Source organism: Emys orbicularis, chromosome 1 (genome assembly GCF_028017835.1).
Source record: "Emys orbicularis isolate rEmyOrb1 chromosome 1, rEmyOrb1.hap1, whole genome shotgun sequence".
NCBI classification, from domain to species: Eukaryota; Metazoa; Chordata; order Testudines; family Emydidae; genus Emys; species Emys orbicularis.
In genome coordinates, this window is record NC_088683.1 from 130,727,452 (window position 1) to 130,799,540 (window position 72,089).

General features: G+C 45.9%; 1 protein-coding gene across 1 annotated transcript; it reads right to left on the reverse strand.

Annotated features, from left to right (window-relative positions):
* Positions 1 to 7,947: 7,947 nt before the first annotated feature.
* SULT4A1 (sulfotransferase family 4A member 1) lies at positions 7,948 to 43,002 on the reverse strand. The gene is made up of 7 exons (XM_065423352.1): positions 42,834 to 43,002; positions 22,327 to 22,457; positions 21,880 to 21,960; positions 21,644 to 21,770; positions 16,553 to 16,647; positions 15,827 to 15,965; positions 7,948 to 8,060 (listed from the first exon to the last, which is right to left on the reverse strand). The coding sequence occupies exons 1-7, from the start codon at positions 43,000 to 43,002 to the stop codon at positions 7,948 to 7,950; spliced, it is 855 nt and encodes a 284-aa protein (XP_065279424.1).
* Between the last annotated feature and the right edge of the window lie 29,087 nt (positions 43,003 to 72,089).

Here is a 72,089-nt window from a genome sequence, read left to right on the forward strand (position 1 = left end):
CAGCTCCCACTGCCGCGGGGGGAGGAAGCGGCCGCTGGCCAAGCAAGTGGCGCTCGGCGGCTGCAGCTCTGGCGCCCGCGAACCCCCCGAGCCCGGGCCTGCTGCGGGGACCCAGCAGCGCGCACACTGTGCCCAGCCCCTGGCCAGTCGCGTCTGGGCTGCTGCCCAGCTGGTGCAATCCCGCGGGCGGCCCCGGAGTGGGGGCAGCAGGCCCCAGCCCCCCCGTCCCGCTCAGGTCTCGCAGGGGAACAAACGGGGCTGCCGATGCCTCCGCCCCGGGGCCATCTGCGGGATTGCACCAGCTGGGCAGCCAGCCCAGATGCGACTGGCCAGGGGCTGGGCGCAGCGTGCGCGCTGCTGGGTCCCCGCAGCAGGCCCGGGCTCGGGGGGTTCGGGCCCGGGCGCCAGAGCCGCAGCCGCCAAGCGCCACTTGCTTGGCCAGCGGCCGCTTCCTCCCCCCGCGGCAGTGGGAGCTGCAGCAGCGGCTGCTCCCGAGTCCCGCTGCCCAGGGGGGGAGAACAGCCGCCACCTGGCCCCGCGGGCCGCCCCCATACTCTCCCTCCAGGTACCGTGCCCGAGTCCTGCCCGCTCGGGGCCAGGCCGGACTCACACTCACCCCGGCCCCGTGCTCCCCTGCATCTCCCGGGCATGGCGTCCTTGGGAAGAGGCGGGGATTTGGGGAGGGAGCCAATGGGGGAAGGAGGCGGCGGAGTTGGGGGGGAGGGCGCGAGCCCTTCCGGGCTCTGCCTGTGCACGGGAGCCTTGCTTGTTTGTCCAGTGTCCCAACCTAACATTGGTCGGGATGCAGGACAAACAAGCAAATATCGGGACAGTCCCGATAAAATCGGGACGTCTGGTCACCCTAATCTCCAGTCTGTCACCATTTTGTATGGCATTAGGTTAAGATTTTGTTATGGTTATTTTTAGTAAAATTCATGGACAGATCATGGGCAATAAACAAAAATTCACAGAAGTCTGTGACCTGTCTGTGACTTTTACTAAAAATAATGTGGGGGAGAACTGACTGCCAGGGGAGACTGACAGCTCCAGCCCCTGCTGCCTGCAGTGGTTCAGAGCTCAGGGACCAGTGGCTCGGAGCTCCAGGGCCCCGCAGCCCCCAGTGGCTGACAACCAGGGCCGGCTCCAGGCACCAGGCAACCAAGCACATGCTTGGGGCGGCCCCTGGTAAGGGGCGGCCAATCTTGGGGTGGCGGGGGGGGGGCAGCACGGCGCGGCATTCCGCGGGGGGCGGGGGCGCTCCGGCGGCGCGGCGCTCGGCGGGGGGCGCTCCAGTGGCGCGGCGCTTGGCAGGGGGGCGGCGCGGGCCACGGCGCTCGGGAGGGGGTTCCGGGAGCGTGGTGCGGCATTCCGGGGGGGGGGGCGCTCCGGCGGCGGGAGGCGGGAGGCGCTCCGGCGGCGTGGCGCTCAGCGGGGGGGGCGGCGCGGGCCGCGGCGCTCGGGGGGGGGGGTTGCGGCGGCGTGGTGCGTCATTCCGCGGGGGGGCGGGGGTGCTCCGGCGGCGCGGCGCTCGGCGGGGGGCGCTCCAGCGGCGTGGCACTCAGCGGGGGGGCAGCGCGGCGCGGCATTCCGTGGAGTGGGGGCGCTCTGGCGGCGTGGCACTCGGCGGGGGGGGCGGCGCGGGCCGCGGCGCTCGGGGGGGGGTTCCGGCGGCGTGGTGCGGCATTCCGTGGGGGGGGGGCGCTCCGGCGGCGCTCGGCGGAGGGGCAGCGCGGCGCGGCATTCCGTGGGGGGGGGCGCTCCGGCAGCGCGGCGCTCGGCGGGGGGCGCTCCAGTGGCGCGGCGCTTGGCAGGGGGGCGGCGCGGGCCACGGCGCTCGGGAGGGGGTTCCGGGAGCGTGGTGCGGCATTCCGGGGGGGGGGGGCGCTCCGGCGGCGGGAGGCGGGAGGCGCTCCGGCGGCGTGGCGCTCAGCGGGGGGGGGCGGCGCGGGCCGCGGCGCTCGGGGGGGGGGTTGCGGCGGCGTGGTGCGTCATTCCGCGGGGGGGCGGGGGGTGCTCCGGCGGCGCGGCGCTCGGCGGGGGGGCGCTCCGGCGGCGTGGCACTCAGCGGGGGGGCAGCGCGGCGCGGCATTCCGTGGAGTGGGGGCGCTCTGGCGGCGTGGCACTCGGCGGGGGGGGCGGCGCGGGCCGCGGCGCTCGGGGGGGGGGTTCCGGCGGCGTGGTGCGGCATTCCGTGGGGGGGGGCGCTCCGGCGGCGCTCGGCGGAGGGGCAGCGCGGCGCGGCATTCCGTGGGGGGGGGGGCGCTCCGGCAGCGCGGCGCTCGGCGGGGGGGGGTAGCGCGGGCCGCGGCGCTCGGGGAGGGTCCGGCGGCGCGGCGCTCGGCGGGGGGGGGCGGACTCTGGCGGCGCGCCGCTTGGCGGGGGGCGGCGCTTGGGGGGGGGTTCCAGCGGCGCGGCGCTCAGCGGGTGGGGGGGGCTCGGGGGCGGCGCTTTTTTTTGCTGCTTGGGGCAGCAAAAAAGTTAGAGCCAGCCCTGCTGACAACTCCAGCCCCACCACCCCAGGGCATGGGGTTGAAGCTGAAAATGTGACAGAGGTCTTGGAAAGTCACAGAATCCATGACCTCCATGGAGTACAGGTATGGAAGGGTATGTGCTGTTTAGGAATGACCGGAAAAAAGGTAAAGGTGGGGGTGTGGCACTGTATGTCAATAATGAGCTAAAATGTAAAGAAATAATAAGTGATGGAATGGATAAGACAGAGTCTGTCTGGGCAATGATTACACTGGGTATATGCATCCGAAGAAGTGGGTTGTAGCCCACGAAAGCTTATGCTCTAATAAATTTGTTAGTCTCTAAGGTGCCACAAGTACTCCTGTTATTTTTACACTGGGTAAAAGAACTACTAGAGCCTCCCCTGAGATACTGCTTGGGGTGTGCTATAGACCGCCGGGATCTAGCCTGGATGCGGACAGAGAACTATTTAATGTTTTTAAGGAAGTAAAAACTAATAAGAGCTGTGTAATCATGGGGGACTTTAACTTCCCGGACATAGATTGGGGAACAAATGCTAGTAACAATAATAGGGCTCAGATGTTCCTAGACGTGCTAGCAGATGAATTCCTTCATCAAGTAGTAGCTGAACCGACGAGGGGGGATGCCATTTTAGATTTGGTGCTGGTGAGTAGTGAGGACCTCGTTGAGGAAATGGTAGTAGGGGACAACCTTGGCTCGAGTGACCATGAGCTAATTCGGTTTAAACTAAATGGAAGGATTAACAGAAATAAAACTGTGACTAAGGTTTACGATTTCAAAATGGCCAACTTTAATAAATTAAGGCAACTACTTAGGGAAGTGGATTGGGCTAACATACTTAGAGAGCTAAAGGCAGATGAGGCCTGGGATTATTTCAAGCTGAAGTTGCACGAGTTGTCCGAGGCCTGTATCCCGAGAAAGGGGAAACGGTTAGTAGGCAGGAGAATTAGACCTAGCTGGATGAGCGGGCGTCTCAAAGGGGCGATTAAGAAAAAACAGAAAGCGTACAAAGAATGGAAGAGGGGAGAGATCGGCAAGGAAACCTACCTTATTGAGGTCAGAGCATGTAGGGATGCGGTGAGAAAGGCCAAAAGCCGTGTAGAGTTGGACCTCGCGAGGGGAATTAAATCCAATAGTAAGAGGTTTTATAGCCATATAAATAGGAAGAAAACAAAGAAAGAGGAAGTGGGACCGCTGAAGCATGTAGATGGAGTGGAGATTAAGGATAATCTAGGCATGGCACAATATCTAAATGAATATTTTGCGTCGGTGTTTAATAAGGCTAATGAAGGGCTTAGGAATAGAGGGAGCGGGACAGAGGGGAATAAAGGAGGGGCGATTGCAATTACAGTATCAGAGGTGGAAGCCAAACTTGACCAGCTAAATGGGACTAAATCGGGCGGACCGGATGATCTCCATCCTAGAATATTGAAGGAGCTGGCGCGAGAAATTGCAAGCCCCTTGGCGATAATTTTTAATAAATCTGTAAACTCGGGGGTGGTACCAATGGACTGGAAAATAGCTAATGTGGTTCCTATTTTTAAGAAGGGGAAAAAAAGTGACCCGGGTAACTACAGGCCTGTTAGTTTAACTTCTGTAGTATGCAAGGTCTTGGAAAAAATTTTGAAGGAAAAAGTAGTTAAGGACCTTGAGGTGAATGGCAATTGGGACAAATTACAACATGGGTTTACGAAAGGCAGATCGTGCCAAACCAACTTGATCTCCTTCTTTGAGAAAGTAACAGACCTTCTAGATAAAGGAAATGCGGTGGATCTAATTTACCTCGATTTTAGTAAAGCGTTTGATACTGTGCCGCACGAGGAATTATTGGTTAAATTAGAAAAGATGGGGATCGATATGAAATTCCAGAGGTGGATAAAGAACTGGTTAAAGGGGAGACTGCAGCGGGTAGTACTGAAAGGTGAACTGTCGGGTTGGACGGAGGTCACCAGTGGGGTTCCTCAAGGTTCGGTTTTGGGTCCGATTTTATTCAATCTATTCGTTACTGACCTCGGAACCGAATGTAGGAGTGGGCTGATAAAGTTTGCGGATGACACAAAGTTGGGAGGTATTGCCAATTCGGAGAAGGATCGGGATATTCTGCAGGGAGACTTGGATGACCTTGTAAATTGGAGTAACAATAATAGGATGAGATTTAATAGTGAGAAGTGTAAGGTGATGCATTTAGGGATGACTAACAAGAATTTTAGTTATAAGCTAGGGACGCATAGGTTGGAAGTGACGGAGGAGGAGAAGGACCTCGGAGTCCTGGTTGATCGCAGGATGACTATGAGTCGGCAATGTGACGTGGCTGTGAAAAAAGCTAATGCGATTTTGGGATGCGTTAGGCGAGGTATTTCTAGTAGGGACAGGGAGGTGCTGCTTCCGTTATACAAGGCGCTGGTGAGACCTCATTTGGAGTACTGTGTGCAGTTCTGGTCTCCTATGTTTAAAAAGGATGAACTCAAACTGGAACGGGTACAGAGAAGGGCCACTAGGATGATCCGAGGAATGGAAAACCTTTCCTATGAAAGAAGACTCGAGGAGCTCGGTTTGTTTAGCCTAACCAAAAGAAGGCTGAGGGGGGATATGATTGCTCTCTTTAAATATATCAAAGGGATTAATACCAAGGAGGGAGAGGAATTATTTCAGCTCAGTAGTAATGTGGACACGAGAACGAATGGATATAAACTGGCCGTGGGGAAGTTTAGGCTTGAAATTAGAAGAAGGTTTCTAACCGTCAGAGGGGTGAAATTTTGGAACAGCCTTCCGAGGGAAACGGTGGGGGCGAAAGACCTTTCTGGCTTCAAGATTAGGCTTGATAAGTTTATGGAGGGAATGGTTTGAAGGGATAACGTGATTTTAGTCAATTAGGCATTAACGTGCCATCGCGGGTAAAATGAGGGTCCGGCTGTAGAATCTTGCCTGTATGCTCGGGGTTCTGCTGATCGCCATATTTGGGGTCGGGAAGGAATTTTCCTCCAGGGTAGATTGGCAGAGGCCCTGGAGGTTTTTCGCCTTCCTCCGCAGCATAGGGCAGGGGTCGCAGGCTGGAAGATTCTGTTGTGGGTGGGTCAGCTTTTGTGGCCTGCATCATGCGGGAGGTCAGACTAGATGACCATATTGGTCCCTTCTGACCTTAAAGTCTATGAGTCTATGAGTCTATGAGTCCATGACAAAATCTTAACCTTAGCCATTAGGCATTGCTGCATTTCTTGCAAGAAATGCGTTAGGTGCCTAACTCCAGGAGAGGGTTCATGGTTGAGAATCCCAAATGGTGACAGGTGCCTCCATCCAGCCCAAACTTAGATGCCTACATCCCTGAGAAGGGTGGAGCTTAGCCCCCACCCCTCTCAGCATTTGCTATTGGCTAGTTCCGGCACAGCTTGCTGGCTTTTGTGCTGCCCATTCTCAGGTGCATGTCTCACCACATGAATTGTACATCTAACTCAGGGCTGTGAATTCCACTGTGTGGCAAAGTGCCTTACAGTTAGGCATTGCAACACTGAGCAATGTAACGCCTAAGTCCCTTTGTGGATTTAGCCCCAAGTCCTTAAACCAGAGCTTAGGTGAGACGTAGGTGGGCATGAGCCTTGAACTAGCTCTCTGCACAAGGATGAATTTCAACCAATAAGGGGAGAAAGGGTTGTGATGTAGGCAAGAGTAGGTGTAGTCATGAGTGACTCACCTTGTTCCCAGTCCTGGAGGCAAAACTCTAACAAGCTGGAGCTATTTTGTGTGCGCATCTGGCCTTCTGATACTTGACAAGGACAAAATGAACTCAAAAAGAAGACACTTTTCAGCCTGGGTATGTTAATGAAACAAATGACCAAACCTCCATGCATGGAACATGTCTTTATTAAATAGGCAAGCAAGCACAGAAGTATAATGTGTAGTGCTTAATAGTCATACAGTACTAAAAATATAAAAATAGAAATAAAATTTCACTGAAAGCAGTTTCACTCACAAATATACAAGGAAAGGTGCTGTCAAGCCACATCATGCCACACCACTTGCCAATTGCTGCATTGACAGGTTATTTTCCAACAGAAGCAAAATACTAAAATCTGCTAGTCCTTCCTCACCGCTTTTGGTGAGATATACTATAGGGCTAGCAAAACGGGCCTCCTGCAGCTGAGAACCTAAAAATATAGATTTTTAACTGAAGGATCAAATAATTCTGTAGAATCTCATTGTTATGGTAGCCTGCGCCAGGTTAAGTATGTAACTATCCACAGGCATATCAGGGAAATAAAAAGACTTAGAAAAAATAAACTCGAATCCTGCTTATAAATCAGACTATTAATGGCTGACAGTCAATTACTGCAACTGTATTCTGCATAAATACCATTGCTTGTGTAATACTCCCATCTGCTGGAGTATTCTTAAAATCTCTTCTTCAAGACCTGCTAGTTCATTTACGTATTTGTACCAACATGTACATCCATCTTCAAATTATGTCTGAATGGGTCTAAAAGTGCTAAAAATACTAAGTTCCCTCAACTCCCATGATTTCAATGAAACTTGAGGGTGCTCAGAATCCAGCAGAACACTCTCGTTACCTAAGAGGATCATTCTCAATGGGTGAAACTCAGACCTGTGTGGAAGACCAGCACGTATCACAGAAACCCTGGGAGAAATGGACTCCTAACCATAGGCCCAGCACAAGCCCCATGCACCACTTACAACTCACTTACACCCTATGCTGAGGGCTTGAGTGAGACTTAAGTGCTGAACAGGCCCTTGTGATGGCCCGCCCTCTTCACAGGGATGAATTTCATTCACTCTGTATACAGCCACTCTTATCAGACATAAGAGCATGTATGCGTGGAGTGACAACCACAGTTATGTTTGTCTTGCAAAGTATGCCAGCGAATGGTATCCACTCAGAAATCCTACAAATAATGGAAGTGCGAAAATTAAAGGAAACCCCCATCTTTATCCTTTTAATTTGGGATAAGATTGTTTTGTCCTTGACATTCCAACTATAAAAATAAATGTGACAGCTAACCCCTGAGATCATTCTAGCATACAGTTTGGTTTGGCCTATTACTGATTTCCTTCTGAAATAATTTTTTATTTGGTTTACTGGATTTTATTTAGGTTTCCAGTAAAAAGCTTCTATAAAATACATTAAATAATCAATGTGGGGCTGAAAAAGTGTACATTCTAGTTGCATATATGATACATACCTTATACTTATATAATACATTCCATAACAGCTGAGTATTCTTGTATTATCTATGAAATTCTTGCATGTTGACAAAAGATTAAAATGCTGAAGGATAAACAGCTGTTTAGGATCAAGAATAATAGTGTTTCCTATGGTTTACTTAAATTTTGTTAGTTTTTAAGTCATGTTACACATAATAGCTACAGTAGTTTGTCCAGCAGGTAATAAATGAATGCATAAAGCACTTCTAGCTAATATTTGGATATTGTATGCATGCATGTTTTTTATAAATAAAAGTCAAATGTGAGGTCACACTTTCCCATCTTCTGCTTATAAACTAAATCAAATTTCTCATTCATTGAGACAGTGAAGATGTCTTTCCATAGCCCAACTCGTCCTGAAATACAGAGAAAGAGCACAAGTCAGACTGGTGACATGACAGAACACCGGCTTTTCTAAAATTATGTGTCTGATCAGATGGGATACCGGGCACCTCCTGTCAACTGCAGATCAACATCTACTCACTTTTACTTCAATGACACTTGGGGTGCTTAGCCTCTGCAAGAGGTGTGATTCATTCATACACCCCAATAAATCCCTTTGAAGCCCTCAAAATAGGTGCCACATTCCTTTTGTTGGCCATCTGCACAGGGGTGAATTTCATCCCGGAAGCATTCATCCCCTTGAAGGATTTGGCCCTATATCTTTAAATAACAATAATAGGTACCACATTTGTTTTGACCCCTATTATTACATTAGAACCCCAATTTTACGAACTAATTGGAGATTGAAGAGTTCATAACTGAACATCTCAAAATTACAGTAGGTCCGGTGCAGACATTGCAGTAATGTTCACGGCCTCGCTTTCTTTTTAAACCACTACAAAGGGATTTCCAATGCACTGAAGACAGTGAAATGGGAAAGGATGTTCACTGTTTTTCATCAATGCCACTTTTATTACATAATTTTTTTTCCATGTCAGGAAAAATGGTTCTTATAACTGGTAATTCATAAGATTGGTGTTCATAAAATAGAGGTTCTACTGTAACTTAATTGTGGATTTCAGATCTCACTGCAGACGATGGTGGTTTAATTATCCCCTTTTGAATCAGGGATGTATTTACATGGTTGCTGAAACTTCATCACGCATTGGTGGAAGGATACACCCAGAAGAGAATAAAATAACACTAAAGATCATTAAATGCCTTTATTTTATGTTCAGTAGATGTATAAAAGGTGTTTATGATTGCACAAATATAATGAGGCAATTTCTCAAAGATGAGTGAATACCTAAATTATGCCTACAAAAATGTGCATTCAGGTACTCAGTTTGTGCATTTAAACGTGAATCGTGCATGCATAATGAGTGTATGCACATTTTCTGTGGGTACAATTTAGCCATCCATGTTTGAAAATTTGTCTCCTTGTATAAAATATTTTTACTTTCCCACTGAAACCAACTAATAAAATGACCTGAAAACAACGTCAAAGTTGCCAGTCAAACACTCTGGGCCTCATTCACCACTGTGTCATTCTGGTTTTATGCCACTTTAACTCAGTCAAAATCAACTGGAGTAACACAGAGTTGAATTGGGCTCATACTATATAATGAATCCATTGCGTTGGGCCTTAGATTAATTCTCCTCTCACTTACAGAGGTTTAAGTGAAGATTAGCTCTATTCAAATCAAGGGCGTTATACTGCTGTAACACGGAGGAGAGTCAGGACCATGCTACCACAGAACTTAATCATATTAAGAAGACCACAAATTACACAAAGGAGACCTGATGATGCATTTGATGCATATGAGAAACTCCTAGTTAATATAATGAAAGTTGCTCATATATGATAGCTACATAATTGGGGCCAAGGACATAATTCAGTAGCGTAGCTGGGGGGGTGCAGGGGAAGCAGCCGCTTCCCCTCAGCACATTTTCCAAAAGCGGCGCCTTAGTTAGGGGTTACCATGGCTCCAGCGGGCGGGGCCCACGCTCCGCTCTGAAGCTTGGCCTGCCGGGCCAGCGCTGGGCTCCTGCAGGCAAGGGGTGGCAGCACAGCCGGAGAAGCCATGGGGAGGGGGCGGCACGGCCGGAGGAGCCATGGGGGGGGGGGGCACAGGGGCGACATGGCACGGCTGGAGGAGCCATGGGGGAGGGCTGTGGGGGGGGCACGGCACAGCCGGAGGAGCCATGGGGGGAGGGCGGCGCGGCCGGAGGAGCCATGGGGGGGGCCGTGGGGGCGGCACGGCACGGCCGGAGGAGCCATGGGGGGGGGCGGTGCGGCCAGAGGAGCGAGGGGGGGCGCAGCATGGCAGCCCACAGCGCGGCGGAAGGAGCCATGGGGGAGGGTGGCGCAGCCGGAGGAGCGAGGGGGGGGCGCAGCAAGGCAGCCCGCAGCATGGCCGGAGGAGCCATGGGGGGGGCGCGGCGCAGCCGGAGGAGCCAGCCCAGGGGGGGAGGCATGGAGCGGCCGGAGGAGGAGCCAAGGGGGGGCGCCTTTTTAATGTTTACTCCCCCTGCTCTTAGAACCTGGCTACGCCACTGACATAATTATCTGTGAGCACTGTCAAAAAGTTTGCAATGAGTGTCCCACCAACTGCACAGTGACTTGAAGTTAGTTATTACACATGACAAATGTCATTTTGCGAAACAGTAATTTTCCTAGTACCCCTGCAGATATAATTCACTACTAGAGGGGTTTTTTAAATCCCCAAAGATCAAGGCTTTGAAATTGACTGAAAATGCTTAATCTGACAGTTTTTGACAAATAAATGCTGGTACTGGCTTTCCTGTGTCAAACAGGGCAGTGAGTACTATTAATAAAAATGTTCTTGCAGTCATAAAAGTCAGGTATTGATTTCAGTTGTGTTCTAGCAACACTTATGGGACAAATACAGTATACTGTGCAACATAAAATCATACATTATCCTTTAGGTAATAAAAAAGGATTCTTCCTTTGTCTCAAAAATAAAATTGAAGAACCTTGTTATTCCTGAATCTCTCTAATGATACTTTAGGTACAAATCACAAGTTTTATAAATGGAATGTACTATAGTGTATTTTACTAGCATCTATTTCTCAACCATATAGACTGATAGCTTGTCAAAAAGTTACCCACCTGGTTTATCATTTGAATCATGCAACTGTGTAATTTATGATGTGATATGAAGCAAATATAAGTAATATAGCTAATCAAAATGCTCTGCTTTCACAGCAGCTCTGGGTTTTCTTCAGAGTAAAGATCAATGTGCTAAAAGAAAAAAATTAAAGAACCAAAATAAAGCAAAATAATAAGGTAAACGTAGTTGATAAATTAAAAATATTTGGAACAAATTACAGTAAACTGTGGTTACTCCTGGGGGAATTCTGCGACACTGCACAATTCGGGGGGGGGAGGGGGGTCCTAGAGGGTTCATGGCAGCTGCAGTTCCCAGCATGCCTTGAGGGAAGGAGACAGCAGCATGCAGGAAACTCCACACAAGCCTGGGACCAAGAATCAGGCTGTTTCTCCCTCTGGATCCCTGGGCTCTGAGGGGTAGGAGGGTGGGTGTCTGGGCTGGGGGGGCCCCGTGGCTGGGCTCTGGGCTGGAGGGGGTGCTGGCCTCTGGGCAAGGGGGAGCCCCCACGGCTGGGCTTAGGGGGGGAGGAGGTGAGGGTATCTGGGCTCTGGCAGGGAGGGGGTGCGGTTATCTAGGCTGCAGAACCCTGTGGCTGGGCTCAGGGGGGTAGGGGATCAGGCATATTGGCTGGGCTCTATGGGGGGACGTGTTGGGCTGGGCTGGGGGGGCGCACAGAGAAACAGGTACTGGGTTATCATAGGAGTTTCTTTAACTCTATTCCTGGAGGAATTTTTGTGTGTATCTGTATTGTTACAGACATACTTGCTGGCAGGTATTTTGAAATAAATTACCAAAATAATAGAAACTGGCATGATTATGTAGTGTTATTTTGACAAATAAAATTTGCAGAATTTTAAAATATTGTGCACAGATTTTTTATTTTTTGGTGCAGAATTTAATTATTTGGCGCAGAATTCCCCCAGGAGCATGTGGTGTTATTGCTACCGTGCTATATCACATAAATGAACAGAGGACAAAACTGCCATTAATGAAGTTGCATTTTGAAGGAACAAAACATTGCAAAAGCCAAAAACAGCAATCAAAATGAATTCAAAATAAAGAATTTTAATAAAAAGCAGACAGCAAATAAATGACCGGGTACATAGTTGACTACTGTAGCTCCCTCCTCTACCACAAAATAAGAGCTTATGTACAGTGCCTAGCACAAACGGGTACTGATCCCTGACTGGGGCTTCTAGGCTGTAATGTAAAACAATAGACAATAATAACAGCAACAGGGTAGGAGCACAAAAGACAGACCATCACCCTGCACCTGTTCTGGATGCCATCCAGACAGGCTGGTTTACAGAGACGCTACTGTGACCTCCAGTTGAGGAGTGGCAGGTTGTGGTGTTCTCACCACAGCCAGTCTCTTTCCTCACGACTGCCAGTCAAAAGGCCAGCGAAATCACTCTCCATAAGAGCCAATCAGGGAGTGAGGAAGCAACAGCACCAATGCCATGGCCTCATCCCTTGCCCCTGCCGAGCAGTTGAGCCATAGATGGGGATTAAAAGGAAGGTACCGCTGCCTTTGTCTCTCTCTCCCCCCCACCCTAACTGAATGGCTAGGCCAAATTCTAACTTAACTATCCTATTGTACTGAAAGGCAGTACATGAACTGGCAGAGGAATTGATGGTATCTCCGCTGTGTTTTCCCTCCAGGAGAGAGGTCATGGCTGTAAATCCCAAGTGGGAGTTAGGCGCCTAACTCCTTTTGAGGGGCAGGGTTTAGACCACACCCTTCTTTTGCCATTTCCTATTGGCTAGCTTAGGTGGCTCCTCACAGTGTGCTGGCTTTTGTGACTCCCATTCTTAGGCACCTAACAGTCCCCATGCACTGTATAGGGAGCCTGGGTGCCTATGTCAGGGCTGAGGATTGCATTAGGTGGCAGGGTGACTAAAGTAAGGCACTGCAATGCTGAGCCAAAGTCTCTTTTGTGGATCTAGTCCTGGGTATTTTTTGCAGTGAGCTATATCGCTGACAAAGACAGAAACTGAGGGGAAGGGTGGGGGGAGGAGTCCTTTAACGCGACCTGCTAACTCATGCGAAAACTACAAACTGCTTTGTTTTCACTAGGATTTTACCTCATTAGTTAACTTGAGCTAAGAATCCCCCTTTTTGGCCAGTGAACACACGGTCTATGAGGTAGGTGAGAATTATTATTATACCTGTTTTCAGATAGGTGAACGGAGGCACACAAAGGCTCAAGGTCACTGAGCAAGTCAAATACAAAGCAGGGAATGAATCTCAGGAACTCCGATTCCCAGTCTGCTACTCGAATAACTGCACTGCCTCTCTACAGTATACAGGATGTCTTTCCATGCCAGGCTTGCAGAGTAACAGATTTTTCAGATGAAAATAAGGAGCTGCCTTATGAAGACTGATCACATGCTAATGTCATGCCAATATTCAAAAAAGGCCAGTGGGATGATCCAGATGATTGTAGTTAGCCTGATGTCAGTCCTGAGCAAAGTCATGGAAAAAGCTGAGACAGGATTCAATCAATACAGCACTAAAGGAGGGGAATTAATGCCAGTCAGCATGGATTTTATGGAAAATAGATCCTGTCAAACAAGGCTGTTTTCATTCTATGATGAGACTACATGTTTGGTTGATAAAGGTAACTATGTAGATGTAATATACTTACACTTTTGTAAAGCATTTGACTTAGTATGACACAACATTCTGATAAAAAAAAATTAGCACTATACACTATCAGTAGAGCATAGAATAAATGGACTAAGAACAGGCTAACTGATAGATCTCAAAAAGTAATTGTCATTGGCAAACCATTATTGAATAGGGATGCTTCTAGTGAGGTTGGCAGGGATCATACTAAGCCCAATGCTGTTCAGTATTTTTATCAATGATTGGGAAGTAAAAATAAAATCACTGCTTATAAAAATTGTGGCTGATACGAAGATTGGCAGAGTGGTAAATAATGATGAGGACAGGTAATCGTACAGAGTAATCTGTATCACTTGGTTACCTGGGCACTTTCAAACAAAATACAAGATCACACATCCAGGAATAAGGAATGCAGGCCGTACCTACAGAATGGAGATCGGTATCCTGGGAAGCATCGACTCTGAAAAGTATTTAGGGGTCATAATGGATAAACAATGTGAGTTCCTAGTGTGATGTTGTGGCAAAAAGGGCTAATGCTATCCTTAGATGTATAAACAGGGGAGTGGTGAGTAGGAGTAAGAAGGTGAGACCAATATTGGGATACTGTGTACAGTTCTGGTGTCCATGTTTTTAAAAGGATGTTGAAAGATTGTAAAGGGTGAAGAAAAAGCTACAAAAGTGATTTGAGGGCTGGAGAAAATACTTACAGAGATATAAAGAACTCAGTCTCTTTAGCTTCTCAAAAAGAAGATAGAAAGGTAACACAGGGAGAAAATACCGGATACTAAAGAGCTGTTTAATCTAGCACAGTGGTCTCCCACCTTTTTATGCTCAAGATCACTTTTTGAATCTAAGGGCAACCCAGGATCTACCCCGCCCCTTCCCAGAGGTCCCGCCCCTACCCCAAAGCCCCACCCTGCTCACTCCATCCCCCCCCCCGTCACTCACTCTCTCCCACCCTCACTCACTTTCACCGGGCTGGGGCAGGGGGTTGGCGTTCGGGAGGGGTTGCGGGCTCTGGGCTGGGGCTGAGGGGTTAGCAGTGTGGGAGGGGGCTCTGGGCTGAGCCTAGTGCAGGGGGTTGGGGTGCAGGAGGGGGTGAGGGGTGCAAGCTCTAGGAGGGAGTTTGGCTGCAGGAGGGGGCTCCAGGTTGGGACAGAGTGTTGGGGTGCAGGAAGGGGTACAGTGTGCTGGCTCTGGGAGGGGGGTCAGGGCTGGGCCTTGGGGTGCAGGATGGTTTGTGGTGCAGGAGGGTCTATGGGGTGCTGGCTTCAGGAACGGGCTCAGGGCTGGGGTGCTCCCTGCCTACCCCGGCCCCACACCGCTCCCGGAAGGGGCCAACGCACCCCTGCAGCCCCTGGGTGGGGCATGTTGCTCTGTGCACTGCCCCTCTCTGCAAGCGCTGGCCCCACAGCTCTCCCGGCCAATGGAAACTGCGGGCACAGTGCTTGCAGGCAGGAGCAGCGCACGGAGGGAGACCCCTGCCCCCCGGGGGCCGCGGGACTGCACTGGCTGCTTCTGGGAGCGGCGTGGAGCCGGGGTAGGCAGGGAGTCTGCCTTAGCGGCAGCCACACTGTGCCACCGGAGATTGAGATCGACTGGGAGATCCTATAGGATCGACCAGTCGATCGCGATCGACTGGTTGGTGACCACTGATCTAGCAGATAAAGGTATAACAAGAACCAATGATTGGACGCTGAAGCCTGACAAATTCAAATTAGAGATAAGGCACACATTTTTTACAGTGAGGGTGACTAACTATTGGAACAAACTACCAAGGAAAATGATAGATTCTCCATCTCTTCTTGTCTTCAAATCAAGATATCATGCCATTCTGGAAGAGATGCTTTAGTCAAACACTAGTTATTGGGCTCAATGCAGCAGTAACTGGGTGAAATTCTATGGCCTGTGTTATACCAGAGGTCAGACTAGATGATCTAATCTAATGGTCCCTCTGGCCTTAAAATGTAGTGGTTATCTTTGCTGATGCTAGATGGTCACCTCCTTCTTACAACCAGGTTGTTTTTGTTGTTGTTTTTCTCTCAATCAAATGCCTCTTTTAGGGCCAAATTTATCACTTATATAAGCAGAGACAACACATTTAAAGTCAGTGGTGTTGCACCCACTTGCACCAATGCTGAAGCTGGCCCAATACCTTTAAAATATTTGTAAATATGCAAAGTTCATCCTGGATGCTTTTATTTTCTTTTAAATCACGTTCACTCCTTTGTCCCAATACTAAATGGTCAAAGTTCCTATCAGACTAATGATAATTTTCCCTATGTTGTTTCAATAACATTTTACTGTAGATTGAATTTAAGACAATAATTTGCCAGCACATCCTGTCCTTTATCAGTCCATCACTTATTCTTTTGTGACATCCACCTGAAGAAGTTACTGTGTATATGACACATACCCCGGCCAACTGGAAGGGCTTCTGCATTACAGCACTGATCAATGAGTTGATGGCAATGTTCCACCATGGATTCCAGCTGTGCTTTGTCATAAGAAACTCCCAAGAATCTCACCAGCTGCTCAACCATTGTTGCAAGGTCCTGTAAGAAAATATTTAAAAACAAGTAAAAGTTAATAGACTTCAGGATTAAATATACAAATGCAAAAAATGTGTTGAAGTGGAGTTAAGGTTGCAACCGCAAAATAGCATCCTGTGCTGCTTGTGCCCTTCCTGAGTGTGAAAGTTGAATCCCCCAAACTCAAATGCTGGAAAACCAGCAAATGCCAGGGGCAGAAACATAGATGCCTAGGAAACCTTAAGTGCCTGCAGGGCCTGGTGTGAATTTTGTGAATCGAAATGGAGCCAAAACTGAGACTTCGGTGCCTAAACCCGTGACTTAGGTATCTACATCTGGTATTTAAGCACCTAAGTAGCTTTGTGGATCTGGCCGTAAATCCTTATTAAGGCTCTTAAATAAATTACCTGATTTTCAGAAAGTGCTGAGCAACTTCACAGCTTACATGAAAGTCAGTGGATGCTGCTGGTGATCAGTGCTTTGAAAAATTAGGCCACACATTTGGGAGTTCAAGTATGGACTCAGGAGTCTGACTTTAGACTCCTAATTTGATGAATCTGAGTCACGAGCAATATCAAGCAATAGACAATTCTTTATAATATCTGGTTTACCTTGTGCATATCTTCATACTTGAGGAAAAGTACATTGGAGTCCATGTGATGTTCCCAGAATTCTTGCACATGCTCAAACCATGAACCATATCCTACTGCAGAGACAGAGAACATTATAACGGACAAGGAATATGATCAATATTGTTATGAGTCCCTCTTGACAGGAACTGAGGAAAATAAGTACATTTGAATGACTGAAGCACTTTATACTTCCAAGGAAATTTTGTTTGTTTCTGCAGTGTTCCTATGGCTAATAAGGAACATCACTAAAATAGAGTATAGTCTCCATCAGTGTCGATGAGATCTTAACACCTTCACAGAGAGCTGATTTGCCCTAAAGCAGTGGTTCTCAAAGCCAGTCCGCCGCTTGTTCAGGGAAAGCCCCTGGCGGGCCGGGCCAGTTTTTTTACCTGCCGTGTCCGCAGGTTCGGCCGATCGCGGCTCCCAAGGGTCGCGGTTTGCCGCTCCAGGCCAATGGTGGCTGCGGGAAGGGCAGCCAGCATGTCCCTCAGCCCGCGCCGCTTCCCGCAGCCCCCATTGGCCTGGAGTGGCGAACCGTGGCCAGTGGGAGCCGCGATCGGCCGAACCTGCGGACGCGGCAGGTAAACAAACGGGCCCAGCCCCCAGGGGCTTTCCCTGAACAAGCAGCGGACCGGCTTTGAGAACCACTGCCCTAAAGGCATGTTATTGTGGCTACGCATTCAATGCAAAAGACCACCGTGTTGCATGGTGAGCACTCTTTTGAGCTCAATAATACGGATGCATTGCTCATGAGTTGAAAGGGAGCCAGCAGAAAAAATGTGCATGTAGATTCCCAATCACTATGCACATAGGTGTGCGCAGCCCATTTCATTAGGGTGTGCACCCAGGGAGCCCCGCCCTAGCCCCACCCCATCCATTCCCTCCTACTTCCTGCCCCCTGACTGCCACCCTCAGAACCCCCAACCCCCCCGCTCCTTGTCCCCTGACTAACCCCTACTGGGACCCCTGCCCCTAACTGCCCCCCAGGACCCCACCCCCTATCTAAGCCTCCCTGCTCCTTGTCCCCTGACTGCCCCCCTAGGACCCTACCCCCTACCTGTCCCCTGACTGCCCCGACCCTTATCCACTCCCACGCCTATCCAACCGCTCCCCGCCCCCTGACAGGACCCCCAGAACTCCCGACCCATCCAACCCCCTCTGCTCCCTGCCTCCCCCAACCCCTCTCCACACCCCTGCCTCCTGATAGCCCCCCCCCCAGAACTCCCAACTCATCCAATCCCCCCCAGCTCCTTGTCCCCTGACCACCCCCTCCAGAGGCCCCCCCACCCTAACTGCCCCCCCAGGACCCTCCTTGCTCCCTGTCCCCTATCTACCCCCCGCCCCCTGACAGACTCCGGGACTCCCATGCTCCATCCAACCCCCCCTGCTCCCTGATTGCCCCCTCCAGAGACCCCCCGCCCCTAACACCCCCGCCCGGGATCCCACCCCCATCCAACCCACCCTGCTCCCTGTCCTCTGACTCCCCCCACCCCTTATCCAACCCCCCTGGCCCCTTACCATGGCATGAGATGAGGCTCCTAGCCTCCCCGCAGAGCCAAACGCTGCCCCGCAGGAGCGCACGCAGCCCTGGCCCCCAGAGCACTGCACACGGGGCAGCATGGCTCCAGGAGAGGGGGGAGGTAACTGCCTCCCCGCAGAGCCAAACGCTGCCCCGCGGGAGCCCGTGCAGCCCTGGCCCCCAGAGCACTGCACATGGAGCAGCATGGCTCCAGGAGAGGGGGGAGGTGTCTGCCTCCCCGTGGAGCCAAACCCTGCCCCACGGGAGCGTGCAGCCCCGGCCCCCAGAGGGGAGGGAGGGAGAAAGGCGGGGGTGGGGCCGGCAGCTTGCTGCGCTTGGCCAGGCGCTCTGGCCGGGGAGCGCAGACCCTGCGGCTTGCGGCGCCTGAAGAGGGGGGCCATTTGCCCACCCCTGCATTAGGGTGTGCCCAGGCACACCCGGCACACCCCGTGCGCACGCCTATGACTATGCATATTACTGAATGGGAATGAGAGGACATTCCTGCAATTTACATGTCACACTACATTCCACTTCTCTTTCACTTGGCTACACTCAGCAGAAAGTGGAGATAGCTTCGAGGGAGAGAAGTGTAGATGGTCTAAGAAACCATTATCCACATTTGATAAAAGATTCCTCCTCACTGCATTCCTATGTGCAATGCAATTTCTAGGGCAGGTCAACATTTTCTTCCTTATTTAAGAAAGTATTGAGGAAATGGCCCTATACAGCCAAATGTTGTTCTGGAAACAAGAGTGAAAATCAAAAATAAAAATCTATAACCAGGAAATTCTACACAGTTAAATCTTTCCCCTCCCCAGTGCCCCAAAATCTAAATTTACTGTCTTGTTTCTGTTGCTTTTAAATTGTCTAGAAGTACTTCTGCTCATCCAAAAGAATATCAGTACTTAGGGCCAGAACTTTATCTCACTTACACTGGTGTAAATCCAGAATACATCCATTCACTTCAGTCACTTTACACCAATGTAATAAAGATCAGACACTGGTCCCTGTTAACTATGAAAAAAATGTCTTGCTGCTAATATTATCAGAAGAAAATATATTTGGGTACACAATCCAGGCAAAAATACATTCTGAAAATTTGTTCATTTATCAGTTTGTCATCTATCATAATTTCTAATGAGTACTTCAAATCATCAAGAAGTAGGATCTGTGCAAAACAGGTGAACATTTTTCCACATTTTACACAAACATCTTGTCATCTGACTATGGGCAATTTTCTTTTCAAATGATGTTTTTCCATGAATTCAACAAAGTAGCTATTCAAAATGAGAAAATATTCCATTTCTGAACTTCGCATTTTTAATTTGGTAATGGGCTCATTTTTACTTCACAAAGGGGCTTGTTTTCATGTGAAAATTCACAAAACACAGGTCATTTTTCAGCAAAACACACCCATTTTCAATGTATATAACGGTATGTGAAAAACTGGCATTCTGAGTACTTTCTCATTATGACTATTTCACACACCACTAAATATGTGTTTACATTAGGGCTACAAATTGATGAAGCAAAAAATGTCACGCAGGACAGCTCAATACTGGCTGCTCCTAACCCAAGCCGGGTGGATTTGATGGTGCAGAGCAGCAGCCATTTAAGATAGTGATGACACGTTATCATTATCTTAGGCCTTGGCTACACTTGTGAAGCGCGAGTGTAGTCGCGCCGCCAGCGCTGCGAGAGCTCTCTCGCAGCGCTGCAAGTACTCCACCTCTCCGAGGGGAGTAGCTTGCAGCGCTGCGAGTGAGCGTGCAGTGCTGCAGGCGCTGATTACACTGGCGCTTTACAGCGCTGCACTCGCTGCACTCGGGGGGGGGGCGCGTTTTCACACCCCTGAGCGCAGCAAGTTGCAGCGCTATACAGCGCCAGTGTAGCCAAGGCCTCATATGAGGAAAGCCTCTCAGATCTTCAGGGGATGATGCTACAGAATGAGGCTGTTCTCTGACTTCATCCTCATGTCCTGAAACTAAAGAGCAACCATGAAGAAAAGGTATGTGGAGGGGTTTCTACATGGCCAGGAGGGGAGAGGGATGGAGGGAGAATGATGTCATGTTGGCTCAGTCCTCTTCCTCCAGCAAAACTTTGGCCAAAGGAGCAGGTTTTCTTCTCCTTTCATTCCCACCCAGGGAAAAAAAACTGAGGGCATGACATGGTCCTTAGTTAAATGTATTACATTATAAAAGGCCCAATTTGCACAGTTATAGGAACATAGAAACTGTTATAATGTTTTACTGACTCTGTGATGTTGGGATAAATCACATACCTGGGGCAAGATTACTGAACCTGGTACAGGAAGGTATATATTACACCTGGAGAGCTCTTGCCCACAAGAGAGGAGAGTTGCACCTCTGTGGAATGTTCCCCTTTCCCCCATCTCCATTGGAACCCCTTCACAAGGCTCCAGGATATGGATGGGGCAAGTTGGAGATGAAATGGCACGGATAGACAGTGATTCTCCCCCATGCTGCAAACCCACAGGAGAAAACAACAATGGTTTATAAAGCCTGTTATTAACCTCCACTGGCTCATTCTTCCTTCCTATGGAACCCTGCAGTTGCATCCAATGACTACTTCAAAGTTCAGCTCCAATGGAAGCTTGCTGCCTGGGATCCAGCCCTTGCTACACAATGATTTGATTAGCAGCTAATGGGTTGTGTTAACTGGAGCTGCTGCATGATACATCCTTGTTGCATTACTAGCCTGAGCGTCAGCAGCACTGAGTTTCAACCTACCCTGACGGGCCAGCTAGCTTGAGTTTAAAGCACTGACTGCCTAGAGCTAGAGATTTTTGTGTGTGGATGGGGGTCAGGTTTGGGGCAATACTCAATTCATAGCTTGAGCTAACAATGCAGTATAGACAAGCCCATAGCAACTGCCATCGCGAAACAGGCCAATAGTCCATCTTGTTTCCTACAGTGGCCAGAACCAGATATTTCAGAGGAAGGCATAAAACCTCGATAATACCCTTAATTTTACGATACTTAATACCCTTGATTTTACAATACCACAATGTAGCTATGGTGTGCTTCACTGCAGATAGGCTGAAGGGTATTCCCACATAGTGCCTAGTCCCTTCTTCTTGACTATGACAAAAACATTCACTCTTCGCTTGGTCCAGTCCTGTGAGGAGCAGGGTGACTCCCAACAGGTGATGAGTGCTATCAACATCCACTGAAATCAACAGGAGCTGAGGATGCTTGGTAATTCCCACAAGGCACCGGGCACATTGCAGGATTAGGCCCTGATTGACCTCAATGGGAGTTTTGCCTGAGTAAGCTGCTGCAGGACTGAATCCACAGTGCCCAATACTGCAGGGTGTGCAGTTGTTTAGACGACATGACCATAGTTTGCATCGACATGGAGAAATTTTACAGTCTGAATCCATCCATTAAAAATCAGTTGGCAGTGCCCATGAAGCAACTAGAATATCGCCAGAAATATAATTATATACCTGTATTATAATAATACATGGAATGCAGAGGTAAAAATAAACGGATAACAGATTGCATCACGCACAGAGAAAAGTTCCTTACACTTGTCATTCATAAACCTTCGACAGAATTCTTGAAATGTTCCTCTGTAGCTCATGGTTCTTAGGGAGCGGTGAAACTGGTAATAGGACACTACCAAGTCTTTGGGGTTGCGAGCCATGTATATTACCTAGGAAAGTGAAAACAATCCATGTTATTAAAAGCATATTTCCTTCACTTCGCAAACCGTGCAAGCACCAGCGGGTGGTACAGCTAATCAAACACCAATTCATTTTTACCTTGGAATCGCCGTTATGGAGGTCTGAAGGCAAAAACCGATATGGTAGGTGGCTTTTTATGAGGCGAGGAGATGTGAGCTCCTAAAAGAAAATGGAAGGAGAAAACATTTCTCACGGCATCTAAGTTGGCTGGCATTCCTTCCTAAATTGTCAAATGTAAAGGTCCTTACTATACTGCTTTACATTCACAAACTCACTGCTAAAACTAATGAGATCGGCAACATGCTATTGTAGACAGTCCCATCATACCATTCCCTCCATAACATATTTAAAAACATAACAAAGTACAATAAAACATTACAATAAAATTCTGAATCATTAAAACAAATTGAGCAGGTCAAGTGACAAAAAGGACAAAAAAATGGGATGGAGGGGAATGGTAATAAATATGGGGATTTAAAAAAAAGCATCTGAATGCTGAAAGACTTTCAGTGAAGTCAACTGTACCTTGATGATGTCCAGACCAGGCTGAGGATACTCTAGGACTGGAAGCTGTTCATCTATATTCATTAATCCAATCTCATCAGGGTCAGCTCCCTGACTCACTAGATATACCACTTCCTGTAGCAAGCCTGTGCCTCCAAAGATAAATCAAATAACAAAAGAGACGAGATTGTATTATAATCCTTATTTAAACAGAAACATCTGAAAGGAAAGACCTACACATACAAATAATAACTATGTCCTTAAAAGTTTTCTGAAAACTAATACAGAATCTAGAGCTACTGTAAGTGCTAATGATATTGGATCTATCCCTCCAGCTGTGTTTTAAACATAAGATCTTCTTCCTTGTAAAATGTTCAAGTTATTTCACTGAGTAATTTAAATACAAATATTTAAATATAAATAGTGTTCCCAGCATCTTTAATCTCATAGCATTTTACCCACATTAGTCAAAATTCACAGTATAAATGTGAGGTAGGTAAATATTATCATATCCATTTTAGAAATGAAGAATTGAGGTACACAGAGGTTGTCCAGGGTCACACATGAGCAGCAGTAATGGGAACAGACCTCAGGATAATAGACACCCTTTTCAGTTCTAAATATTAGGCAACACTACCGCTTTGTATGCACACTGAGGTCTTATGTAGAGTAGAGTTTTTGATCTTGTTGTAACTTGAGAATTTATTGATTGTCAGTTAACTCATATTAACTATACAGGAACAACTTGTTCCTGGACACAAAGGTTTGTTGCTGGTGATGTTTCACCCTAGTCAATTAATTTGAGTACAATAGGACCAAAAACTCTAATCTAGACAAGGGTTGAAAGCATTGGCCCCTCCTCTTTCAGTTCTAACGTCAAAGAGCGTCTTCTCTGCAATGGTAGCTGAAAATATGCAAAACTGGACGCCCTTAAACCTTATCTTCTGGTTGGCAACCCAGTGCAATGTTCTATCAAATGGAATGGAACCTGTCATTTCCAACGTAGCAGGAAATTTAGTGAATTCTCAATTAGGATTTCTTAATCCCAAATTAGGTGGAAAAAAACTCAACCTCATCACTGCTGCACTTTAAGAGGTTGTTCAGTAAATGCATGAATGCAGGTGGTATGAAATCATAGCCTGGGAAGCACATTTCTGGGAGTTGCTTTCCAGAATGAGTCCTATAAATGTTACGACTGATGAGACCCATTTCACCTGTTTACCTGCCAGCTGAGTTCAGGGTAATTAGAATGACTTGGAAGAAGCTCCTTTATATTATGAACACCTATGTCAGTGACCAGTCTTGTGCTCCATTTACATCATCCCTTCAAACTCTTCACTCCACTCTGCATTCTAAAGCACAGCACATATTTTTATGCATTAAAATTAACATACATATGGCACACTTCGGTATTAGTCCTTGTTACTCCATGAGCACTACACTTTCCCTTATTAAACATTTATGACATGAGACATCTTGATCCTCTATAATTTATTTTTGCTTTCTAAATTCCACTTGCAAAGAAAGATGCTGTTACAGCAACCTCAGTCCATAAGAAGAAAATGTATACCTGTTCCGGGATCAACATTAGCAGTAGAGCTTTGTAAACGACTGTCGTCTCCATACAAACAAGAAGTCACATTCATAATACTCATGTGAATTTGGATTGGTGGGGTTAGTGGCAGGGACGGATGGAAGCTTGAACTCTGCAGCATGCTCCCTGTTGACCTTGTGGTTAACCAATCAGATAACTAAGGAGAGATAACTCTCATATGGTACCCTCTATGGCTGCTGTTGTATAGCCACTCCTGAAGAAGCCAGGCTGCTAGGTGAGAAGATGACCAGCAAACCACTCAGCTACCATGGCACTCTAGAGTTCTATATAGATCTTGGACCATCCACTGGTGTAGGAGGTTATGTTTCCTGCCTGTTCCCTGATGGGGTGGGTCAGCAAGCCACACTCTCCCATGGAACAAAGAAAAGGGAAATTGGAGTTTTAAAAAAATCAATGTTTCTGCCCCATATATTATATGCGGGTTTTCCCTCCACATAGGAGAAAATATGCTCTTAGCAACTCACATGTCCTCAAATTGTCTACTAGGCTTCTGCAAGAAATGTATGAGAAGTAGTAAGCTGTTTAGAGAGATTATTCTGGATACCACAGGGAGGGAAGTCTGGTGATTGTGTGCAGTGCAGACACTCAACAGTGCTTAGGCTAACTCATAAAAGTAAGAGGGTGGATCAAATGTCCTTTTCTTAGAAGACCAGTTGAAATTGGTGAATTTCAATAATAATAATCAGCACTTCTGCAGTGCTATACAACTTCACACCACCCTTCACACACCAACTGTCCTCGTGACATACCTATCCCTGTCTTACAGATGAAAAAATGGAGACAGAGAGGTCAAGTAGTTTGCCTCCAGCTAAGCGTAGAACTCAGAAGTCCCTGGCCACCAGGCTTACATTCAGGACATTGAACCATGCTTCTTCCAGTCATGAACATTCTGCTGTTTTTCATCTTACTTTTCTAGGTGCTGGGCCTGAGTCTCATTCACACTAAGACTCATTTACACTGCTCTGGGCTTTCAGGACCTCAGTATTAATGAGAATTAAGTCCCTTTTATTTAAGGGAAAACTTGCTGAGGTCTTCCTCTCCCTTAGCCCTAATCCAGCACTACCTCTCCTCACACCCAACACCCTCATGCATGGATACACTTATACATGCTTTATTCTGTGTTTGGTGTGGTTGTTTGTGGAGTTAAAAAAAATATTAAGGGCAATTACCTCAATACAAATATTTATTTAAAAACAAAAACATCCTTACATTTTTAGAATTTATTTTTAAACAAAACCTAAAATGATGGATTTAAACAAAGTTGACAGCGCACCTTTAAATACAATAGAACCTCAGAGTTACGAACACTTCGCGAATGGAGGCTGTTTCTAACTTTGAAATGTTTGTAACTCTGAAAAAAACATGATCCTCCTAGGGCCAACACCCCAGAAATAACAGTACAAACTAGTTTATAGCCATGCTGCTAATGGCTAACAGTGCGCATTCTGTGAACTACTCCAGAGGAAGTCACAGAACACTGAAGAGTAGTTAATGATGCTTCAAGAATGCTCAATTCTACTTCATTTTAGAGCAGCTATTCCCAGGGTCCTCCCACTGTTCTCTAGCCAATCTCCCCTTTTCCCATATAGCCATCTGGCTGCATACATATTTTGTGGAAGGGGAAAATGGCAGCTGTAAAGTAAGGAATACCCTAGGATATCTTCTTTCCTCCCCACGTGGCCAACTGTAGCTTTTTACAGAACTGTGTTTCCCTCCAAGTCACATAACGGGACAAAGCTGACCTTGAGCCCTTTCATATGTTCCTTTCTTAACCCCCTGTTTTTGAAAGTGTTATGGAAAAATACAATAAAGGTAGGCATATTTTTTCTAGGTATTCATAATGTTAACACTAGCAGTTTTCCAGTGCAGCCCGTTAGTCTCGCCTCTATTGATCCATCAGTGCTTGGTCAAATTTCAGCTAATACAATACAATAGTACCATTAAGACTCATATTTTTTTTATAGCTTCAGTAAATGCAAGTGCTTATTAAAATGAGGGATGTTAAAACTATTATAGACTGACTGAGCAAATGCTGTAAACAAATTTTCTGCCTAGTTCTGTTAATTGCTTGCAAGATGATTTTCCCTTTCCCCCCAAATGCTCAATCAATAGGAGTTTGCCTGAGAAGGACAGAGGTAACACTAGGGTTACCATATTTCAATACTGCAAAAAGAGGACACTCCACGGGGCCCTGGCCCCGCCCCAACTCCACCCCTTTCCCACCCCAACTCCACCCCTTCCCCAAAGTCCCCGCCCCAACTCCACCCCCTCCCCTGAGCACCCCGCATTCCCCCTCCTCCCTCCCGCCCCCCGGCTGCTGCTGTGCTGGGGAAGTTGCTTCGGCCCCCGCTGCGGTGGAGAGCAGGGGGAGCTGGGAAAGTTGGAGCCTGGGGAGGAGGCGGTCCCCTTACCATGCTTCCCTATTTTCCCGGACATATCTGGCTTTTTGGAAATTCCTCCCGGACGGGGATTTGAGGACCAAAAAGCCGGACATGTCCGGGAAAATCCGGACGTATGGTAACCCTACCCCAGAGCTGCTTCCCGCCCGCCCGCCGGACCCCCCCAGGCCTCACCTCAGAGCCACTTCCTCCCGCCCACCAGACCCCCCCCCAGGCCTCACCCCAGAGCTGCCTCCCGCCCGCCCGACCCCCCAGGCCTCACCCCAGAGCCGCCTCCTGACTGCCTGCCGGACCCCCCAGAGCCGCCTTCCACCCACCCACTGGACCCCCCAGGCCTCACCCCAGAGCCACCCGCTCTCCACAGGGCCCATCCTCAGCCTTCTCCTGCCTCAGTGCCCCCTCTCCTGACAGCCTGCCCTCCGCAGCCCCCCCACTCTCCACAGCCCCTGCCTCAGAGCCCCCACCCCCTCCCATAGCCCCCACCTTCCATAGCGCCTTCCACAGCACCCCCACCTCAGTCCTCCCCTTCACCTCCCTCCATAACCCCTACCCTTCATTTCCCCACCTCCTCCCATAGCCCACCCCCTCCACAGCCCCCCACTCTCCACAGCCCCTGCCTCAGAGCCCCCCACCCCCTCCCATAGTCCCCTACCCTCAGAATCCCCCCCACCTCAGAGTCCCCCACCCTTCACCTCCCTCAGGGGAGCCTCCACCCTGCTCCCAGCTGGACCCGGCAAGGCTGCGGCAGCTCAGGCTGCGGGAGGCGCTGCAGCGCGGGCCCTTCCCGGGTGGGGGAGCTCGGGCTCCCGGGAGCCGCCGCGCACCGAGAAACTTTCTCTGCGCCGGGACCCGCCCCCGGGCAGCGGCTCCGCCGCGGGGGAGGCAGCCCCGGCTGCACGGACCGCTGGCGGGGGGGCTCCTTGCACGTCCGGGACGGAGGGGGGAGACTGAGGCTCTGCCAGAGCCGCGGGGGATGCTCGGAGGAGGGAGAAGCGGCCGTGGGTCCCCCGCACCAGCAGCTGGCTGCAGAGACGCCACCGCTCCTAGCTGTGGGGCGCAGGGTTGCAGCAGCACGGGGGGTTGCAATCTACAGGCTGAGCGAGCTGACACCCCAAGAGGAGGGGGGCAGTGGGTAGGGTTATCATACGTCCGTATTTTCCGGACGTTTTTATATATTTAAAAAATCCTCCCGGACGGCAATTAACAACTAAAAAGCCGGACATGTCCGGGGAAATACGGACATATGGTAACCCTAGGTAACACTGCATAAGGACTTAAGAATCTGGTCCTGTGTGTTTAATAATTTGGCCTAACAATAAAATAAAGCTGTACTGGATGCCATATTTCCCTAGTTCTTCTGCTATGACTTACGTACTTAGGACCCACAATTCACATTTTGATTTGAATGGGAGTTTTCCTGAGTAAGAACTAAGGCCTACATTTTTAAAAGCGATTAGTGATTTTACCTCAATTTTTTGGGTGCCCAACATCAGACACATTAGAGAGCCTGATTTGAAGCAAGTGCTGAGCACTCACTGTCTGAAAACCAGGCCCATTTAAAGTGAAATCACTTGGGCACTCAAAAATTTGAGGCAACCAAAATCTCTAGTCACTTTTAAAAATTCAGGACTAATAGTCTTGCCCAGAAAGTCTGTGGCAGAGCCAGAAATAGAAACTACATCTCCTGCAGCCAAGTCTAGTGTCTTAACCATCAGACCAACTTTAAGGCATAAGATAAATGCTTCATTTACAGATCCAAGGTGGGTGAGAGAATATCTGCTGCTGAGAGAGACAAGACTTCAAGCTTTCACAGAGCTCTTCTTCAGGTCTGGGAAAGACACTCAAGAGTGTCACAGCCAAAACAAGGCAGAACAGATTGTTAAGCGTGAGGGATCAACACACATTGCAAGAGACCATTCAAGGTGAAATGAGGAGTTAACACCTCTTCAGTTGTCAGACAAAGGAGAGTTAGTGGGTTACAGCCTGTGTAATGAGCCATAAAATCCAGTGTCTTGATTTTTAGGGCTTGTCTACACCACGCAGCTTTTAGTGACAAGGCTGTGTACAGCCTTGTCACTAAAAGTCAGTGTGTGTAAACGCTCTTTTTCGGTACTTTGTCGGCACTTTTGCTGACAAAATACTTCCAGCCCCGTGAGCGGTGTTAGCTTTGTCCTCAGGAAAGCCGCATTCACACTGCCACTTGCGTCGGCAAAACTTTTGTCTTTTGCGGGGGGGCTTTTTTAAGTACCCGTGAAAGACAAAAGTTTTGTTGACAACTTCGCAGAGTAGGCAACGGGGTTTGTTACAGGGATTGGTTCCTAGGTTAGTGTTTCTGTGGTGTGGTGTGTAGTTGCTGGCGCTGCTGCGTATTTGCTTCAGGGTGGGGGACTGTCTGTAAGTGAGGACTGGCCTGCCTCCCAAGGTCTGTGAGAGTGAGGGATTGTCCTTCAGGATAGGTTGTAGATCCTTGATGATGTGCTGGAGAGGTTTTAGCTGGGGGCTGTACATGATGGCCAGTGGTGTTCTTTTATTTTCCTTGTTGGGCCTGTCCTGTAGTAGGTGACTTCTGGGTACAGTCTCGTTCTGTCAATCTGTTTCCTCACTTCCCCAGGTGGGTATTGTAGTTTTAAGAATGCTTGATAAAGATCTTGTAGGTGTTTGTCTCTTTGTTTGTTCTTCACTTGTAAGGTAACTCCCTTCTCTTCATGTGCCAGTATATTTATGCTTGTATCTGTAATTTTCACTCCATGCATCTGAAGAAGTGTTTTTTTACCCATGACTTATGACTAAATAAATCTGTTAGTCTTTAAGGTGCCACCAGACTACTTGTTGTTTTTATCCCCTTAAGTCTCTGCTATCTAAATGTAACACTCTACCATGGTGTAGATATACACAAGACCTATGATGTCAAAATAACAAGGAAAAAAATAGTATAAGGGCTCTGAATAGAAAAAGAAAAACAATATAAACCAGGTACATGACCATGTCCACAGATAATCCAGTCCTATTACTTGCTTTTCCAGCCTTCCCTCCAGGGCTTCCTTTTGGTGAAGATTACCTCTGTGACTCTGAGTGATTCAGAGGTCCTACCTAATATTAGAACCCTGGAACAGGGACCAGTGTTGAGAATACAGGAGACCTGCAGTCACAATGAGGGGAAGATCAACAGGACAGTAAGAAGCTTTGGGGGGAAAAATGTTCTTTATACACTATTCAGGGCACCTGGAATATTCTGGGTATATAAAATAACAGTAATAATCCCAGCCAGTGTTTACACTAATTGCAGGATCTATAGATCCTCAAATCTCAACTCTTCTACAGCACTCTTAGTAGGTGCAGGCCCTTACACAACTGTTATCAACTGTGTCCTACATCCAGCTGCCTCTGACAGTTTCAGTCCCATTCTCATTCTAGAGCCTATTCTAAAAAGATGCCAGGACCGTATCCTGGTGCAATACCTTAGCAGCACCTAAAACATGCTTGGGCTGCAGTTCTGAATCCTCCCACACTGTTTAACTCCCCTGCATTTTCAGAAAGGTGATACAATGTTCTGTAGAAGGCAATGATGCAGAAAAGAGTCTTGTCCTAATGCCAATTTTTTCAAAACTCCCATTTAGCATGCCATTGCTTTAAATCAGTTAGTACCATTTAGTTATCTTCAGCACCATTGATTTCAGGGGGCTGAAATCATGGTCTTTATCCTGGTATATAGAGACCCTTAATGTGGCCACAGTGGCCCCTTAATCCATGGCCTCACAGTGTGTGCTGGAACTGACAAGCAGGGGATCAGAAGGCAGGAGATGTTACTGCATCCAGCCTTTTCTATGAAACCAGTCATTTCCCATGTGCTAGGCTCTGCTGGAATCATGCTCGTCAGTTCTGAAAGTGCTCTCTTGGCATTCAAACTCACACAGCTTCCTTTTGTAGTCAGAAGGGAATTTCCATGCCCCAGTTTGAAATCTGCTTCAGGAAAGTCATCAGCAAAAACCTACCCACACTGGTGTGCATTTGCATATATTTTTGAAAATGAATAGCATGAAGCCAGTGCACCCACAGTGCCATGTAAATGCGCTGCAGGCAAGAGCCATATGTACAAAAAATAAGAAATAAGCACCTCAGTGTTTTAAACATTTAACAAATGTTGCTCCCCCTCCAGGCATGGCACTACTTCACAATCACCTAGCAATAAGTATGCTACTGTATTAATCATACAGGGACAAAATGGTAAAACATTTTTGTATCAAACTGGTTTTTTTTTTTCAGAAAGAGTTATGATCATATGCCACAAGAGTTGCCCCAAGTGATATCAATGTTTGCAAGATACCTGCACCCCTAGTCACGTCAAAAATGTTTTCATTTTTTTCATAAATGTAAAATCACAGCTTGAGGCAGGCAACAATGTTTCTATCATTGTTCTAAATTAGGAGAGAACGTAGCCCTAATTTAATAAAATGAGCACAGAATGCATGGCAAGCTGATCTGCATGGTTACGTCTTTGTGTGTCTATGTGCGTGATTTCTGCAATGCAATCTTTTGCTCAGAGCTCTACATTCCTTATAATCAGAAGGCAATAACAATTCAATAGACATTGAAGGGTACATCATTAAGGTAAATCTGAGCAATATATACACAGAATGAGCCAATTTCAATGGTGCACTACAGCTGCTTCTTGCCCCTCTGGCAACACAAAGCAGCAGTAAACATGGCTTTTAACTGGCTGGCTAGCCTGGGTTTACAGCTGCTCTGCGTCACCAGTGCACTGCAAAACAGCCATAGCATGCTGGTGAATCTGGACCACTGTATATATAGCCAATATGTATATATTGAGCTTGATTCTGATCTTACCTGTTTCAAACGGGTATCATTTAATTGGCTTAAATAGATTTACTACTCATTTACACCAGTGTAGCTAAAAGCTGAATCAGGACTATTGTCTATTAATCTAATTTCATTAGATATTATCCAGAACCTTCGGCCTTTTAAATGATGAGTTCAGACATCTCATTTGCTGCCCCTCTCTCCCACTGGGAATGGGGATGGCTACAAGGTCTGGAATTAGCTCCCACTTTCTAAATAATAGGTAGATTTTGGTGTGACTGGTAAAACCTCTAATCAGTTAGCTACCCAATTACCTTCCTCCCAGCTCCTTTCACTGTCTCTCTTTACCTTTCACCCTCTCCCAGTGACTGCCTCACTTATTCCTAGCTAACGCCTCTTCCTCACACCTTCATCTCACAGACTTGCTTCCTTCCTGACACTTCCCAATGCTACCATCACTCCCCTCATAAGAACTGTGTGGGGCTAGTGGATTGCCTCAGCCCATAATCCTTCAAGACTGACATATTTACAAGACTGGTGTGCTTCTCCAGCCTTACTCACTAGTGTATACACATACACACACTAGTCAGTCAAACACTTAACAGTCATTGACTCCACAATAGCCTATAAAATTAGTACTGTTTCTATCTAAACTATTTGATTTTATTTGCCTGTCAATGTACGAGGCTGTAAAGGACTCTTGTATTCTAAGGAAGCCTTGAATACCTTCATTTATTCAGCACCTTCTCACAGTGGCATCAACTCTAATACCCAAGCTGTGACTGTTCTGAAATGGCATAGAAAATTCAAATTAAAGTGACTGAGAACATCAGAAGTTTGCATTTGAATTTTTTTGCTGGTTGTTCCCACCCAGTGTAAGAGAACACTTTATTTAATTATTAGTATTTTTATTACTTGCATTAATGCCTAGACCCCCTCTCAAGTGAATTGAATTAATGGAGATATCCTATCTCCTAGAACTGGAAGGGACCTTGAAAGGTCATCGAGTCCAACCCCCTGCCTTCACTAGCAGGACCAAGTACCGATTTTGCCCCAGATCCCTAAGTGGCCCCCTCAAGGATTGAACTCACAACCCTCGGTTTAGCAGGCCAATGCGCAAACCACTGAGGGCCGCATTTTGCTAGAGGCTGTACATAACATTCCTAGCCCAAAGAGTTTATCATCTACATAGACAAGACAAAGCATAGGTGGAAGGAAGTATAATTATCTTCATTTTACAGATGGAGAAGTGAGGCAGAGAGAGATTAAATGACTTGGCCAAGGTCACACTGGAGGTCTATATTGCCTGGCTGGGAAGGAAACTCATATCTACTGTGTCCCAGTACCAGTGCTTTCATTACAAAACCAATCTTCCTCTTGTGTATGCAGAACTATTCTTTGAAGTGTTGAGTTTGACAGCACTTCTGAGGCAACTTATATGGGACAACACTGGAGGTAGTGTTTTGCTCTGTGTATCATGTATGTGAGGCAGTACTGAAGTAGTTACCATGACAAAGAGCATTTTAACAGAGAATTGCATAATGAGAATACTGAGTTGTGGCTACTCAATTCCTTTTAGCTCATCTTTAAAGCACTTAAACTCCTTTAATTTATATCTTTAATGAGGCAGATGAGCAACAAAATGAGATAGCAGTGATCAGCAACTGGTTTAGGACTGAATACATTTTTTAAAAATTCTTTAGCCTTCAGAGCCATTGAGTCTGGTCAATACCAAATGTTGCACAAGTACAAGATGTCCATAAAAATCCTTCTGACCTTTTTAATGGGGAAACATTTTTTCTGAGCCTGTTTACAAAAAGGAAATTACTTGGATTTTCTCTACAGCTTTCTTGACAGGAAAGTCATTATTCTACAGTTCCTGGGTTACCCAAATGAAACCTGCTAGATGGTAGTAGGTCTTTCCTCCTTTTGGACTATCTGCTCTCTCCCGCTCTTGTCACATCTCTTTGCTTGTTTGATGAGATGCGCTGAAGAGAGGTACTGCTATACTGAGACCAAGTGCATTGCTTCTTCAACTAATCTAGGTAGCAATGCTTCCTGCTCGACCCACTTAGGGTCTGATCCTGCTCCCACTGAAATCAAGGGCAAAATTCCCAATGTCTACAATTATAATTAGTTTTTATTATTTATTGGTATTGTGGTTGTGTCTAGGAGCCCCAGTCATACACCAGGACCCCATTGTGTTAGAACAGACCAAAAAGATGGTCCTTGCTCCAAACAGCTTTTAGCTGCAGGCCCATTGTGCAAACAGCCATTATAGGGAAAGCCTGGTTTCATTCTTGTAGCCCTGGGCTGGAGCATGCTCAGTGGCTCCCTGGGAGATGGTGCAAGTGCAGGCTGCTCAGCACCAAGAGCTGTGAGAGGTTCCAGTCAGCTCAGTGAGGACAGAATCGTTGGAGATTTTAGCTGCTAAGCTCTTGCACAGTGGTTCTCAACCAGGGGTCCAGGGCTGCCTGGGGGGCTGCAAGCAGGTTTCAGGAGGGCCGCCAAGCAGGGCCAGTATTAGACTTGCTGGGCCCAGGGCAGAAAGCCGAAGCCCCATCACATGGGACTAAAGCCCACCACCCAGGGCTGAAGCCGAAGCCTGAGCAATGTAGCTTCGCTGGGGCCCCTGTGGCATGGGACCCCAGGCAACTGCCCTGCTTGCTACCCCTGTAACCCCGGCCATGGCTTTTATATGCAGAAAACCAGCTATTGTGGCACAGGTGGGCCATGGAGTTTTTATAGCATGTTGGCGGGGCCCTCAGAAAGAAAAAGGTTGAGAACCCCTGCTTTAGCAAGTCTCTGCTGAGCATATGAGGAATGCCATTTTCAGAGGCTTATGACTTGGCCAAGTCTGGGCGTATTTTCATGGAACAGCAATAACTCTAAGATAAAGGCCAGCCCCTAGCTGAATTTTTAAGACCCAGCTCCAAAACATGGGAGGATTGGAGCATTCCAAAGGAAAGGTTCACCAGATTTTTTTAACATTAAAAAAAAAAACCAATGTATTTTTCCCTAGCTTCCTCCTCAAAAACACCTGAATTATTTTGGCTGAAATTATTTTTTGATTTAGTTGTTATAAATAATAAATGATTATTTATTGATTTCATCAGCCTGCAGAAGCAAACACCCAGCTTGGAAAATTTCAGGTGGTTAAAGTTTGGCAAAGTATTAAGCAACTCAAAACTGGGTCTTACAATGGGAAGTGTCAAGGAACCTTAATAATAGCAGTGCTACCAGCCCTGCCTATATTAGGTCTAGATTGTCTCTCAACCTGTGCTCCTGTGTGGGGGCATAAATTGAAGTTCTAGCCCTTGTGCTTGTGAAGGAAAACATAAAAACATGAACCCTAAAGACTCAAAAAAACAGAAGGCAAATAAAAATAACCCTAAATTTATTATTTTCGTAGAAGTTCCTGGGGAAGAGAATGGGGAATTACAAAAGTCAGATCATAGCAGAAATGGGCTAATTATCTGGCAATGGAGTCCAGAGCAGCACAAGAGATAGTTGTTAGAAAAAAATACCAGGTGACTGTCACTCTCACCACTGCAGAGACAATGGAAGTTGGGAAGAGGGTCTAAAGGAAACAGGCAGGTGAGACAGTTGGACTCCACGCCTGTCTTTCTGACAGAATGTCTAATTTGTGGCCAGACATGGGCCCGCTACTGCCACCACCAGGAACAAACACTGCAGTCCGCTGCAGCCTTCAGCTGATTCATCCCACTTTGTCTGACACTGCTTCTGGCATACGAACCAGCCAGCTTTGCGTACGCTGCCCAGCAGCCTTTCAGCCTGACTCTCCTCTCATTTATATCTGTGCAAATCAAGGCTGTCAGTGGAGTTATACCAGTGTAAAGCTGGTGTACGTGAGAAAAGAATCATCCCATTGTGTCCATGCTCATCAATCACTCGTGTCATGCAAAGGCTGCTGGCATTACCAAGCAGCAACCAAGAGAATGCGTATGAGCACATAAGGAATAGAATCTATGCCATGATCCACTCATACTGGAGTAATAATACTTAATACCTTTTAAATCTGCATAAACATTAACCAATTAATCAGACAAAACTGTAGTTGAGTAATTCCAGGTGGTGTTTTAGTTGGTGAGTCAGGATGTGTATAGACCACAGAACCCCGGGAAGATTGGTCCTATGCAACTGTGCACTGTTACGTGTGCAGTTATATCATTATTATTTAATATTTATATACTAGCACCCAGAGGCCCCACACAGAAACCCCATTGTGTTAAGTGCTACAGGAACACCTGGTCCCTACCCCAAAGAGCTTACAATCCGAGAAGACACATGAAACATGGGGCAGAAGGGTACACACAAACATACAATTTTTATTGGCCAAGTGAAGCAAGGTCTTACACTGAACTCGATGGCATTTCTGTGTTTGTCTGTAACACGGTCACTTTTGAATACTGCATCCGATCAACCCCAGAATTTCAGAGATGGGAATGGAGGGTACGCAGAGCCCACGCATGATGAGGAAGTGGCAGAATGGGGTCTGTGGGAGAGATGGAGGAATGAGGTGGCACACAGAGCCCCTGGCATGTGGCAGAGGCAGAAATGGGGGACACAGAGAGTCCTTGGTATGGAGGAGGGAGTGGGAAGGTTGCAGGGAGTCCCTGAAATAGAGGGTGATGGGAGGGTGGCACCTGGAGGTTATGGGGAAGAATGGAGGAATCCAAAAAGTCCCTGGTGTGTGCAGTGCACTCATCCCAGAGAAGCAACAAAGTCTGGGACCCTCTAGTATACATTTGTACCATTTTGTTTTTTGATATTTGTAAATAAACTAAGTGGTAACTAACCCATCTGTCCCTTCACTGGCTGATTTCTTAAAGATACCATGCCAGAGACAATGAGAAAGGATTTGAAGAAGGGGAGCATAGTGAACTTACAGGTCAGTTCAAGAAGGACTTTGCTATGTGTAAGTGTCCTGAACGTGTTTATTTAAACAGAGGGCCTAGGGCCAACCTTCATGTTTCTGGGGAATAAACTTAATTGTGTGGCCACAGGATTCCAGTGCTGGATTAAAAAAGCTCAAGACTTGGTAATAATACAACTCCAGCGAGTACAAGATGATACAGGAAGTATCTGATAGTGACAGCAGCTGCCACTGGCATTTGACACAGCATAACAATGCAGACAAGTAGGAGTTTGCATGGACCACTTGGGCAGTAACTTGATGCTGATATTTGCCCAATGCTGACATTTTCCCAGATAGAATTCTAGCTAATTATTTGGCAGAATAGCCAAGGTGGAAAGACAGCTTCATTATTCACTTGAATAACTCTGCTTTCTCAAGCTACCAATTTTGCAAAGTGAAGAAAATAAAGGGCATTAATTTGTAGGCTTTGACCCAAGAACATAAAATACACATTCATTCAGAACAGGCGCAGTAACGATAACCATCAAGAAGGGCATTGTATATCAGCTTGAAAGTGAGGCAAATATATAGTTCGGGTGTATAGCTGACTAGCATCATAGGAGCATAGCATCTGGATGACAAAACTGGTGAGCTACACCATACTTCAGGGACCAGTTGCATCCCTGGTTTAACTCCATTCAAGTCCATGGAGTTTAAACAGAGATGTACGTGGCCTTAGGCAAAGCGTCTGGAGAAATATCTTACAAGAATCCCATTATTAATTTTGTAATAACGTTTATTAAATGTATATATAGAAATTTTATTTTTTTGAGATAGGCACATAAGAGTAAGCTGTATGAGTGAGTATATCACAATGAGTTTTGACAGGCTGTAGTATAACAATAGCCTTCCTGCAGAGTATTACACATCTTATCTCATCTGTAAAGCAATCTGCTGTAAAGGTTCCAATTATTTCATCATATACAGAATGGTATTCCATTTTACATTCACAACCAGTGCAAAACATAATCGTAATGGGTCACATTCCTCCCTGATGTACCTCCACTGAAATCAATGGAGTTACACCGGGGAAGAAGTTAGTGACCCCTTTTCTTTAAAAAAGGTAGAAAGACAGACTGCAAGATGCCTGACTAGCATTAACGTTGCAGAGATAACATATAGTTTCCTTGTAATTACATGAAGAATGTGTCTTTTGGGTTGCATGCATGAGTTTTTCCAAGATCAGGAATTTCCAAACTTTGTTAAGTCATTTATTGGAGGCAGATGTTAGGATTAATTAGGGATATAAAGAGTATATTTATTTAGGCTGCTGTCAGTAGCAATCACATTAAAGTAGGATCTTTTTCTCCTAAGTTTATTACATTACTCCCAGCAGGACCACTGACATATTAAATTTTCCACTACGTTACAGCATCCTTTATCTTGGGTCACTCCCAATATATGTACACACTGCCAAGCACTCTCACCAACACAGGTTCAGTATTGTATTTCCCAGCCTGTGTGGGGTGAAATTGTCTCTGTACAAGTTAAATAATTTTTTGGTCTACCATTATGCATATTCAGACAGCACCGCCCTCATCGGAAATATGGATTTGTAGCCATTTGTTTCTTTTCTTGGCCAAATCAACAGCCATACGAGGAATAACTAGGATAGATCCTTCTGTCATTTGATTGCAGCGTGGGACTGTGGAAGTATAACTGCTAGAAGCACTGACCTCTGTCAATTGACTAATTCAGTTGTTGTTTATTTTCTCTTTTGAGTGATTACCACTAGACCAAGTCAAAAAATAAAAACCTATTTTCACAATAAATAAATGGATAAATAAATAAGATCTTGGGGGGAAAAGATTGAAAATGACACTACATTTTTCATGAAAAATTTTGACACCATTGATAATATTTTGTCTGAAATTACTTTTTTTTTTTTTTTTAAAGGCCACATTTTTTACTTAAAAAGTCTGACTAGCTGTAGTTACCAGTGAGGTCCTTATCAATATTTTTTTATTGTAAGAGGTAAGATAATATTGTGGACTGCATAGGCGCCAACTTTCTCCTGCGCCGGTGGATGCCCGCGCCCCTGCCCCTGGCCCTGCCCCAACTCCACCCCATCCCTGCCACTGGCCCCACCCCCATTCCAACCCCATTCCCAAAGTCCCTGCCCTAACTCCGCCCTTCCCTGCCCCTATTGGATCCCTTCCCCAAATCCCTGCCCCAGCCCCGCCTCTTCCCCCAGCAAGCCGCGTTCCCCCTCCTCCCCCTCCCTCCCTGCCCCGCAAATCAGCTGTTTTGCAGCGCAAGCGCTGGGAGGGAGGGGGGGAGAAGCAGGACGCAGCGGCACACTCGCGGCGGAGGCAAGCTGGAGCAGGGGGACGGGGCGGGGCCACGGGCAGCTGCCAGTGGGTGCTGAGCACCCACCAATTTTTTTTCATGGGTGCTCCGGGCTGGGTTCTAGCCCCATTTCTGCTTCTGGGTAAGTTTGGGCAAGTCACTTTTTCATGGATGCATAGATTCCAGCGCCAGAAGGGACCACTGTGATCATCTAGTCTGACCTCCTGCATTACACAAGCCATAGAACTTCCCCCAAAATAAATTGCTATGGCAGATCTTTTAGAAAAACATCAATCTTCATTTTAAAATTGTCAGTGATGGAGAATCCACCATGGCTCTTAGTAAACTATGCCTATAGTTAATTACTTTCACTGTTAAAAATGTATGCCTTATTTCCGGTCTGAATTTGTCCAGCCATTGGATTGTGTTATACCTTTCTCTGCTAGACTGAAGAGCCCATAATTAAATATTTGTTCCCCGTGTAGGTTCTTACAGACTAATCAAGTCACCCTTTAACCTTCTCTTTGTTAAACTAAATAGATTGAACTCCTTGAGTCTATCACTATAACGCATGTTTTCTATTTCTTTAATCATTCTTGTGGCTCTTCTCTGAACCCTCTCCAATTTATCTGCTTCCTTCTTGAACTGTGGACACCAGAACTAGATACAGTATTCCTATAGTGGTCACACCAGTGCTAAATACAGAGGTAAAACAACCTCACAACTCCTACTCGAGATTACCCTGTTTATGCATCCAAGGATTTCATTAGCCCTTTTGACCAAGAGCTCCTCAGCCACCTCTTATAAAACTCTTGGATGCAAGTTATCCAGAGCTGCTAATTTAAAAATGTCTAACGTTAGAAGCTGCTGCATAATATGCTCCTGAGATACCAGTAGAATGAAAAGAATGTTCTCATCATATAATATGATTACATTATCTGTTTGTTCCCAAATACAGAACAGAAATATCTCTTGAACACTTCTGTCTTTTCTGCATTATAACTCAAATTCTACTATTTCCATCTAGTAATGGACCAATACCTCAGGTAGGATTCTTTTTGTTCCTAATATACACCGCTACCTCGATATAATGCGACCCGATATAACACGAATTCGGATATAACACGGTAAAGCAGTGCTCCGGGGTGGGCGGGACTGCGCACTCCAGTGGATCAAAGCAAGTTCAATATAACGCGGTTTCACCTATAACGCGGTAAGATTTTTTGGCTCCCGAGGACAGCATTATATCAAGGTAGAGGTGTACTTTAAAAGCTCCTTCCTATTGTCCTTAACGGTGCTGGCCATGAATTTCTCCCTGTGTCCCTGTTTCCCTTACCAATTTTATAATATATATATATATATATATATATATATATATATATATATATATATATATATATATATACACACACACACACACCACAACAACAACAACTGGAAGAAAGGGAAAGTTTATAATTTTGATATAACTACCTTCACTTCTCTTGCAAAACCAGGTCAATTTTTTAACCTGTACGGCCTTCTTCCTCAGTTGTGGGTTTGTGGCTTTTTGGACATCTAATAAAGTGTTCTTAAACAATTCCCAATTATCATTCACATTTTTCTGATTTCTTCTCCCCAGCTGATCTGGTTCATAATTGTTTTCAGCTTTGTGAAATTGGCCATGTTAAAGCCCCAAGTATATATATATAATTTCTGGTCTGGACTTTATTCTGCTTGCACATAATAAATGTGATCAAATCATGAACACTTGAACCTAAGTTACCATTAATTTTTAGTTCTGTGATCCGTTCCTCTTTATCTGTCAAGATGAGATCTAATATAGAATTTCCCTGTATTGGACACAACACTTTTTGAGTTAGGAAATTGCCATTTATAATATTTAGAAATTCCAAGGATGTTTTAGTACTGGCAGCATGAGATCTCCAGTGTATGTCATTCAAATGGAAGGCCCCCACGATCATGTAGCTTTTCCCCCCTAAACCTTACAGACAGGTACATTAGGAGACAGTTATCGTATTCCCTAGTATGATTTGGAGGTCTGTAGCAGACACCAGTTAATACTCTTATGCTTTATCTGTTAGGACATTGATCCATAAGCATTCAAGATAATTTTCTTCTGAGTTATCAGTTACTCGGAAACAGGTAATGCCCTGTTGACAAACAGTGCCACTCCCCCTCCCCTTTTGCCCACTCAGTGCTTCCTAAATAGTTTATAACCATTGATTTTAACATTCCAATCATGGGAATCATCCCACCAGGTTTCAGTTATATCAACAAAATCGAATTTATACTCATAAATGAGCAATTCCAATTCCTTCACCTCTCCGTGCCTCAGTTTCCCAATCTGTAAAATGAGGATAATGATACAGATCTTCTTTGTAAAGTGCTTTGAGATCTGCAGGTGAAACACAGTTTCTAAGAGCGAGGCATCATTATTACAGTGTATATATGGTACTTAGAACAATAGGGCCCTGATCTCACTGCGGCCTCTGTGCATCTATAATGTTACTACTATAACAACAACAATAATAATAATTGTGAGTTGGGTGACTATTCATAACTACTTATGATTCAGTGGTTGTAAAATTATGGGAACTAAGCAGTTGCCTCTTGACACTTTATATTGCTCTGATGTGCATTATGGGGGGACACAGGGTAGTAAGGCATATTTTATGGCTCACCAATACAAACCAATATGGGGTTCTCTAACGAACCACTTTAGATTCAAGAACAGTAACACAAGACAAAACTGAAACCTCAATAAGCTGAAATAATTAAATAGAACTTTTAGTGCTTTCTGCATGTCATAGATTTTTAGAGAGATAGCTAAAAAAGGCAATAGCTATCAGGTTCTACTCCTAGCATTTTTGGTCCACTGGTCTGTCTGCACTACACTGCAGACATCTGCCAAACACTGACCAGAATCATTAACAGCATCATTATTAGTTAAGTATAAAGAAACAGCAGCTGCAATAAGCACTTAAAACTCCAGTGGACAATAACAGGATCTTTCATCATGGAAGACTGTGCACTTTTACACTGGTACATCAAGAGAAACTGGAGAAGCACATAACACTTTGATAAAATATACAGTCAAATGAAAGGAGTCAGTAAGTAATCTTTTTACCCATAATGTAAAACAACACGATTTTGCCATTGTACTGAGAGAGCTAACATCTGTTTTCTCAGTACAATGGACTTTGAATTTTCCAGAAAGAGATCATCTTATTACCAGGGGGAAAGTCATTCAACGATGTGTTTAAAAAGAAAGAGTCCATACATCTCTGTTTGTTTCCAGTTTTATCGGGTGGGTTATGAAGCTACCATATTGTCTGCTTCTTTGGCAGCAGCACTGTATCCATATTAATTCAGTCTAAGCACTTGTTTGAAAATGGAGAGAATAATAAAATAATATGGCGTTAAAAGCATAGATACTACAGTAATCAGCTCAAACTGTTTACTGCAGAAACACATACTTATATTAATAGGGGGCATGTCTTACTATTCTGTTTAACTGTTCCAAGCACATGTCCTCACTGAACACTCTGGCTTTCCTTTTCCTTAGAGACAGTAATGAGGGTGGTGGTGGAGTGCTGTCACTACATCTGCTTCAACATATATCCTGCCTTTACATATTTATCTTGGGCCAGATTATGACACATTACTCTCACTGACTAGTACCTTCCTCCTTCAGCAGTCCAGGTGGAATCAATGGAGAAAGGTGCTCCAAAACAAGGGTAGCAGCAACTGGCCCTTTATTTTTTATGCAGTCGAAAATCCCTAGGAGAGGGATCTATATTTCCCATTCACCCCGCCCAATCCCGCAGTAAAGTGCCCTGGCCACAGAACTCCCCCTTAACTTCAAAGGGTGTTGATGGATGTCAATGAACGTTTGAACGGAGGGCAATCCATCATCCCAGTATCTAATTTATTGCTTTCCAAAGCTCGCTCAGCTTCAAAGATCCTATCTTGAAGCAAATTCTTGTATCTAGCCCCACTGCCACTGTTAAAACAATTCGCTTTGTCAGGCAGTGTATCTCATTTAGTTTTTGTTGCGTAAGTGTGTGCAACACTTTGACGATGTAAAATTCAATACAAGCCACACACGTTATGTCTGCTCATGTCGCTGTGTTCTGCGATCCAGACCTGGCTAAGGAGAGGCAAACCCGATATAAAAGAGCATGGCTATTGCTCTGTATGGTTTCCAAAGTGCTGTGCAGACATTGCTACATAGACTGTTACCGTGCAGACATAAGCCCATCAGCACAGAGCCCATCCGCTCAGGCTGCGTTATCCCGTATGTTACCGAGTTAAAGCAGCCACGGGGAGGGAGACAGAGCCTGGAACTTGTTCAGAACCCAAGCCCCGGGGCTCAGCTGGGAAAGAGGCAAACCCCAGGGGCAGTCAGTGCCTGGGCGGGGAGGAAAAGGCCGCTGCCCCCGGCTCGGAGAGAATGAATCTGTACCTGATTTGGGATAGGTGACAATCCAGACATCACTGCCCCTCACCGGGAAATTGGCGATCTCCTCCATCTTCCCCCGGCAGAAGGGAGGGAGCCGCACTCCATTGTATTCAAAGTATTTGCTCTCAAACTCCCCGGGGGTGCTGGGGGTCTCGGCTTCACTCTCCGCCATCCTCCTTCCTGCCAGGGGCGGGCCAGGTGGGCAAGGGCCCCGGGGAGGGCTCAGCCTGGAGACGCGGGTTGGGGAGGAGGGAGGAGACTCTGCGGGCTCAGCAGCAGCAGCAGCCCCCACGCGGCCACACGCCCGGGAGCAGGAGGTGGCGGGTGCCGGCCGGCGGCGGGGTGCAGGGGGGCAGAGAAGCGGGCTGGCTGCGCGGGCAAGGCGGGCTGGGGAGAGAAGTCCGACCTGCAGCGAATGGGCTCTGGCTCTGGTGATGTAATGCAGCGCGGGGCCGGCGGGAGGATGCAGCAGCTCAGCTCTGAGCAACGGCGGCGGCAGCATTGGTCTCCTCGCCACTGCTTAACCCTCCAGGTGCCGCGCTGGAGCGATGCTCCCTCCCTCCCCCCCCCCCACACACAGCAGGGAGGTGGGGCCATGGGCTATGCGCTAGGCTGGTGGCATGGGGCCCGAGTTGCAAGGGAAGTGGGGGGATGGAAGAAGGGGTTAGTGATTTGATTTGCCTTCCCCACTCCAGCCCATGGGTTGCAGGGGGCACCCGCAACCCCTCCAGTCATACACGACCCCATGGAGAAGTCAGCTGTGCAGCAGTCCCTTCAATGGAGGATGACCCCACGATGTCATTTGGGCTGCAGGGGGTTGGGTTGTGTCTTCACAATCAGCCCCTCATCCTGCTTCCCCACCGACCCACCCATGCATTGGGGCCACCTCTGCGGGGTTGTGGGATGAGCTAAATGTGTCCTTTGCAGCATTGCAAGGGCTCTTCTTGGCAAAGGTCAAGGAGTGGGATGAAGTGAGGGCTCGGAGTCAGCAATAAGTTATCAGGCAGCAGCAGTGACCCCTATAATATCTCTCAGGCCACAAACGTTATTTTAGGGGTGGTGGCCATTCTGCAGACAATGCTTGTGGGAGGGAGGATCTAGCCCATCAAAACTAAACCTACCCTAGCAACTCATGGATGGGTGACAGCCCAAACTCCAGCTAATGGGCCCATTGCTGGAATGCTGCAGGCTTCCAAAGGCAAACATGCCTCCCCCACTCCCCCACCCCCATCTTGTCTAAACTGGAGACATTTGTAGTGATAACACCTGCTTGGATGCCCCAGCATGGCCAAAAACCAAAAATACACATTAACAAAATTAGAGTGTGTGGCTCATTCTTGAGAGGTGAAGGCTAAAAGTGTTAATGGGGCTGAAGACAGCAAGATGGTGTTATAATTAGACTCCAAAAAAAGCCTTATAGCTACATGTAATTCTTCAAAAGGCCAGGTACAGAATAAAGGTCTAAGCAGCAAAATGTCTAAAAGCGTGAGGAAGGAGAGAAGCCTATAAAAGAGACTTGACATGGCTATCCATTCACAATGCTAATGGCATACATTTCTCCATCTACCAATACACGCGCAACTAAAAGAGAGACCCAAAATACAGAAGTATAGAGGAGGAAGCTCAAAATGGGGTGGGATTAATTTCTTGAGGATGTATATGTTTATCTACAGCCACATGTTTATAACTGAGAATTTATAAAGTCAATAATTTACTATAATGAATGTGTGATAACATCAGCTTAGTTAATTATTATTGTATTATTTCTGACATTATTGTGATGGTAGCATCAGGTCAGTTGCCATTGTGCTTGGTACCATACAAATCTATACTACATGGCAATCCATATCCCAGAGATCTTATAAACTTACTGGTATATGGGTTAGAAATAAATTTGAATCAAACAATGAAGGATAGTCCTTCTTATCATGTGCAGTTGAAAAGCAGGGTAGCTACTGCATATTACAAGCTTTGTTATCTTTGCTGTGTTTAAAATTTTTCTGTAAGAGATGCCCTGCCATTCCCTTTGGCTGATGTATAAAATAAACACAAACATAATAATTCTCATAGTTTTACTTTCAGAACTACTCTTTTGACAGAGAATAATGCTGTTCTTTTGGAGACCACACCAACTGTCCTAACTGTGGTCAAAATATTAATATTATACCTAAAGCACCAACTGAGGTTGAGTCCCTATTGTGCTAGGCTCAGTACAAACACAAAGTAAGAGATAATCTCTGTCCCAAAGCTCGCAATCTGAGACAGAAAGTATTATCCCCATTTTACAGAGGGAGAATAAAAGCACAGAGAAGTGAAGGCACTTACCCCAGGTCATCCAGTGATAGAGCAAGGAATAGAACCTAGGGGTCATAAATCCCAGTCCATTGCGCTATCCACTAGGCCACACTACTCTAAAGAGAACCTACCATAAAATCTTAAAACCTGACAATCAATATCTTCTGATTGTTTCAAACCAGTTTCACAGTAACCTTAACAAATATTATAGCATGTGTGACACCCAGCCAGCCAGTTAGCTATAAAATCTCTCTCTACTTGCTTTACCTGTAAAGGGTTAAAAAGTCTGTGTTGTTCTCTCGGAGAGCAGAGACAGGGCTGGAACTATGCTGTAGGAGCTTGGGCCAGGTTTGAAAATCACCAGATTATACCTAGAAACTACTCATTTGAAACCCCAGATATGTAAGAAGACCAGGAAATGTCTAGGAAGACGTGATTAGGTTTATCTCTTTTATTTCTTTATGGCTTGTGGACTCCTCTGTGCTAACCCCAGGTGCTTTTGTTTTGCTTTTAACCTTTAAGCTGGACCTCAAGAAAGCTATTCTTGATTCTTAATTTTTGTATTTGCTCTTTTTAAATCTAGCAATAGCCTGAGTTCCAGATGTATTTTCTTTCTTTTTGTTTTTAATAAAATTTATCTTTTTTAAGAACAGGATTGAATTTTTATGTCCTAACAGGTTTGTGCACATGTTGTTTAATTAGCTGGTGGCAACAGCTGATTTCCTTTGTTTTCTTTCTCAGCTCTTCTCCGGAGTGGGGGTGAAAGGGCTTGAGGGTACCCCACAGGAAGGAATTCCCAAGTGCACCTTCCTGGGTTCTCAAAAGGGGTTTTTGCACTTGGGTGGTGGCAGCATCTACCCATCCAAGGTCAGAGAAAAGCTGTAACTGTGGGAGTTTAATACAAGCCTGGGGTGGCCAGTATTAATTTTTAGAATCCTTGCGGGCCCCCACCTTCTGCACTCAAAGTGCCAGAGTGGGGCATCAGCGTTGACAAACACTACAACTATGGCCCATTTTTAAATAAAGGTTGCTATTTGTTATTCAAAATAGCTAAAAGCAGAAATTTTATGTGGATGGAGTGGAGTGCAATAGGAAATGTGCTGTTCATTAGTGCAAACTGCAACCACTGGAGAAAAATTTACATTATGGTTAGCTCAGTTATGCAAGGCATGGCATGCACTATTCTTCGATAGAAACATAATTGTGTAATTCTAGGGGAAATTACAAGTACCAGGCTGTTCAGTTCCCCATTTTACAGATGGGGAACTGAGGCACAGAGAGACTAAATGACTTGCCTCAGTTAACACAGGAATTCTGTGGCAGAACCGGGAAGTTAACCAAGATTTCCTAGTCCTAGTCCAGTGCCTTAATATTCCTCTCTAATATTAGATACGCAAGGTCAAATGTATCAGAATCTGGCCCTATTTAAGTTAAATTTATGTTGCTAATTTACAGGGTCTTTTCTCATAACTCAAGTTTGGGAATTTTTAATTAACTTTTGGTTTTCTTTCTCTTTTGTAAACCACCAAGTAATACTTCTTCTGCTTAATCTCGCTGAAATAGGCTTTGGCTCTTAATCAAATAAATTACTGATGGGTCTTCTAAAAGGAAAGGGATCTCTGTCCTCTTTAGGGGGAGTGAGTAAGGTGATTGTGACAAGACGAGTAGATGTCAAGGACATGGGGAAATCTACGTTCTTCCTTCCATTGCACAGAAGGGTTGGTGAGAACTAAAAGAGTCAACTACCGAAGGCTTCAAGGCACTGTTTCTTGGTTGTATCAGGATGTTGGCTGTGATAGGATAGCTGCAACATAAATATCACAGGCTGTGGAATCTCAGCTACCAGTGTGTTATTTTGTGCACTGTGCTCTCTATGATTGCCAACAGTTTGACATGTGAATCCTGTACTACCTGTTTCAGAGTAGCAGCCGTGTTAGTCTGTATCCGCAAAAATAACAGGAGTACTTGTGGCACCTTAGAGACTAACAAATTTGTTAGTCTCTAAGGTGCCACAAGTACTCCTGTTATTTTATTTGTACTACCTGTGTTATTCCTTTGCTATTTCTCTCCCACCGCTGTTCATTGAGTAGGCCACTAGCTACTGTGATGTGCTTCATGTGCACCTTTTGTGAGCTGCACAAGATGGTCCATATTCTCCTTTCATTTACATGAATGCAACTCCATTGAGGTCAACTGGGTTGCGTTGATGTAACTAAAAGGAGAATTTGATCCAAACAGTGCAATGTAAAGCTATTCCTCTACTTTTCTGCATGTGATCTTCATGGTAGGCAAAATGTCTTAATCTCAACAGTAGGAGAAAAATATCCTTGTTGCTGTGATATCCTAATTAAGGGCCAAATTCTGCTCTCACAACGTGCACTGAAATCAATCAGAGATGTCTACTTGATTTGGAATATTTCATTTTTTGAACTGACCCAACATTTTTCATTTTGAATAAGTTCAACAAAACATTAAACTTCAATTCCCTATCAGCACATTACCTTATAGGAATTGTAGTTCCGGTCTCCAGTCTTTCCTATGGGATGGACTCCCGCGAGGATTACATCTTCCTACAGTGCAATGTGGATTTCCCTCTGACTGAGCTGCACGGTTCTTCATGGAAGTGAATGCAAGAATGCTCTGGGTGCATTATAAGACATGTAGCCTGGCCAGGAAGCCTGGCCTATTGGGGAGAATTGGGACATCAGGATCCTGAACTACAACTTCTGTGGTGCAATGCAGCACTATGAAAAAATGCAGTTTAATATTGAGCTGACTTGAAATAAAGATTTTTGGGTCTGTTCAATAAACCAAAATGAACCATTTCAATAATGTCAGAATATTCCATTGTGATTGAAAATAATGAAATCATTTTGACATTTCCAAATTGAATTTTTTTAGATTTTCCATTCAGTGAAAAATTACAACTTTTTGTTCTGATTTGGGATTAAACAAATGTTGAAAATTTGCTCCACTCTAACTCCCAGGAATATTTCTTGCTGACCCAGCTAGAATTCCTCCTGAGGACAGCACACCAGAGTAGTGACTACATCACCTTTTCAAAAGTTGCACCATGTGCTCTCAACATGGCCGCCCAGCTCTGTTGCCAGTGACGATGGAGATCAGACCATAGCCTCTCATTTACCTGCAGGGATATTTGGGGTTAGAGTGCTGCTTGGTACTCAGGAGTTCCAGGGTCAACTCCCTGCTCTGCCAAAGACTTCCTGTGTGACCTTGAGCAACTCACCTAGTCTCTCTGGGCTGCAGTTTCCCATCTGTAAAATGTGGATAATAGCACTTCTCTGCCTCAAAGGGATGTTGTAGGATAAATATGCTGAAGATTTTGAAATGCTCAGATGCTATGGTGATGGGGGCTATACAAGTACTTGGACAGCAGGGAACAATGTTTGTGCCACCACTGGAAGTTACATGAAGGCAGAGGGGAGGCTTCTTACATCCTCTCCTTACAGAACCAGGCACAATCAAGCCTGACAATACCTTATCTTCACTGAATTTTGCAATGCTTATACTGCTACAATATGTACTACTTCAAATTCAGCACACATCGAGGACTGTGCCGAGATTGTGGGTAAATTTAGCAGCCCTTTCATTCCCAGGACTACATTTTCCAGTAGGCTGAGAGAGGTTTTCAGGACAAATGCAGCTCACCTCCACTGCACTCTCAGCAATATAAAGAAATACCCCCACTTACTTCACTGACACATCATGTGCATTAAGCATGCAACAAAGGCAGGCATGCAAAAGGCAGATGACTAAAAATAACCAGCATCCTGCAATATTTCCTTAAAAATTAAAAATTGAAGAGCTATTATTAGGAAGTTAGGTCATAGATTGCAAGTGAGAAAGATGAGCAACAAACAAATCAGAAGCATAAGTTAATAATGTGGCTTTTCTGAAAAGGCCTGAATCACAATCTTGTACTTGTAATTTCCCCTAGAGTTAGGCAATTATGTTTCTATCAAAGAAGAGTGCACTGCTATGGCTTGCATAACTGAGCTAGCCATAATGTAAATTTTTCTGCAGTGGTTGCAGTTTGCATCAATGATCAACACATTTCCTATTGTACTCCAGCCATGTAGAATTTCAGCTTTTAATTATTTTTAATAACAAATAGCAACCTTTATTTAATAATAGGCCGTGGCATTCTACAGTAATTTCCCCAAACTGCTGCAATACCATTATTGTAGGTTGTAGTTTCTGGACAGTTATTGTAGCATGCTATAGTCTTTGTTAAGGGAGATTGCTTTAGGTGGGAAACTACTTTAGACAAGGGTTTTAGCCTGTTAAAGTTAAGTATAGACTCTAAGAGGCATGTTATACTTTTTGTTTTATATGTAACCATTTCTGTTTCCATTTGTGATCCTTAGTCACTATCTCTTAAATCTTAGCCTTTGGTAATAAACTTATGATTATTTTCACTAGAACTATATCTCAGTGCTGTGATCTTATAATGACCCTGATGCTGAGTTGTGCCAGTCAAGTTGTGTATATACTGTTCTCTTAGACAGTGGTTCTCAACCAGGGGTACACATACCCCTGGGGGTACGCAGAGGTCTTTCAGGGTGTACATCAACTCATCTAGATATTTGTCTAGTTTTACAACAAGCTGCATAAAAAGCACTAGAGAAGTCAGTACCAACTAAAATTTCATACAGACAATGACTTGTTTATATTGCTTTATTTACTATACCCTGAAATGTAAGTACAATATTTATATTCCAATTAGGGCTGTCAACTATTCGCAGTTAACTCACGTGATTAACTCAAAAAAATTGTGATTAAAAAAATTAATCACGATTACACCGCTACCTCGATATAATGCGACCCAATATAACACAAATTCGGATATAACGCGGTAAAGCAGTGCTCCAGGGGGGTGGGGCTGCACATTCTGGTGGATCAAAGCAAGTTCAATATAACGCGGTTTCACCTATAACGCGGTAAGATTTTTTTGCTCCCGAGGACTGCATTATATCGAGGTAGAGGTGTAATTGCAGTTTTAATCACACTGTTAATAGAATACCAATTTAAATTTATTAAATATTTTGGATGTTTTTCTATATTTTCAAATATTTGATTTCAATTTACAACACAGAATACAAAGTGTATAGTGCTCACTTTATATTATTATTTTTATTACAAATATTTGCACTGTAAAAATGATAAACAAAAGAAATAATATTTTTCAGGTCACCTCATACAAGTACTGTAGTGCAATCTCTATCATGAAAGTGCAACTTACAAATGTAGATTTTTTTTTTTTTGTTACATAACTGCACTCTAAAACAAAACAATGTAAAACTTTAGAGCCTATAAGTCCACTCAATCCTACTTCTTGTTCAGCCAGTCACTAAGACAAACACGTTTGTTTACATTTACGGGAGATAATGCCCACTTCTTATTTACAATATCACCTGAAAATGAGAAAAGGTGTTCACATGGCAGTTTTGTAGCCAGCATTACTAGGTATTTACGTGCCAAATATGCTAAATATTCGTATGCGCCTTTATGCTTTGGCCACCATTCCAGAGGACATGCTTCCATGCAGATGATGCTCGTTAAAAAAATAATGGTTTAATTAAATGTGTGACTGAACTCCTTGGGGGAGAATTGTATGTCTCCTGCTGTTGTATCTGCATTCTGCCATATATTTCGTATTATGGCAGTCTTGGATAACAACCCAGCACAAGTTGTTCGATTTAAGAACACTTTCACTGCAGATTTGACAAAATGCAAAGAAGGTACCAATGTGAGTTTTCTAAAGATAGCTACAGCACTTGATCCAAGGTTTAAGAATCTGAAGTGCCTTCCAAAATCTGAGAGGGACGAGATGCGGAGCATGTTTTCAGAAGTCTTAAAAGAGCAACAGTCTGATGTGGAAACTACAGAACCCGAACCACCAAAAAAGAAAATCAACCTTTTGTTGGTGGCATCTGACTCAGATGATGAAAATGAACATGCGTCAGTCCACACTGCTTTGGATTGTTATTGTGTAGAACCCTTCATCAGCATGGAAGCATGTATTCTGGAAGCATGAAGGGACATATGAATCTTTACCACATCTGGCACGTAAATATCTTGTGACGCCAGCTACAACAGTGCCATGAGAACACCTGTTCTCACTTTCTGGTGACATTGTAAACAAGAAGCAGGCAGTATTATCTCCTGCAAATATAAACAAACTTGTTTGTCTGAGCGATTGGCTGAACAAGAAGTAGGACTGAGTGGACTTGTAGGCTCTAAAGTTTTACATTGCTTTATTTTTGAGTGGTTATTTTTTTGTACATAATTCTACATTTGTAAGTTCAACTTTCCTGATAAAGAGATTGCACTAAAGTACTTGTATTAGGTGAATTGAAAAATCCAATTTTTGTATTAAAAATATTTGTAATAAAAATAAATATAAAGTGAGCACTGTACACTTTGTATTCTGTGTTGTAATGGAAATCAATATATTTGAAAATGTAGAAAACATCCAAAAATATTTAAATAAATGGTTTTCTTTTATTGTTTAATAGAGCAATTAATTGCGTGATTAATTGTGATTAATTTTTTAATCACACGATTAATCACGATTCTTTTTTTAATCACTTGACAGCCCTAATTCCAATTGATTTATTTTATAATTATATGGTAAAAATGAGAAAGTAAGCAATTTTTCAGTAACAGTGTGCTGTGACACTTTTGTATTTTTGTCTGATTTTGTAAGCAAGTAGTTTTTAAATGAGGTGAAACATGGGGTAAACAAGACAAATCGGACTCCTGAAGGGGGTACAGTAGTCTGGAAAGGTTGAGAGCCACTGCTCTTGGAGACAGCAAACCTGGTAATTTCTGTGAATGTCCAGTGACAGGGACTAGATACTACAGGGGGATGCTTTCAGAGGGGCTCAGGTACACCTATTGTTAATCTGCAAGATACAGAAGAGCTGTAGAACACTGGGGGGATTATTTGGGTGGGCTCACAGACTGATGGTGTCAGGGAGATGACACCTCAGTAAGTGCCACCACCTCTCTAGCTGAGGCAGGAGGGTAATTATGACTCACAGTCCTGGGCATCCCAAGAAAAATCACACTGTCCAACATTAAACAATGATAAACAAGGTTTGGTATACTGAGACCTCAGTCTGCTTAGTACCATGACAAACACATTATTGGAAATCTTTTTAACCTTTTATTAAAGGTACAGAAAAGAAGAGGGTGAGGTTAAAGCACTTGAACAGTAAAGCATTAAGTAAGGCTTTCATTTCACAAGGTCCTTTGTTCCCTTTCCCTTGAGCTGAAGAGAGTTTTTAGAAGGAAAAAACTCTGTATTTGATAGTCCCTTAGGTGGTTTAAAGATAGTAATTACTGTCCGTTAGGGAAAAAGAGAAGAACAGGAGTACTTGTGGCACCTTAGAGACTAACAAATTTATTAGAGCATAAGCTTTCGTGGGCTACAGCCCACTTAAGGTGCCACAAGTACTCCTGTTCTTTTTGCGGATACAGACTAACACGGCTGCTACTCTGGAAAAAGAGAAGTTAGTTGAGATGGACTGGAGCTGTTGTTGTTGTTGTTGTTAAAGTCTGATCCCATTTCCTAGAAGACAAGAACAGAGAAAAGAACAGCAAAGGGAGAAAATGCAGTTTCTGTCTCTGGTGTTGACTCTCACTTGCAACCTTGCTGCTGGAATAAACAGACACAGTGCATGGTCTTATCAGCCACTCCAAGATCTGGCAAACTTGTACCAGCATTGTGCTGTCTAGGGCATTGCTTTTAGTTGCCTCTTTCTCGTCACAGGCTCACAATAGTGTTGCAAAATATGCAGTCTTGCCTGGCTAAGCCAGACTCTTATCAGGCAGAAGGAAAAAGGAGAGAGATAGGAAAGAGAAGAATAAAGTAGGGAAGGGAAAGAAGATGGGGTAGGGAGTGGGTGAGACAGGCTCTCATCCCACGTGGTGTTCAGACCTGTGGAGGTGGTGATGTCATTTGGGTCCCTCTCTTGGCCTTGTCTGGTCAAGATATTAGAATCAGGAAGGCCCAATGATGTCATGTGGATCCCAGGAGATAGTGGGGTGACAGCCATGATGGTGAAGTTAGATCCTCCTGTCACTTGTGCTCGCTTCACCTCCAGCCATCTGTATTTTTCCCTAAAAAAGTATTTTCTTTTTTGAACCCCGCAAGGGGGTGACAGGTAGAATAGCCCATGCTTCATTATTTTGTCCACCGGTTAGGCCTAATTTCTGACACACCAATTTTGGTCCATTGATTTCCAGTCCCCTATTTTTTTTATTTACCAGCAGGACCGGCTTTAGGCTGATTCCCCCGAATTGGCCCCCGCGCCTAAGAGGTCCCTGCACCCATGCCTAAGAGGGCCCCGCGCCCTAAAGAAGAGTGCCTAACTTAGGTGCCTTTTTAATTTTTACTCACCCGGCAGCGGTCCGGGGCTTCAGCGGCGGGTCCATCACTTGCTCCGGGTCTTCGGCGGCATTTAGGCGGCGGGTCCTTCAGTGCCACGGAAGACCCGGAGCAAGTGAAGGACCCACCGCCGAACTGCTGCCGAAGACCCGGACCGCCGCCGGGTATTCAAATCGGGCCCCGCACTTCCTAAAGCCGGCCCTGTTTACCAGGCATTATTTAATACAGTCCTTGAGTTATATCAGTAGCCTTTTTGTTTGGACTAATTCAGTCTTTCTGTCTCCCTTTTTCCCACCAACATTTGTTGTTCCAGGTTATTGTGACATTTATAAACTTTCACTCACTTTTTACCGTTGAGCTCACAATTAGGGTACATTTGTAGGCCCAGTTATTATAATAGTGGCCACATTCTGACAAGGACCCTAAGTGGAAGTGAGGGAAGTGTGGGCTGCAGTGTGGACACCCATTGACAAACCTAGAAGTTGCTTGCTGGAACGCATTTTTGTCCAAGATGCTCCTAGCCATACTCAGGAGACTATCTGAATGGTTCAGGTTATGCATATTCCAGCCAGAATAGCTATCTTGGCTATTAGCTACCACGTCTCTCAACATCTGCAAAAGAGACAGGCCCTCCAACTAAACACTGGCTTCTCTCCTCCGGGAGCCCTCGACATCATCCCCACTTCCCTCTGACTGGTTGTGATGAAAAGGGAAGTTAAGGTCTTGCCCTATTTTCTCTATCTTCTTCTTCTGCTCTATCCTCTGCTACATCTAGACAGGGATGGCGCAAAGGGAAACCCGTTATACAGAAACTTAGTGCTGGCCATGGATGAGCTGTCAGAAAGCAAGGGCCCACATATGGGATGGAGGTGTTGTGTGAATGGCTTCCTCATGGAACAGCATCTCTGCGCTCCAATGTGGGTGTGGGAAGAGAAGTCAACTTGGAGGCAGATGGCATCGAGGGAAGCCTTAAACATCCACATTCTCCCCCTGGACAGCTGGCTGATGAGTAGATGTGCCTGCTGGAGCAAGAGATAAGAGGGAAAAATCAAGAAACAGGCAGCCATCACTCTACGCAAGTTACAAGCATGCCAGTAGCAATGGTGATTTGGAGGAGTTGTGGAGCTTGGATTGTTCGTGGGGGGTGTCTGTCTGTCCACCTGGTGGTAATCTGAACAGGTGAGGTAAGTGGGTGGAGAGTGCCCAATGGAACCCCCTCTTACCTTGTGCAATGTCCTCATGCACCGCTACTCGAGGCTCTCAATAGTTGAGTTTCCTAAGTGCTGTAATACTTTGATCTAATTTTGGTTGTTGGGTTTAGTGTGCAGTTGCTGGGTATTGAGTGGCTTGTGATATATGGGAGGTCAAACTTGATGATCTGGTGGTCCCTTCTAGAACTTTAACTCTTTGGGTACATCTACATTTGAGCTAGGGGTATGATTCCCAGCTCATGTAGATGTTTCTGCACTAGCTTTGCTCAAACTAATGTGCTTGTGATCCAAAGGACCCCTCATTACCAACTGGTAAAGGATTCAGTGTTCTGTAACAGAACTCCTATCAGGCCTGATAAACTTATTACATCCAACACACAGCTTTCATAGAATTTATCCAAAAAGGGTCATTAAGGTGTCTAATAAAAGCTTATAACATACTGGTTCTCTTAGTCATTGAGAGATGTATATACAGATGATATAAAGAAGTTGTATATATGTATTAAACTTATATGTTAAAGCTTATGTTGCAGGCAGAGCTGACAAACAGTTTTCTTCCAGACAGGAGACAAGATGTGTCTCTTTCTGTCACATGCAAATTAAACATTGCGAGTCAACACAATGGAAGTCCATTTGTGTACAGAACAAACAGGAGTATGGGAAAGACACCTGGGAGCCTGCCCCCCCCCCCCCCGCCCCCTCAGGAAAGAAACCACAGGGGCCATCCTGGCTTAGGAGACAAAAACAGTGGACTGGGGTATAAGTAGAAGGCAAAAAGGACACCATTTTATCCTTCACCGAGGATGCAAAAGAGAGACAGCTTTTTGCATTCTTGAAAGTTGGAACCTGGCCGTGTGGGCTAGTGATGCTGGCAGGTTGCTTTAGATGAGAAAGGATTTTTGGCCTGTTAAAGTTAAGTTTAGACTCTAAGAAGCATGTTATACTTTTTGTTTTATATGTAACCATTTCTGTTTCCCATTATCCTGACAAGGTATCTCTTAAATCTTAACTTTTGATAATAAACTTATGATTGTTTCACTATCAATGTATTTCAGTGCTGGGATGTTATAAAGGACCGGTCCTGAGCTTTACCAGCCAAGCTGTGTGTTCGTAGTCCCTCTGTGGACAGCTTACCTATTAATTTCTCTGAATGTCCAGTGACAGGGGCTGGATACTGCAGGGTGATGCTTCAGAGGAGCGTGGTGGCTGAGGTTCACCTAATGTTAACCCACAGGGTGAATTTAGGGCTGACATAAGCCTAGAGCTTGAGTGATTGAAGGACTGGCAGTGTCAGGGAGATGACATTCAGCTGCTACAAGAACAATTCCCTCTCACTAGGGGCAGGTGCTAACAACTGTCCTGGGCTCCCTGAGCAAGTGCCACAGTGTTAAATAGAGCAGTGTAGCCAGGCTAGCATGGGCAGTGACATGATCTAGCTGCACACGTATGTACCCTCCTGAACCCCCAGGGTACATACTTGGGTGGCTGACCTGAGCTACCATCCATGTTACCCCTGCTACACTGCTATTTTTAGCATGCTTCCTTGAACAGAGCTAGCACGGGGACATCTTTGTGAGTGGGGAATCACACCTCCCTGCTCAAATGCAGACATACTCTTTGACTCCATATGTTCTTCCCCTTACCAATGCTGTGCCACAGAGTTCCTAGAGGAGGGAATTGCAGGTAAGTCTCAAATCACAATCCCACTGGGTAAGAGAAAGAAGAGAGTGAAGGGAAGAGGAGGGTGCAAGGAGGTTCCCTCTGCTGTGTATATCCCACCATCCAATATTAATTTATAAGGTAGCAGCAGCAAAGAAACGAAGAAAGTAAGGAACAAACAGGTTGTGATTGTGTCTGCCTTAGGATGGGCTACAAGCTAATATATTTATTCACGGCTTTACAGCAGAACCTCTATTTGACAAACTAATTGGGGATTGAGGAGTTCATAAAATTGAAAAGTTCATAAAATGGAACAAGTCAAAATTACAGTAGGCCCAGTGCATACTTTGCAGTCTGGTGCACTGCATCACTTTCTTCTTGTCCTTCAAACTACTGAAAAGCTAGTTCTGGTGCACTGAAGCCATCGGAATGGGCAGGGATGTCAGCTTGTTCTGCATCAAATTTTTCCTGATGGGAAAACTGGGTTATATAACTCATACGATTAGTGTTCTTAACGTTGAGGTTCTGCTGTACGATTTTTCTAGTCTATCACTGTAGTGAGGTGGAGTGGCCTCCCACGGACCCAGAGGGGGAGGAACCCCTCACTGAGCCCTGGTGGGCGGAGGCAGGCCATGCTCACTCCTCCTGCTGGAAGTCAGTAGGCGGGACAGGAAGTATAAAAGGCAGGGCTGGAAGGTCAGTTGAGCTGCAGCCGCCAGAGTAACCAGACGTCTCCAGCTTGCTCCTGAGTTGGGAGACTGCTGCCGGCCCCTCAGGGCTGTCCTTAGGCACACGCAGCATAAGCAGCTGTGTAGGGCACCGGAAAATTTGGGGTACCCCTGGGTCTTAGTGTCCACCCTTTCGCCTTTTCCTATTCCTGTTCTGACCCTTCCTGCAGGCTCCCTCAGCTAGCTGCTGCAGCCTGGTGACTCTTACTCCAGAGGGGATCTAGTAACTTAAAAGTGAAAAAGCCTTCCAACCTGCCAGACCTATTAGCACAACATTGAAACTGTTAAAGAGCTATTCAAGTGGTAATGAAGCCATTTAACAGGAATTTGCCAACCCCCAGGTATATACTGTCAGTTTCTGAATTTACTGACAAAAACAGTTGTGCATTACTGTAATATTTACTCAGAACTTGTTAGTCTACAGGACCTTAGATTAAAATGTGCTTTAAAAATATTTCCTTAGTGTGTTGCTGAAGAAGATAAAATCACATCTCTAAAAAATCCTTACATAGATTTTTAGATGCACAATCATCGTTAGTCTTAAATGCTTGGATATTCAGATATCTAGTTTTTTAAATAAATTGATCAAAGGACTACCCTTATCTAAAATACACATTTTAATTACTATAGTACAAAAAACTTGCTTCCAAAGTCTTCCTGTCTTTTCTGTCCATCCCTTTCTCCCTTCACCCCCCTGTTGAAGACAGCCCTGAAAGAGACAACACCCCTTTCCTGCCAGATAGCTGGACAAACGAGTTTCCCTTTCTTTACTTCTGACTATTTGATGAACTAGTTTTAAGAGAACCCTCTAGCAAAATCAGTATCTTAGTAAGATATAAAATCCTTTGTTATGCCTAAAATCTTTGGAAACATCTTTTTTTAAAGTTGGTGAAATTTTATAAACGTGTCTATTGTTATGGAGATCACACAAAGTAAATTAGTGTTCCCTTTTTCTAAAAGCAATGAACATTGTTATGAACACGCTAAACCTCTGTGACTGATTAATTTAAAATAATGTCTTTGTTTCAGTGAGTTAAATATGTAGTCATCTGGAATGATTACTTTATGAAGGCTTAAGAGTACATTTAAAATATAAAATCAGCTTAGAAATACTGATTAAGAAAATGTAAAACAGAAAAGAGCTGCATCATGTATTCCATAATATTTAATGTTGTATTCAGCAGGACAACTGACTTGCCCTTACTACAAAGTTTTTGCAAATAAATGTCTGACAAACTTCAGGGCATATCAAAAAGCCTGTGACTGACATTGTTTAGTGCTTTTAATTAGGTACCTTCTGCATGTCCAGTCTTCACCTTCTGGCATGCAGTGGAAAACATGCTCCATTTTCTTTAGAAAGAAACTGCAGAAGAGTGTTTTTTTTTCAAATGTCATTTGCTTCATTTGGGTTCAGGGATTTGGCTGGAAGGGAGTGATAAGGGAGGGGGAGGGAAGAGAGGCGGGAGACAGTGGGGAGAGGGTGGGGCCTGGGCAGAGTGGGGGCGGGGACTGGGCAGAGCAGCATCGGAATATGGGTGGGGCCACAGGTGGGTTGGGGAGCCTCCCCAAGCAACAGCTTCACCCACTGCCCGTGACAGCAGGTAAGAGCGGGTCGGTTCCCGCACACCCAGTGCACACGGCAGTCTCCTTAGGCAGGGGCCATATTCACAGAGCCGAATGCGCCGGCGGTGAGGGGTCTCTGCGGGGGACTGTGACTCTCCGCCGCCATGAGGCGGGCTGGGCAGATTGGTATCCTTTGCTGCCTTGTCCCTCCGCCCCCGGACTGCGAGCCCAGGCTGCCATCGGGCATAAGGGCACCAGTTTAATAATACTGTGTAGGGCCCCATAAATCCTAAGGACAGACCTGAAACCCCTGGGGAGTTGAGGACTGGCCAGAGTCGCACACTGACCCAACCATGGAGGAGCTGCCAGCACTACCACAGGCCTTCTACCCGGACGATCTGGACAACCCTCTACAGGACCAGGTACAACCCGAGGGGGAATTAGGAAGTGGCCCAGGGGCAGCAGACCTTAGTCTGGCTCCAGCACCGCTTAGGGTTAGGATCGTGTTGCAGTCAGGATCCCCGCTGACCCAGTGGCAAATCTCGCTGCCACTGTTAGGGCCCTGGGCTGGGGCCCAGTGGAAGTGGGAGGGCCTGCGCCTCCCCCCCCCCCCCAACCCAGTCTCCCCCTCTCTAGGCCAAGGAGCCAGTGTTCGTCAGCCATCATTATTCAGCTAGGATGCCTGAACCCTTTGCTGCTCAGCCCTGACCACAGGCCCAAGCCCTAGACTCCTATTGCCCCGCCCTGACTGAGGGCCAGTGCTCCTTAACAAGGTTTGCTGCTCGGCCCTGACCACAGGCCCGAGTTATAGACTCACTGCCCTGCCCTGTCTGAGGGTCTGGGCCATCTAACTGTGTTTGCTGCTCAGCCCTGAAGCAGGCCTGAGCTATAGACTCATTACCCCCACCCTGCCTGAGGGCTTGGGCTATCTGACAACATTTGTTGCTTGCCCTGACCCCAGGCTCGTTCTATAGACTCATTGCCATGCCCTGATTGAGGGCCTAGGCTACCTGGCTGCTTAACTGTGTGTGTTGGGTGGCCCCTGACCACAGGCCCGAGCTATAGACTCTTGTCGCACCGTTAATTCCCCACGACAGGTGATGCCCAGAGACGTAGTGAGGTGGACTGGCTGCCCACCGACCTGAAGGGCGAGGAACCCCGCCGCTGAATCACTACAATCACACAAAGGGCTCCATGCTGCCAATTTAATTGGGCCAAACTACCCATTGACATTCACGGGGGCTTGGGCTGCATGAAGACCACAGGATCAGGGCCTCATTATAGTTACAACAATGTCACAACTCAAGTTACTACAAGATTAACAGGAGTCAGAACCAGCTGATATATTAGGTATGCCATCATCAAAACACATATTGAGAAATTATCCTGTTTTTCCAGCCCAGAGTCTCTCAAAGCTTCAGAGTGTAATAATATACTCTACCCTGCCTGCAATGTCCTTAAGCCATCTATGGGCTGTGAGTCATGTTTGTTTTAGAAACACGTGGTGGCTGTCAATTTTATCAGAGCTAAGAGAACTCATACTTCAGGAGTTACTAGAACAGTAAATGATTCTATTAAAAAAAGTAAATCCCTAAGAAAATTTGTATGCAAATTGGATGGTAAATGTTGTTAGTCTTTTGCACAGATAGATGAATAACATTATCTATTAAATATTTTGGAATCATTAGACACTGGAGTGGATTGCATTCAGTTAATAACACTAACATGATCTAACCTTATATTGTTTTATAATTATAATTCTGTACTTAGGAACTTGTACAGCTCCTCTTATTGTAGGGTTTAAGCACCTCACAATCTTTAATGTATTTATTATTGCAACATGCTTGTGAGGGCAGCACTATTATCCCCATTTTACAGATGGGAAAATGAGGCACAGAGAGATTAAGGGTGGGATCGACAAAAGGAGTTGTGTTGCAATGCTGAGTGTCACAGAGTGCCTGACTTTTAGGCACCTAAGAAACCACACAAACAACACTAATATCCACAAAGCCGAGTTAGATGCCTAGACTCCCTATACAGTGAATGGGGAAAGATGGGCACCTTAGAATGTGACCCACAAAGCCCAGCATGTTAGGCAGGGAACTGCCTAAGATAGCCAATGGGAGATGCTGACTAGAGGGGTGTGTGGTAAGCCTCGCCCATTTCTCAGAGATAGATGCCTGTGATGGGATACCCAAGGGACTACAGAGTCATTTGCTCTCGCCCAAAGATTGTTCCACTGCGGATAAATACTTAAATAGGCATTGCCAAGTTATTTCAAAACTACCTGATCAATTCTAATGAATTAGGCTTCACAACAGGCTTGTTACATAGGTATCATTATCCACATTTTACAAATGGGGTAATGGAGGCATAAAAGTCTGCAGTTTGACCAACGTCTGAAGCAGTCAGAATCAAATCTCCTCATTTCCAATAGTGCCGTATACACAAGGCCGTCCTGCTTCTCCTACAACTGTTTATTCACCTGCTCCCCTTCTGGTCCTCAAGCTTCTCACTTGGTCTAGGTGGTCACTTTTTCTCTTAGAGGCCCCAACCCTGCAAGCATCTATGCAACTACTTTCATTTGAGCATGTGAATAGCCCTATTGACTACACCTCATGCTTAAACTAAAGCACATGCATAAGTATGTGCAGGACTGGGGCCAAAATATTCCCAGAAAATATTCCTCCAAGACCCCTGACTGTCACCTTGCAGGCTACTGACCTACTTTTAACTATAGTTGACAAGAAAAATAATGAAAATAAATTGACCAACTAGGAATATTGAGGAACTTGCATTAATATTTATTTGAAAAAAATTAAGGAAATACTTCAAAAACTTTAGGATGTTTATCGTCCAGATTTGTTGATATAAATTAGTGTGAAAAGAATCAACTATTTAATGAATGTGCTGAGTTACTGTCAACTTATTTTTATAAATATCATGACAAAGTGGAGAGGTAGAAAAGGACTGGAGAAAAGCAATTGTGTCACTAACTTTCAAAAACTGAATGAAGAGTGATTCTGGTCATTCTAAATTCAACCCATAGAATAATATTGAAATGCCATTCTTCTGAAAAATGACTATATAAAAAACAGTATCATCTTAGTCAACAGATCTGCTTCCTGTGTGACTAAGTCATATCTGTCAACTTTAGTGCCAAAAATAAGGTGTTGTCTTTTGAGGGTGGAGAGTTATTGCATGTCATCTATGTAAGCATTAATGAAGCTACAATTCCAAATTCCGCCCTGAGTGACACCTGTGCAACAACTCTGAAGTTAAGTAGCTATGCCAGAGCAGCCTCGTTGATGACAATGGCATTGCCCAGGTGTAAATAAGAGCATAATCAGTCAATGGGATTGCACAGGTGAATTTATTCATTTGTTCTGCAATAGCAGCTAATGGCACAAGTCAAGGGTCCCCTTGTGCCACTCATTATACAGGACGACAGTAAAAAGACAGTCATTGCCTCAAAGAATTTACAATCTAGATTATGGCAGATGCAACAATTTGACTGGACAAACAAATGGGTGTGCAGGAGAGGGGAAGATGAAGTAACAGAAAAGAAAGCAAATTATATTATAGAAAGAGGTATATCTGCGTCTATCTAAGGGTTTTTTTTATAGCACCTATTACCACAGTAGCTAAACCTCACTTCTTAAGCAAATTAGATTGTCATAGCAAGGGATTAGAGCATTTCATGGATTCTTCTGCTCTTCTCCCAGCCCAGACTCTGTGGTGGGGGAGAGATATGTAAAAAATCATTTTGATTATGGTGGGAAAGCTTTATCAAAGAGGAAGACCTTGCATTGTGTCCTAAAGGTGCTTAGATTAATCCAGAATGTAATCTCCTCTAGAAGTTCATACATTCCACCACTGAATTCCCTTGACTGAAAATGCTTGATCTCCAGCTCTCATCCTGTACTTCATAAACTGTATTGTCCCAGAACAATGCAGCTATCTTGGCAGGTCGTGAGTTGAGAGAAATCAGTAATGTAACTAGGACCTGCTCTATGAATGACTTTGTTGATCAAGACTAAGGCCACACGCTGATAATGGAAGCAGACAGGAAGACAATCAAAGATAATTGCTATGTGTAACAATGAGCTCTTTAGATCAGGGACTATGCTTTTGTATGAGCCCAATTCTGCATAAACCCTGGCTCTGTAAATTCCATTGAAACTAATGTGTGTGAGATCTGAATTAGACCCAGTAAATAATAAGCAGCACAGGTTTATGAAGCACAAATCATTCCAGACTATCTCGACTGGCTGTTCTTCTGGAAAAAAATGTTTCTGGTTCTCTTAAAAGTTAAATGGGAAGCTGACAGGGAAGGCCATAATCAGGAGCCTTCTGGAATAACAATGTTCTTGGTACAATGAAAGTTGGGGGAAATGAGACAGCTGGTACTGAGATGAAGTGAAGAGTCGTTAGGGGAGGAAAGATGGAGGCAGACAGTAGATAATAGAGAGAGAAGGTTTGATTACAACAAGAGAAGAGGTAGAAATACAGGCATAGATCTTTCATGAAGAATTACTTCTGTTTGGAATAGACCTAAGAGATGGTTGAGTTGTTAAAAACAGCACCAGACTGTAGTCTCATTTGTTATGCCAGTGTAAATCCATTGATTTGAGTTACTCCAGATTTACATTAGTAAAATCTCATGTCAGACTCTGGCCCTGAGTTTTATGGGAAGAATGAAGAGCCAGGGAACAGTTAGGGCAGTTAATGGAGAAACACTAAAACATTGCTGTAAATATGTCCGTTATAACATTCAGCTACTGTGTTGCCGGGGGAGATGCCTGGTTGCATTTTCGAAAAGCCAACATCCAACCCCAAAGAAACCAGGAGCAAAGCAGAAAATAGCCAGGAGTAAGTTCTGTTGTTTCTTCCTTTTCAGCTGGCCACTTGGACATATGATTAGTCTGGAGGATAGTGTAAATCTAGTATCGATTTGTTAGTGACCAGGCCAGCACTAGAAGAGGGAAGTAGGGTATTACATTTCCCACAAGGGCTGGTAGTAGGACTCTGCCACTTGGTAGCTAATGCCTTCTGCCTCCAAAATACCAGCAATCAGCTCGGGTAGTGAGCAGAGTCAAACAGAAATATGATCTAAACATTAACTGCTAAAATGTAAATTGGGTCTTAATATCCAGGCACTTAAGCATGTGCTTAACCTCACTCATGTGAGTAGTCCCATTGAAGTGAATGGGGCTAGTCACATGCTTAAAATTAAAAAACATGCCTAAATACCACGCTGGGTTGATGCCTAATTATTTAAGTCCTTTAAAAAATTACAAACTTGTGTGGGAAGTGACAGCAACCGTGCAGGGAATTCTCAAGATATGTATCACATTCCAACACACTTATCCTGTCATCTAGGACTCCAACGCCTGTCCATACTGTGTAAACTATCACAGCCATGAATAAGTCATTCTATATTGTGAGCCTGCCTCTATGAATCACCTGGATACTGCATCACTTTATATTTTGTCTGCATGCAACCATATATTCATGCTCATGTCAATATAAACTCATCCTAAATTTCACTTTTAGAGACTTCCCCCCCCCCAGAGTCCAGCCGTGTGAGATGCTTTGTCAATATCTCAAAACCAGGAAATATGATGAGCAAATCTTTAACTCAGGTAGTTATATGGTCCCCATTACCGTAGTATCTGAGTACCTCACAATCTTTACTGCATTTATCCTCCGAATAATCCTGTGAATTAAGGAAGTTCTATTATTCCCATTTTTGCTGATCGGGATCTGAGGCTCTGATCTACAAAGGGACTTGGGCATTGTGACGCTCATCTTTTAGGTACCTAGAAAATCACTGAAACAAAGCCTGAGTTAAGCATCTAGGCACAGATCCACAAAGGTATTTAGATTCATCGCTTCCTCTGAAAGCACTGGAACATAGGAGCCTAAATTACCTTTGCAGATCTATGTCTTAGGTGCCTAAGAATGACATCAACAAAAGCTAGCCCTCTGGGGGAGCAGATGCCTAAGCTAGGCAGTGAGAGATGCTGACAAAAGTGGTGTATGTTAAGCCCTGCCCCTCTCACAGACGTAGGTAGGTAGGTCTGGGCTGCAGGGAGGCACCTGTCTCTGCTAGCGATCCACAGCTGGAAGCCTCTCCCCTGAAGTCAAGCAGCTTAGGTGCTAAGCTGTTTCTTGTGAGAATAGCTTAGCCATTTGCCTAACTCCACAGAAAATGGCCTAGGGAAGGGGGGGAATGGGGCGAGGTGTCCTCTGGAGTGATGTTTATCCCAGTGGTTAGAGCACTCACCTGGGATGTGAGAGACCCAACTTCAATTGCCCCATTTGCCTCTTGAGAAGGGACTTGCCTCAGGGTTTCCTGCCTCTCAGGTGAATGACCTTGGTACTGGATTGGAGAGTGATTGCTCTCTCTGACCCAATTAACATTTAAAGTGGAACAGCTTCAAGGGGATAGACTGAAGGAGCCCTACATCAGGATATCCCATAGCCCAGTGGTTAGGGCACTCTCCTGAGAGGTGGGAACCCTAGTTTAAATCCCTTCTCCTGCTCAGGGGAATTGAACCTGGGTCGCCCATGTCCTGGGTGATTGCTCTAACCACTGGGTTATAGATTATAAGGGAGGGCTCATACACCATTTTGTGTGGATTTAGCCATGCTCTGGGCACTGCAGGCAAGTAGGGTTGCCAACCTTCCAGGATTGTCCTGGAGTCTCCAGGAATTAAAGATTAATCTTTAATTAATGATTATGTCATGTGATGACTCCAGGAATACATCCAAGCAAAATTGGCAACACTAGAGGCAAGACAAGCAGAGCAGTGGCTATTTTCACCTGGTTTATGGATCGTGCTGGGACTTGGGCATGTCTGGACACCTACAGTGAGGTAGCCGTGTATATGCCTGGAGGCAGGAACTTACACACCCCTATGGGACTCTTATAGCAAAAATTAACTTGCAAAGTAAGTGTATGAGTTTACAGAGTTAGGCAGCAGCTCAGTGGGGGTTATGTGAATTACAGTGGTGCCTAAAACTGGAACTTAGGCACCTAAGTCACTTTAATGATCTGGACCTAAGAGAGGTCACAGGAGTATCCTGTGGTAGAGCATGAAACTGAACCCAGGTCTCCCAAGTCCTAGGTGAGTGCCCTAACCACTCAACTATCCTTCAACAACCCTCATGCAGATGGGACCTGATACATGTGACCATGTGTCATCAGCTGTGATTTCATTACCATCTGATACCATCTGTCAACACGTCTTGTGAACATCAGTAAGACAATATGATCATCTGTTCTGTTTAGCTTGTTATTAAACGCCCTCAAAAAATTCAGAACAGTCATGTGTCACACTCTTGGTGAGATCATATGAATGAGCAACTTTTGGTAACTGTTTTCAGAAGTATTTGCGGTTTGAAAACCAGTACTGTGGTCCAGTACAGCGTTTCTCAAACTGGGGTCTGCAGACCCCTGGGGGTCCGCGAGGGTACTCCAGGAAGAACACGGGCCCGGCTGATCAACTCCTCTCCCTCCCTCCACTCCTCCCCCTCCCTCCCAGCACCTCCTGCACGCCGCTGTTCCCAGCATGCAGGAGACACTGGGAAGGAGGAGGAGGAGCAGGGATGGGGCGCGCTCAGGGGAGGGGGCAGAATCATGTCTGAGGCCATTAGCTCCACTGATCAACTCCTCCTCCTCCCTCCCAGTGCCTCCTGCATGCTGGGGAACAGGAGGGAGGGGGAGGAGCGGGGATGGGGGGCGCTCAGGGGAGGGGGGGAGAGGCGGGGAAGAGGTGGGGCAGGAGTGGGGTCTTGGGGGAAGGGGTGGAGTTGGGACAGGGCCTGGGGCTGAGTGGGGGAGTTGGGGGTCTGCAAAAAATTAAAAACCATATGGGGGTCCTTGGGTTGCTAAAGTTTGAGAACTGCTGATCTAGTAGAATTAAGGCAGGGTTAAGAACAAGGTGTTCACAAGTTCTAAGTCTGGCTCTGGTACTACTGTGCCTTGAGCACATCACTCCATGTCTTTGCCTTGATTTCTCCATCTCTAATATAGGGATAACTATGTACCTCACAGAGGCAGAGTGAAAATGAATGAACTGATGTAAACTGGATTTTATAACCTCTTCAGAGAGACCAGGGACTGTGACTTTGTATGTGTGCATACAGTGCCCAGTAAGAGGAAGTTACTCACCGTATGCAGTAACAATGGTTCTTTGAGATGTGTGTCCTTATGGGTGCTCCACTGTAAGTGTGTCTGCACCTCTGATCAGAGATTTTAGGTAGCAGTGTCCATTTGGCTTGCACATGCACCCCCCATCCCTCGTGGTTTGCCTTGAGACTATGTAGGACCGTGTGGGCAAACCACCCTCAGTTCCTTCTCTATCGCAGAGTCCCCTGTCAAGAACTCTGAATAGAGGGGAGAAGAGCGGGTTGTGGAGCACCCATAGGGACACACATCTCAAAGAACCATTGTTACTGCACAAGGTGAGTGACTTCCTCTTCTTCTTCGAGTAGTGTCCCTGGGGGTGCTCCACTGTAGATACTTCACAGCAGTATCCCCCATGAAGGGCTGGGACTTCAGTGTGGAGTCTAGAACAGTAACTCCTCACTTAAAGTCGTCCCGGTTAACTTTGTTTCGTTGCTGATCAATTAGGGAACATGCTCGTTTAAAGTTGCGCAATGCTCCTTTATAACGTTGTTTGGCAGCTGCATGCTTTGTCCACTGCTTGCAGGAAGAGCAGCCCGTTGCAGCTAGCTGGTGGGGGCTTGGAACCAGGGTGGACTGGCAGCCCCCCTATCAGCTCCCCACTCCCCTAAGTTCCCTGTGCAGCAGCCGCCCAGCAGGCTATCAATTGCTGGCAGTTCAGCTGTTCCTCCCTCCCACTGCCATGTGCTGCTCCTGCCCTCTACCTTGGAGCTGCTCCCGGGAGCCTCCTGCTTGCTGTGCAGGGGAGGGTGGGAAGAAGGCGGCTAATGTCAGGGTGTCCCCCTCCCTCCTACTCCTGCCCCCCGCTTATCCCTTCTCCATATAGAGTAGGGTGGGGACACGGAGCTCAAGATGGAGAGAGCTTGCTGGCCGCAGCTGCTGTCTCAACTTCCTGATCTTTTTAAAGGCAATGTACTTAGAGTGGGGTCAGTGTACTTAAAGGGGCAATGTGCATCTCTCTGTCACACACACACAGGGTGTGTGTCTCTGTCTCTGTCTGCCATGCTGTCTCCCCTCCCTTCCTTTCGTGCCTCCTTGTAGAGTGTGAGGCTACATTAACAACAATGTGTTAACTCTTGAGGGCTCACCCAAATGCTAGTTCATCATTTAGCAGTAAGGCATTCCCTGGAAAATATACCACCCTCTTCCACCCTCTGACTTCACCACCTCAACCAAGCTTCACAATCATCACTGCTGTGTACAGTATTAAATTGTTATATATATATATATATATATAGTGACAAAGTTCCTCCTCTATCTTGGTGGGTCCTGCGCTTATTGGCGGATTTTCTTGCCTCAGAGATTCACCATGTGGGTTGGGGAACAGCCCAGAGACCTTCCCCTCTGGAAGAACCCACAGTCCAGGTCAATTGGGAGGTTTGGGGGGAACCCGGGCCCGCCCTCTACTCCGGGTTCCAGCCCAGGGCCCTGTGGATTGCAGCTGTCTATAGTGCCTCCTGTAACAGCTGCATGACAGCTACAACTCCCTGGGCTACTTCCCCATGGCCTCCTCCAAACACCTTCCTTATTCTCACCACAGGACCTTCCTCCTGGTGTCTGATAACGCTTGTACTCCTCAGTCCTCCCGCAGCACACCCTCTCACTCTCAGCTCCTTGCACCTCTTGCTCCCAGCTCCTCACACTCGCACCACAAACTGAAGTGAGCTCCTTTTAAAACCCAGGTGCCCTGATTAGCCTGCCTTAATTGATTCTAGCAGCTTCTTCTTAATTGGCTCCAGGTGTCCTAATTAGCCTGCCTGCCTTAACTGGTTCTAGCAGATTCCTGATTACTCCAGTGCAGCCCCTGCTCTGGTCACTCAGGGAACAGAAAACTACTCATCCAGTGACCAGTATATTTGCCCTCTACCAGACTCCTGTACCCCACTGGTCTGGGTCTGTCACATATCCCTGCCCCCTGCTCAACGCCAAGGGGTTGGGCAGCTTGGGACACCAGACAGTGCACACGTGACAAGCCATCGGCGTTGCCATGACGGCTCCCTGCTCTGTGGTGCACACGGAACTGGAAAGGTTGGAGGGATAAGAACCATCTGGTCACCCTTGTGTTCTTCTCCTTGTTCCGCTGCATCCATTGAAGAGGGGCATGATCGGTCATGAGGACAAATCTGCGCCCGAGCAGGTAGTAGCGCAATGTTTCCATGGCCCATTTTACAGCGAGGCATTCTCTCTCCACCACTGCATATTTTTGTTCCCTTGGAAGGAGTTTCCGACTGAGGTATAGAATTGGGTGTTCCTCCTCCCTGACCATCTGTGATAGAACGGCCGCCAACCCTACTTCCGATGCATCCGTCTGCAGGATAAACTCCTTGGTGAAATCAGGGGCTATCAGTACGGGGTTACTGCAGAGGGCAGTCCGTAGGTCTGTGAATGCTTCCTCTGCTGCGTCAGACCATCTCACCAGATCAGGTCCACGAGCTTTCACTAGGTCTGTCAGGGGGCTTGCCCTTGTGGCAAAGTGGGGGATAAATCGTCGGTAATACCCCACCACACCTAGGAACTCCCGGACTTGTTTCTTGCGACTTGGTCGGGGCCAATTTTGGATGGCCTCTAACTTGTTCACTTGGTGTTTTACCAGACCTTTTCCCACAATGTAGCCAAGATATTTGGCCTCCGTAAACCCTACAGCGCACTTGGCAGGGTTTGCTGTAAGGCCAGCTCGCCTGAAGGTATCGAGGACTGCCTCCACCTTCTCCAGGTGGGTTTCCCAGTCTGGGGTATGAATGACCACATCGTCCAAGTAGGCAGCAGCATAACTGTTATGCGGGCGTAATAGCTTGTCGATGAGGCGCTGGAAGGTAGCTGGGGCCCCATGTAGTCCAAAAGGGAGGACAGTATATTGAAAAAGACCCTCTGGTGTAGAGAACGCAGTCTTTTCCTTTGCGTCTTCTGCAAGGGGAATCTGCCAGTATCCCTTTGTCAAGTCTAGGGTAGTCAAGTACCGGGCATTACCCAGATGGTCCACTAGCTCATCTATGCGAGGTATGGGGTACGCGTCGAACTGGGATACTTCGTTTAGTCGCCGGAAGTCATTGCAAAATCTTGTGGCGCCATCAGGTTTGGGCACCAGCATGATTGGGCTGGACCACTGACTGTGGGATTCTTCGATGATCCCCAACTCCAGCATTTTTTTTACTTCTGCTTTTATTTCCTCCCTTTTTGCCACTGACACCCGATAGGGCCTCATTGTTACTCTGGCCCCAGGGTTCGTGACGATGTGGTGATATGTCTCGGTTGTTCGACCCGGTTTTGTTGAGAACACATCTTGGTTCCGGAAGATCATCTCAGACACCTCATTCTTCTGGTCTGGTGTTAAATCGGGAGACACTCTCACCTGTTTGGAAGGCTTGTTTTCCTGGGTTAGGTCTTTTTGGACCATTGTGCATGCCTCTTGTGCATGCCAGGGTTTCAGAAGGTTAACGTGATAAATCTGTTCTTGTTTTCTGCATCCTGGCTGCCGCACCTCGTAGGTTACTTCCCCCACGGGTTCAACCACCTCATAGGGCCCCTGCCATTGGGCCAGAAGCTTGCTTTCTGCTGTGGGTACCAACACCATAACCCGATCCCATGGTTGGAACTATCGCACTTTTGCCTGGCGATTGTAATGGGTTCGCTGGGCCTCCTGTGCCTTCTCCAAATGTTCCCGTACAATAGGGGTGACCCAGGCTATCCGGTCTCGCATCTGCATTACATGCTCTATTATATTTCTCCCCTCATTGGGTTCCTCTTCCCAGATCTCTTTGGCGATATCTAGTATGCCACGGGGGTGACGCCCATATAATAACTCGAAGGGGGAAAACCCAGTTGAGGCCTGAGGTACCTCCCGGATAGCGAACATAAGGTAGGGTAGTAGGGTGTCCCAATCCTTCCCGTGCCGACTTACCACCTTCCTTATCATAGCCTTGAGGGTTCAGTTAAACCTTTCTACCAACCCATCAGTCTGCGGATGGTAGACCGAAGTTCTCAGGGTATGTATATGGAGCAGCGTACAGAGGTCCTTCATTAGCTTTGACATAAATGGGGTTCCTTGGTCTGTCAATATCTCCTTCGGTAGTCCCATTCGGGCAAAGTTCCCCACCAGTTCTTTGGCTATAGTTTTAGAGGCCGTGTTCCGCAGGGGGACGGCTTCTGGGTAGCGAGTAGCATAGTCCAAAACAACAAGTATATATTGGTGGCCCCGAGCCGTCTTCTCCAGGGGTCCCACTAGGTCCATGGCTATTCGCTCGAAGGGGACCTCTATGATGGGAAGGGGTACTAAAGGCGCCCTCAAGTGGGGATGGGGACTGTGCAGCTGACACTCCGGGCAGGAGGCACAGTACCTCCGCACTTCTTCATGTACTCCGGGCCAGAAGAACCGTCGTAGGACTCGTGCCAGGGTCTTCTCTACCCCCAAATGCCCCCCAAAAAGATGACTATGAGAAAGACTTAATACAGCGTTCTGGTGTTTTTGAGGAACTAGGATCTGCTGTACCTTCTGCCCCTGTACTGGTGCAACCCGGTATAAGAGATCCTTCTTCATTATGAAGTAGGGTCCTGGTCCCTGGGTTTTCCCTTCCACAGGGACCCCATCTATTTCAGTCACCTCCTTCCTAATGTTGTCATACCTTGGGTCTTCTGCCTGGTCCCGTCCAAAATTTCCTCTCCCAGGGCTAATCTGCCCAAGATCTAGGTGCCCAGTCTCTGTTGCCTCTACTGGATCAGAAGCATTCCGGTGGGGGTCAGACTCAGGTGCTTCTCCCTCCTGCGTGGCCTCCTTTTCAGCTGCGCGGGTCCGCCTACCTACAAGAGCGACCCTCTGGCTTTGGGTCAGTATTCAGGTTCCCAAGGCCTTAGCTGCCCTTCTTTCCCTTTTTGTCTTTCTACCCTGTCTGGGAGTGGAGAACAAATCTGGGGATATTTCAGAGAAGATTGGGGGTTGACAGTCTGCTGTGGATGCCTCACCAATTTTAGGGTCCCCATCTTTCTCCAATCCCCCTACTGGAAGTAAGTTTCCAAACCCTGGGAAGTCCCTCCCTATGAGCACCGGGTATGGGAGTTTAGGGACTACACCTGCTGCTACCTCAGTAGTGTTCCCTTGGATCTCGATTTTTACTGGGATGGTGGGGTAGTAACTAACTGTCCCATGGACACATGTTATCCCCGTACGTTTAGCCTGCAGCAGCTGACTATGCTTCATGA

Excerpts from the sequence above, each read along its gene's own strand:
- SULT4A1 (XM_065423352.1), bottom strand. The coding sequence starts at position 43,002 with ATGGCGGAGAGTGAAGCCGAGACCCCCAGCACCCCCGGGGAGTTTGAG. Across the intron at positions 16,648-21,643 it reads AAGGTTTATGAATGACAAGT|TAGGATATGGTTCATGGTTT; the intron begins GTAAGGAACTTT and ends CTGTCTCTGCAG. Across the intron at positions 8,061-15,826 it reads AGCCCTTCCAGTTGGCCGGG|GACGAGTTGGGCTATGGAAA; the intron begins GTATGTGTCATA and ends TCTGTATTTCAG.